This window comes from Phaethon aethereus (genome assembly GCF_964289735.1).
Source record: "Phaethon aethereus genome assembly, chromosome: 1".
Lineage (NCBI taxonomy): Eukaryota > Metazoa > Chordata > Aves > Phaethontiformes > Phaethontidae > Phaethon > Phaethon aethereus.
Window position 1 is genome coordinate 85,037,125 of NC_138575.1, and position 71,615 is coordinate 85,108,739.

Below are 71,615 nucleotides of genomic sequence, written 5' to 3' on the forward strand. Positions count from 1 at the left end.
AGATTCTGTCTTATTCTTCCAGAAGGGACTTCTCCAGACCTGTCCTGGCTTCAGGCTACTACTAAAAAGTCACCCCCCTTCTGGCAACTGGGTATGTCACCCCACAAGACTATTACATCTTCTCAGCTTCAGCTTACTCCTTTGGCTCTCTGAATCTCCCTTTCCTATCCTGCAACAAATATATTGGGGGTGGAGGGAATGGAGCTATGTCTGGGTCTGAGGGCCCTAGTTAGCACAGGCTGCTATAGCTCTGCATTCTCACTCCATGTGATGCTCAGCCCTTCCTCACTCTCATTTTGACAGGCACCGTCCCTGTCTCCGCCTTCCACCAGAGCCAGCTGGAAGCTGCCTTCCTGGCTGCAAAAAAGCCCCAGCCTAGTTCCACATACCTAGCCAGGGGCAACTGCCAGTTCCTCTTTCCAGCTGGATGTATGTTCCCAGCTGATTACCATCCTCCTTCCCATCTTTGATTGCTTACATTCCCTCTCTCCCACCCAAGAGCCATCATTTCCTGATGCCACTGTTTGTGGCACACAGGGACTTGCTGCCTACCTCAACTACAGACGGCACTGTAGTCGGCCAAGGCTTGCTCCTCTGCAAAAGGAAGAAGTCGATTACACATATGTGCATGCACACAGAGATGAGTGCACAATCTCTTTTCCCAGCCAGAGAACTTGGAACCCAGCTCCCAGTCCCAGAGTAGGAGGGAGTCTGCAACCCACCTGGCTGGTAGTAATCGTAGACTTTGATGCTGGCCGGTTTCAGGTTCTTCATCTGAATTACTTGTTCCAGTTCCAGAATGAAAGTCTGAGATTCATCGTTGAGCTTGTGGAGGTGGACAGAAATTAGCAAGGAAGGGTAGAAAGAGATTCTGGATTTTAGAAACTGAGCACGTGTGAGGAGTAGCAAATGCTAACCCAATGACAATGAAATTGGGCAAGCTTCCTCTGCCCGTAGTTCTGCCAGTGCTCTTTCCCCATGCCTAGCCCAGCCTTGGGCTTCTCACGCAGCTCCTTGTCCTCTGGCCTTTTGTTCTCACTGTGTCAAACCAAATGCTTTTGTTCCCACGTACCTTCTCCAGATAAATATAGACCACATCAGCTTTCACTTCTATTTTCTTAATGATGGTTCTGCGCTCCAGCTGGGATAGGAAACAATAACACAAGGAAATTTTTGAGCACTTTCCTTAGGGCTTCCTGACCTGAGGGACCCACTGTTGTATTAAAGGGATGGGGTGTGGAGCTGGACTCTGTGTGGAACTGTGTCTTTCTCACGCATAAGGGTTTTAGTGGTTATATCTTTGGTAGTCCCTCCTGGACATACCTTGTGAGCATCTTGGTGATGAATTATGCTGTTCAAGCTCAGCTAGAGGAATCTCCCAGTCTGGGGACAAAAGGCCATGTGGATAGTACATAGGACTGATGTGTTGGTTAGCAAACAGGTGCAGGCACCAGTAAAGATTCTCGTTATCTCACTGACTGATAGTCTGCTCTTAAAGACCTGCCTGGGGTCTGTGCAAATAATTAATCTTTCAGTTTTATGGCTTAATTGGAAGAAAAAAAATCTTTTTGGCTAGAACTAGAACCTCTCTAAGAAATCTTGTCTTAGAATTTCTGGCAAACAAATACTGGTGTTTAGCACACCCAGCAGCACATTTTGCTCCTGGCCCAAGGCAGAATAGTGTCAGCGGGAGAAGCTGAACCACCTCTGATCTCTGTAGCCAACCCCTGTGGGCCCAGTATAGAAATAAGAAGGTTTGGTTCAATTACAACAGCAAAGGGACCCTGCTAATTTAGTTGCCTCATGGCCTGAAATGAACAGTTCCCGACAGGAGCAAGCAGGTGGGACCCATTCACCACAGATGCTTTTTTTTAATTCCAAAGTCCTTACCAACATCCTCGATCCAGGAGCCAGGATGAATCCAGACAGCAGGGATACCTCCACGATCACCATGTTGGATGTGACTCTGCTCCCGATGTAGCTGAAGAAGAAGAAACAGAGGGCCTGACTCCGTGAGAATGGTGCCCTCCCAGCCCACCTTCGCTCCACCACCACAATGTGTGTGCAGGACCCTGAGCCAGGTAGCCCACCAGGACTGGGGACACAGCCGCAACTGCTCCCTCTCACAGGAGGCAGCCAGCACCTTCCTTCCCCACCCCTTCTACCTACCAAATTCACCCTCTGTCCTGTTCACCCCAAGTGCTGGGTCCCTCCATTGCAGTCCTGAGGCTTTCCTCAGGACAGAAGGTCTTGCTAGAGGATGAAACAGCAAGATTGCTTGGGGTCACCTGGCAAGGATGCGGATGGTGAGGCCACGCGCGTTGGCCTGGCTACAATTGGTCAGCTCTGTGTTGACACGCAGAGTGAAGGTTACAGCAGCCCGTGGGAGAGACTGGTGGTACCTCAGCACTGTCTGTGGGGTGAGAGCCAGGAGGGAAAAAGACAGGCCAGGCATGATCTCATGCAAGGAGAAGAGGCAGAGTCCTCCACATCTCCTCTCACGCTCGTCCCACCACCTCACCTGAGCAAAGATGCAGCTGCTTCCATGAACCTGCACTAGGAACTGCCCTGGGACCTCTGTCAGTGCTGCCTGCTGCACCAGCAGCCGCTTCTGACGGGTGACCTGGAAAGCCTTCCCAAAGCCCATCTGGGACTTCACCCTCACAAGCGCCTGGCCTGATGTGCTGAACGTCCTTGCTGCGTATTTTGCTAAGGCTTGCAGGGCAACAACTGTGTCCTAGAGAGGGAGAGACGGTCACCACTCTGAAAGCATCAGCTCTAGTGAAGCTGACTTGGAGCAGGAAGACCTCAAGAGGACTCACCCTGCCAACCTGGGTGCAAAAGTATATCAATCCACAGGGAGCTACTTGTTACCTGGGTGGAGGCAAAGCCCCCATAGGCATTCTGCTGCCGGGTCAGCCATGCCACAATACCAGCTGCAGTTGTCATGTCACCTGCATGCACCCGTGGCTTAGAGAGGTACGCCAGGAGCACGTAGGCCGTCAACTCTATGTCCACTGACTGAGTACCAGGCCAGAAGTCTGTGGAAGCCGGAGAGCTTGGCTTGGGGCTCCAGTGGATTTGTCCTCCTGCAAAAGAGAAAGGAGCATGCAGGCTCTCTGGAGAGGACATGATTGGGGGTTCACAGGAAGCAAAACCCAGAGTGCCTTCAGGGCTCCTTCAGCTCATTCCCTGTACTCAGGCCAGGATCGCTTTCTTCAGTTTATTCTCCAGGGCTTCATCTGATCTCAGCTCACAGATTCCTACTTCCTCCCTCAAGAGAATCTTGAAATCCTCCATGCTGAGGACACTCTTTCTGATAAGTTACCTTCACAACTTGTGAAATAATTTATTGTATTTTCAGTCACACAGTGCGGTTACTGCACATATACAAGGAATATGTACAAATACGTATGTCATTTTGAACCGCTGTAGCTGGGCATACATTTACTCCAGATCCCAGCAGGTGAACGAGAAGCATTACCCCAACCAGCAGCCAGCACCTGACTTGATGGCCTGTTCCTCCAGTTTGTACAGCAGCTCCTGGGTTGTCTCATAGTCCCCAGCCAAGGCAAAGGCATAGGCCAGCACGGCTTCTGTGTAGATGTTGGTGATGTTGTGAACCGCCTGCTGCAGGCAGCGGAAGGTAGTCTGCATCAGCTTGCCCTGTGTTAGGAGAAGAGACACATGACAAATTCTGACAGGGGCAAAGCAGGGGGCAGGGGAGCTCATTCCAGGGATCCAGACTATGTCTTCCTGATGTAGCTCCAAAGAAACACACTAAATTACACACTCTTTTGAGAAAACAGTGCGCTGGGAGCCATAGCCACCAAACACTATTGCACCATGCCAGCGTTACAGCACTGTCTCTTTTGAGGAATGACTTCACAGTTTGGCCAAATATTGGCTCCCTCATAGCAGCTCCCTACCTGTTCCTGGCCTAGAGAATGCCAGCTTTACAATCTGGCATATCCCCATCGCAGTGCCCAGGCATGGGAGCATACAGGAGAGCAGGAGGGAGCGGGAGCACGCTCACCTTCAGCGGCTGACCCAGCTCCAGCAGTGCTGCAGCGACGTACGCCCCCAGGGAGATTTCATCATCCACGCCACCCTGTGAAGGGAATGCACCTTTCACTCCCTAAGTGGTGCTTGGAGAGCGCGGGCAGTGACCCCCCAGAAGGAAAAGCATTCTTTATGCATTCCCCACCCCATACCCTGCTCTCTTTAAGGCTGGTTGCATGGGTTGCAGGAGTGACTTTCCAGGATCCTTTGGGATCCCACAATCTTTTGCTGTCATAAGACTTGTCCAGCTATTCTCCAGCTGTGCTGCCTGGCTTGGCCCTCATTTACCTTTAGGGAGGAGTGAAAGATACTCCCTTTGGTTGCAAAGCAGCCACTGGGGAGCTGATTTTGTTCTAGCCAGCGTAGGGCATCCTGGACATTCTTGTCATCTACATAGATGTATTTTCTGGCTTGGCCGAAACTCTTGGCTACAAAAGCTGTCAGCCTAGGAAGAGAATGAGTTGTGAGAGAAAGAGAAATACAAAAAAGGCAAAGAGAAAGTCAAAGGCCTCCTGGTGCTTGTCCCTGAAGTTAACATTGACATAGTGGGGTGCCAAAAATGAGTCATTTTCTTACAAGGAGTCAAGCTAAAAGTGGAAATGTTCCACAGGATCCAAGTGGCTCCTCTCCCTCAGCCTATGTCCACAAATGTACTACTCATGTACTACTGCTTTACCCAGTCACTTTGCAAATGAAAAACCTCTTACCCCTTCTACTTTTACCTGTTATACTTCATCTCCTCCAAATACCTAAGGACAATCTTGAATTCCCCATTTCCTTCCTCCCTTCCTTTCCTCATTTCTCCAAGCCCAGACACCACAGGGCCAAGCTGGGCCAATGCAGCTCTTTCAAACTCTCCCAAGCAACGTCCTGCCTGGGGAGATGATTTTTTATTGCTCTCCTCTGATCTACTTCCTGTCAGTGTGTACTTCTCTTGGCTGCCAGGACACCACCAGTAGTACCCAGTGTTCTCTGTGGGGCAGCAGCAGGGCCATAGAGACAAAAAAGGGACCTCCCACCCCCTGGGACCATATCTTTGTTGTTCCACTTTCCCATAAACTCTGCTGCCCTGCTTCACTGCTTTTTCAAGTGGCTCAACTCCCTCAATCTGTCTCCCTGCAGAGAGTCCTAAGGTCTCCATCCAAAAGAAGGAACACACACCCTATCAGTCAGTTTCTCAGGCACATTAGCTACTCTGGCCCAGACAGGACAAATCAGGAGCAAGGCATATTCCCATTGCTTACCAAGTGTTCCCTTCCCCATCCTGCTGCCCAAAGACACTGTAGGACCCATCTCCATGTCTATAAAGAAGTTGCATCTGGTACCCTGGAGAGATGGGAATAGTGATTAATACTGCACAGTAACACAGAGGGACCAACATTGACAGAGTGAGGGCCTGGGCAAGAGCTATTGGTAGGTTGGACTCAGGGGAAGGCAGAAGAGCAAGGTGGGTCTCTTGTACTTGCCATTGCGCAGGAATCCTGTTGCCCTCTCCTTGATCTCGGGGGTCAGCTGCCTTGTCTTCTCCAGGTACTGCAGCACATAGACAATGGGGGCAAACAGCACCATGTTCTGCTCTCCACAGCCATGGGGCATCTGCACCAGGCGGTCCAGGTTCTGCAGTGCCATCCCCATGAGGTCACCTGTGCAAAGGTGTAAGAAACAAAGCAAGTGTAAGTATGATTTGAGGTGCTTCTCAGCCAGGCAGTGGATAATAGTGCTTTATCTCAGCACAGGAGGAAAACATTGAGAGAGGAGGAAAGAGGGGTAAACAAGTGCAGGATGGAGAGCGATGACTGTTTTGTCTCTTCCCAGTCTGGCACCATGATGCAGGGTGACCACACTATGGAGCCCCTGAGGAACTTTCCCTTATCAGCTTTTGAAGTCTGAAGGGGTCCAACCATAACAAGTACTATTTGTAAAAGGCTATGAGCAGAGCTGCAGTTGCTCAGTGTGTGTCATACAGACAGACAGAGAAATATAAAAGCATGTAGAGAAAGGTTGAGATGTTTCTGGTCTTTAGCCAGGCCTATTCTACCTGGCCATATGTCAAATATCAAAATGTCAGTAAGCCAGAAGGGGTGCTAGTCAGATGGTGTGAAGGTGTCCATATGTCCTTTAGCCAGCCAGAAAAGCCTTGTAATTGGTTTCCTCCTTTGGAGCTCTGCTGCATAATATCCATGGCTACTTATGCCAGGCCTGGCTTCATACCAGTTCTGGCATGGGGGCAAATGATCTCAGCGTAAAGTGTATTGAATGCTAGGTATGTCTGGTGCCAGCAGCCTCTCCAAAGTGTTCTTTTGCAACTTAGTAATGCTGAGAAAGATTTCTTATCTCCCGAAGTTTCTGCTGTAGCAGTGAAAATTTACAGGGAGACAAGATGGTTATGAGCTTTGCTGATTGTATCTACACAGAACTAGCCAAGGTCCCAAAGTCCCAGTAAAAATAATGACCTAGAGTCTCTGCTCCAGAGTCCTAGCTAGAAAAATAAGGATTATTCTCTGCAGATTACTTTTACCATGAAAGCCTAAGTGCTAATCCAAAAATCTGAAAGCCTGGTGTTGAAAAATCTTGCAGAGAATAGAAAGCATCCTCTCTTTTGAGCAGTTTCATGTCAAATGGATCTCCTGACACCATCACCAAATTAAGTATTGCTCATCTGTAACAGCAGTGAGCCCGCAATAGAAATCATTTACCTGAGATGGAAATGGAAGCCCTGGCAGATCCCTTTACTACATTGTCAGGGAGGCGAAGGGACACAGGTTCTTCAGCCATGTTTCCTGATAATAACAGGGTAAAGGTGTAGCATGAAAAATCAAACCAAATGCATCTAACCAGAGAGACAAGACTGGCACAGATAAATGGGACACTGCCTACATCCCGCTCACACAAACTGCTCCTTGCAGTCTGTCCCAGTCATCACACCAAGCTCCATTGCCTGTAAACTTTTCACATTAGAAGTGACAGGAGAGCTGCTGGCCAGGCTGAGGGCTCATCAAGTTTCACAACTCAATTCACTATGCTTCACAAGCTTCACAAGAATCACTGTTGGTCATGACTCAGCAAGGGAACATCCTGGAGAGACTTGCAATGCTGCAGGAACAGGGTTGGGAGGGTTGTAGCAGCTCTCACTGGTGACTATCGAGCCCCAGGAATGCCCAGGGGCTGCAGTGTGGGAAAGAGACTACAGAGCAGGATTTTGTCACCTATACTCAGTGGCAAATTCAGTAGGACAGCACACGTGGAAGTAATATTTCTTGTTCTTTCCTGTCTAATAGGAAATGAAATTTCCTATGTGAAAAATAATTTGAAAACATTCTTTCATCAGACTTCCCACAGTTTAGTCCTACTCTCAGGTCTACTCATTTCAGGCTGCAGGACCCATTCAGGCTGTCCACATACCTCCTCTTGGGCACAAAAGGGAGCTGTAAGACTTCTCCACTAACACACCTTCTGGCTGCCAGGGCAGGAACGTGAACATGGGACAGGAGAAACAGGATTACACACAAAATTCCCAAACAGCAGCAAAATTTCAGAGCAAGTTCAGGTTTGAATGCAGTCGCTAATCCCCAGGTTGTCAGCGACTCCATCCTCCTCACCTTTGGCAGGTCTGCACTAAAGCTGCTTGCTTCACTGCTCAAGAAAGCACGAGCAAGCCTGAGGGACGGGGCTCTCTGGTCAGTGAGCATATACAAAAGCTCATGTACAATGGATGATTGAGCAGGGAAAAAGGCACAGGGAGAAACACAGACATGGTGAATGAATGCAGCTCAAGAAAGAGTACCGCAAGAAGGGAATAGGCATGGCTAGGTCCAGGGGAGAAAAAAGCAAACTGAGCCACAGCCTTGGTATGCTAAAGCTGTCCAAAAAATAAGGAGAGAAAACCATTTAGCTCAGCTCAGCCTCCCTTCCCCCATGGGCAGGGATACTCAGAGAGAGAAGCGAGCCTGCTCTCATACTGACCCGGACCAGCAAGTGTTTGACCAGCTTGTGCCTCCACCTCATGGTAGCTGGCAAGGGCTTCCTGCCCCCACACCGTGGCGTGGTGTCCAGTACCTCTGTCCTCACTGTGATATTCAGAGTCCCTAGCAAATAAATTGAACAGAGCCTGTTTCTTATACCTGTGGCCAAATGGAGTCAACTTGCTTTAAATTATAGTGGTCTGAGATGCTTCAGGAGGCTTCATAGCCTCAGCAGTTTGGCTGGTAAAGGTGAGCCAGCCAGTACTGATGGCTTGTTCAGACACCCTAAGCATGAGGGAACTAAGTAATGCCTCACCAGCAGTGACTTCATTGCCCTACCTATGATTGTAACAACAGAAGGTCCAGCAGCCCCTTGGACCCCAGTGTCCCCTTCCCATTGCATATGAAGCTCTGCACTAGCAATGCAAGGTTCCCCCACCCACATCCATCCAGCCTCTTCCTCCCCAGATGCTGCCACAACCCTCACTTCAAGAGTTCACCATCCCACCCATTCAGCTCCTGCCCTCTCTGATGAGCCTGTCTAAGAAGAGAGAAAGAAAGACATGATGGATTGCATGCTTGAACCACCAAGAACAAACTTCCGGATCCAGAGGCAAGGCTCTGCCAGCTTCTCTGGACCTCCCACTCCCTCTCACTTCAGTTTTAGGGTTCCCCATCACTGCTCCCATTTTTGCTGCCATACCCAGCTGGACTGCTGTCACATTCCATGTGAAGGTCTTGGTCTCCTCTGCACACAGACACTCCTTGTCCTTGCAGGTCCGGCATGGCTCTACCTGGAAGTCTGAGGATTTAGCCAGGGCCACATGGATCTGAGGGAATGACAGATGCAGGTGAGTGATTGGGCAACTCAGGAGAGATGGCTTGGCACAACGCACTCTAAAACTGGAGGGCATGGTAGGTCTGTCCCACAGAGTGTTAACCTGTGGCACAGGTACACACCTGTATGCACTGCTGCAGGTAGTTGAAGACAGTAGCTTTCAACATGAAAGTCTCTCCTCGGATGACAGAATATGGCAGTGTTACATCCACAAAGAAGGGCTGGACTGTTCTGAGGCTTGTGGTTGAAGCAAGGCCAAATCCCCTCCCAGCCAAGCAGAACATCTTGACTTTCCACTGTGCAGCAGCAGCAGGTGCCGCGACAGGGATACTCCTGCTGCCGTTGGAGCTGAGAGAAAGCGAGCACTTGCATGAAGAAATTCATCCCACTCTGCTGCTGCAGAGGGAGGGCTCACAGCCCTGGATGAAGGAGGCTATGCAGGTCCTCATGCTCTTATCAGCCTCTACTATATTACCAATGACTTCTGCTCCAGCAAGGCATCTCTCAGCAATTTGTTCCCTAAAGCTATAAACTCTGCTTAAATGACATCAGTAATGGCTTTATATCCTTCTCCTGAGCAAGACATTGCCCAAGCATTCCAGCTCTACACTCAGTCAAACAGCATGATGTCAGTCAACAGCATGATGTTCTGGAAAGCAGCAGCACCATATCCTCCTGAGTACTGATCCATCAGTCTTAATCTAAGCACTGTGGCAACAAGGGCTGCAAATTTAGCTGGTGCACCCACCAAACTGAGAAGTTAGTAGAGTGTGCCGCAATGTGTGAAGAGACAATAGTTGGTGGTTTGTTCTTAAGTGTATTGCTCTTCTCTAAACCTGTGTAGACTTCAGTTCTGCACCTCAAAGTCTACTAATCCTTCAGTTTGATGCACTACAAATGCAGGGGAGAGCCACAAAATTCACATGCAGACCTCTCTTTACACCTATAGCTGGACTTTTGCATAAATGCAAGTCAGCCAAGACTCAATAACAAAGGGGTAATCCTTCTGTCTATTTGTAAAGTCTGGCATCACCTACCCGACAGAGAACAGATTCCAGATCCAAGTTTCTGGGAAGTAGTGGTGAAGTCTTCCATGGGTTGTAAATTGGGGTTGTTCCTTAGTGATTCTTTGGTCTTCTGTGGAAGACGCCCCTAAAAGAAAGAATAAGGAGTCCCACCAGAGTGGGAGAGGTGAATCCTGCCAATGATAGACAGCCTAGCACTGAGGCAAGAGGCAAAGCAAACAGTAAGAGAGACTTGGGAAGTCTGGTAGAGGAAAACACAAGGGATTGGGATGATTTGGTAGGAGAGGGAAAATAGGAAGGGAAAAGAGACTAGTAACATGAGAACCAGCTTGCAATGAGGTGGTTGCAAGTTTTCCAAGACTTGGCTAGTCAAAGCCAGTTGCTGACCTGACTCAGAGTTGGTGCTAAAGAGACTAGGGACCTTCAGAGAGACATTTCAATCAACATTTCTGTAATTCAGTGAATAACAATACTGTTTGCTTGTCTGCAGAAAAGTCACAGCCTTCTGCAACCAATGGTTTATATATCAGCAGGCATGTGAGCCAGCTTAGTATGATTGTCTAGTGCAAACTGAGACATAGAGGAAGGAAGTGACTGTCCCTGCAGCTGCAGGTGGGGACAGAAGCCAGGTCTCAGCACAGCCTGTGGGGTAGTCCCTGGTAAACAAATCCTCATGTATGCTTGGGCTTGTCTGTGCCAGGAAAGGGTATGCCATCCTTTAATGTCAGGAAACGTCCGGGCAGTGACATTCTTCAGAGCCCTTTTTATATGGACTGAGTCATTCCTGCTGAGGCTGGTGGACTGGACAGCTAGGCTGTGGCAGCAGCACCCATTACTCCTCAAAGAGCCAATATCTGCCACCAGCAAACCCCAGAGATCAGAGGGCTCTTCCACCTGGGTGACCTCATGTCCCAGGTAGGCTGAAAGTGCAGCTCACCCGTGGTCAGCTTCCTATCTGCCCGATGAAAGCACTGAGGCGGCCTCTTGATCACAAGGTTTGAGAAGATTTTCAGCCCCATATTCTGTTAAGAAAAGAAGGAGGGCAAGGGAGGCAGAAAAGTGTCTGTGAGTGGGGAAGAGCAGCCGCTGCTCTTCAAAATGACTCTGAAAACCATCAGGGCCAGGACAGTCCAGTGCCTGGGGGGCCTGGAGGAGAACTGGCACAAGCAGACACATGCTGAGGGAGGCATGGCACAGCCTCCCTGATCCCTTCCTTCTCAGGAGGTCACTAAACCACCACCCCTCTTCTGGGGGACACTGGGAAGTCTTGCTCCTCTCAACACATTTCCAGTGGCAAGGGCACAGAGAAGAGGTGTTACTGTCCTGTCCCATCCCCTCATGCACGCTGGATGACATCTGCCCTCTGAAGTCACACAGAGGTGTGATGGGGAGCACACCCCTCATTCAACCCCCGGGGCTGTGACATGGGCCTGTCCACAAACACAAGAGATGTCCCTATGCTGCGAAAGAGCCTCCTATCATGTGTCTCTATTGCTAAATAAAAGAGGACAAGATCTGATCCCCAGGTCCAAGGCCAAATGTCACTGCCTGTCTTGTGTCCATGCTGCTTAAAGATAGTCCTTTCCAGAGGAGATCTGCCTTAAACACACCAAGAGATCTGCCTGGGAACAGCCCAAAACAGTGCCAGAGAGCAGGCTAACAACTAAGCCATGCCTACGACCTGTGGTCTAATGCTTGGGATCAATCCCTGTCTTTCTTTTCTCTAATACTGTAGACAAACAGCACACAGCCCAGGACCTCATTCCCAAGCCCAAAAAGCTGGGTTTTGCTGGTCCAGGATCTCATCATCTTGCTTTCTGCATCTGTGGAGGGGGATACAGGTGTTCATACTCATAATAGGAATGTGCATCTCTTGAGGCAGCACACTAGGTCAGGACAGACAGCAGGGGCTGTCTGGAGAAGGCAAGGCCTTCTCAGACTGCTTGGAGAGGAAGAGATCTCATGCTCATAATTTCAACAACTCTGGGAGAAGTCACAAGGTGATTACCCGGAAGAGGTTAAAGATGTCAGGCTGAAAGGAATGCTGTGGCTTCCCTCGTAGCAGAGATGACATGGAGTGGGGCTGAACACAGTGATCGGAATGCTCTTCTACTTGGGCGGGATATCCATGTCGGTAGGCAGCAGGGAACAAACCATAGACCTAGGGAAACCCACAGGCAGAGAAGAATCGGGCAAGGAGCAGATAACTCCAGACGCTTTGCTCCACCCTCCCCTAGCATACATATCTGTTCCTGTCCACCTCCCTAGGCAGACCCCACTTTCTCCTCCACACGAAGACCTCCTCATCCATTAGCCTCCAGCTCCCCTTGCCACAGCTCCTGCTTGCCTCCCCCAGCTCCCCCAGCCTCCCCCACCACTCCTATTTTTTTTGCCTGGTTGCACAGACACTCACCATTTGGCTTGTTAGCTCACTCTCTGGTCTCATGAAGAACATGTTTTCATCCACTGCCTGTACTGCACACAGGGAGCCAGGGGCTGCCTGCAGTAGGAGCTGCACCGTTGACCCTGAGTGGGCTTCTTTAGCTGGGAATCTTACCTTGACCTTGAGCAACACACCAGGAAAGGAAATAAGAAAAAGAGAGAAAGAGAGGTGAGGAGGCTGATAGACAGGCGGCACAGAAAGAAAGAGGGAGACCAGCTGGAGTCTTCCCTGCTCAACCACTGCTATGAACAGAAATCACTACTGAAATTTTCCTGGTCCCTGGGCACTGTGCTGCAGACATTCCCTTCCTCTCTTCTCCCCAGTTCTCTCTTTGAAGGATCTGAGGGTCTCCTTTCCCTCAGGCCTGCTGACTCCTGCTAGTCAGCTTTCACTCAGCCACAGGAGTGAGTCTCACCTGGTTTTCAAAGCACAAGGCAACATCAAAACGGATGCTGTCAGCTGTTACCCCTCCATTGGGGAAGATGGCATACACCACTAAGGAAGGTGATGGGGTGAGGTCAGCAGTGAAGGTCAAAGGGATGGAGAAGGAACCCTTCAACACTGAGGAAGGAAAAGCAAAGTGTTTTCATCACAGCCCTACTGAGATTTCCTTCTACCCTCCTCCTATTTTCTGCTTTATGATCCCACAATGTCAAACCAATTCCTGCTGCTGCTTTGTCTGCCCTCTCCCTCCATTCTCTGACCCCATGTGCTCCATCTTCCCACAGGTCCTCCAAGTCTCTCTTCCCATCATTGTTTCCCTCGTTCTGTCTTTTCGGCCTCTTCCAGCTGACACAATTGCTCCTCAGCCTCCCTCTATCCTGTTTGCTGACTACCCAGGACCTATAGATCCAGGGAATTTGGGAGGAACTCTGGCAACTCTCACCATGTGACCTAGAAACCCACCAGATGCAACTGTTTCCCGTTGTTTGGCTGCCACAGACTTACTGTTCAGCTTCCCGACCTGGACACTCCTCTGGCCCCTGACAACAATTCCAGCCTTCCCAGTGACCTGCGGGAGGAGGGACATGGGATGAACAGACTGCTCTTTGCCACCAGAGCACAGTCACTCACCCATGTGCACCATGCTCTCTCCTAAGCAACCTCAGAAATAACTGTGGGTCCAACCCAATCCCACACCTTCGGTCCAGCAGTTTTGCATACGTCACAGTGTGGGAAGAGAAGCTTTAACATGCGAGATTCTGGTCTGGTCTGTCCAGTTAGGACAATGGATAGGTAGTGGGTTCACTGGAGATAAGTGAGAGACAGCTAAGGTATTTCCCCTCTAGTAGGCAGGTCTCCAGACTGGACCAAAAGCTACTTCCACTGAGCCGCTGTTTGATAACCAGAGTGAAAAAGTGATCCCTCATCCAGTTTTAAAGGCAGAAGAGTTTGACAACAGACTCTGCACAAGACACTTCTCACTGCAGCCTTAGCAGAGGCTAAGGCAAAGGTAGAAGTCTCCTCCCATGCAGGGAGATGACTGGGGCTCTGATACCAGGGTCACACTGTGGCCAGGCTGAGCTCTACTGGGTATAGTGTTCACCCAGTTCTCCAAGAACAAGTTTTTCCTGTCAATCCTCCAGGGATGATCTAAAATTACACCCTCAACATTTCACTGGGGTCTGGTCCCATCAGTGCAGCCTTTGGTCCCAGGTTCTCTACCACCCTTACTCACATAATATGCAAAACCTATACGGCTGGTGTCTTCTCCCAGGTCATCCCGACTGAGCGTGAAGGTCACCTGGACATTCTGCTTCAGCCCACAAGGCAGTGTTTCTGTGAGTGGGTGTATGTCCAGGAAGCTCTTGGTTGTGACATGGAAGGGCTGCAGGTGATGATAAGCATTTGTATAACTGAATTCAGTTTTTCGAGGCGTTTGCATGAGATCCTCCAGTGTGAACCTTCCCTGAAAGTGGACCAGAGACACACAGAAATCAAGTTTTATGCTTCAGTGCTTTGTTAGGATGTCATCAGCTTAGTTTGGGAAAGGCTGTTGCTTGGTGCCTTCCTCATGGCTCTGCACAGGCAGAGCTGTGTGGGGAGCCCAGGTCTGAGCTGGCAGGGGGGCTGCAGGGCAGGAGTGGGAAGCACTGGCAGATCTCAAGGATTCTCACTTTCCTATATGCAAAGGTGGGATTTACCTCCAAAGAGACTGATGAGCTGTTCCAGGCAGTTGTGTCCAGGTTGAACGATGCTATTCCACTGCCATCTGTGATGTATGTCTTGATAAACCGACGCCTCATGAACTTTATTACAAGGTAAACTTTTCTGTTTTTCATACCATTTCCATAGTGATCCTGCAGCTTAATCTGGTGACAAAAGGATGAGCCAGAAAAGCCAAAGTCAGGTATTTCTTCCAGTGTCATACCCAAAACCTTCCTCTCTCTGGCAAACATAGAGCCTCCTGTGTAGGTGGCCTTAACGTCAGTATGGCCCCAAGAAGACAGGAGACCTATAAAACTCCCTCATCTCTAAAGCTACGCTAAGAATGATTAAAACCTGTCGCTTCCAAAAGGTGTGTGTGGCCAGAGCAGGAGGAGCTCATGTCCTAGCCAACAGCTGAGACATCCTTGGTTCCCAGCGTCCCTGCTGAGATATCAGCTCAGCAGAAGCTGGAAGTATAAACACATCAGGGAATCTGAAATGCAGAAGCTGGAACCTCACTGTCAAGTAATGTGACACGCTGCAAGGTAAAGTACTCTGAAGAACAGTAAATGATCTGGGTCAGCAAAATTTTCTAGACACTAAATTCTTTGGCAAACGATGGGGAGGAAATAGGCAAAAGAAAAAATCACCTTCCCCCTGTAGGGTACTCCAGGGATGTAATATTCATTTGGTGTCTCAAACACTGCCCTTGCAGCTGTCCTGAAGATGAGGATTTGGCTGGAGGTGTTGATCTGCACCCCTGTTGGAACACAGAGGAAGCAGGATCAGTATCAGAGGTGACTACCCAGTTTAATCTCACTTTGTTATTCCCAGCCCCTTTCAGTGGAGTGTCTCAAACTTCCTTCCTGACACCAGCACCCTCCAAGGTCTGGAGGCTGTTCCTGTGGTACTTCCTTCCTTAGTTAAGATGCGTCCAAGCCCCACTGTGGCCTCACGGACCATGCTCCCAGTCACACCTCATCCGCCTGCTGCTGGCAGACCAGCTCTCTGTGGGCACAGTGAGTTCCTTGGGCAGGACCTCTCTCTGTGTCCTGTGATGGTCCCAGCACCAGGTGGAGGAGAGGGGTAGGTGTGCCCACTCTGACCCTCACCCTCCCAGAATGGTCCCTCTCACCCTTTCACCTTCTCTGCTGAGCCCCTGGGTACCTGTGCCCAACTCCAGGAGAGAGGCTTCTGCATAGAGCTTGCTGTCTTCCTTGCTGGGAGCCAGGTTGAAGACCGACGTGCTTACAGAAGGGGTGAAGCACCCCTTGCTTGTGGTCTGCAATAGGAAGCAGTAGATGTTATTTGGGGCTGGGGAGGAGGGAAGAAGTCAGAAGTACAAGGTGTTAGTCATTCTGTCATAACTCTTGACTGTAACAAGTAATAATGCAGACTCAAAGGTAGATAGATATGGTTCACACTTAAAATTCCGTATTTTCCATTTTATATGCATGAATATGTGTAATTCATATTGTAGAAATACAAAACAAAACATGCATCACAGTTTTATCAAAGTCACAACATTTTGGCAGCTTTCCAGTTTTAGTAGAAAACTGAAGCTGTACTAACTGGATCACAGAGCAAATATATGAGTATTTTAGTAGATCTAGTTAGGAGAACTGCAGAATCAAATGAAAATTCAACTAATGAATCATTTCCAGAGCTGGAAGACTACAACTACTGTAACAAATCATATTGACAAATCATAAAGCATGGAAAGTTTTCAACCATGTATGTACAAGGTAAGAGCCCCAGCTATGAAGTACTTTGTTAGGAAGGGAAAGATGTAATGAGGAAAATATAAAAATATGCAATATATAAACATATAAAAAGAGAAAATATAGTAGCCACTGTATGATTTGGCTATGGAATGAACCACGTCTCCACCATATGTTAGTGTCCTTGTGCAGCTTCAGGATAGGTTCAGCTTCACGCGATAATTTTACACCTGAGAAAGCTCTGTTAATTGTTGTTTCTTACATTGCACCAATTTCTGGCAAGTTATGCTTCTTTCCAGAAAAGACCAGAACTCTAAATCTTTCTGTGAAAGTCCCCTTTTCTAGCCCATATCATTAATAAGCAAAGAACAACTTCTTGGGGTAAAGGCTTCTCAGTTGGTCTAGGCAACAATAATTGCATTAATTGAATAAAAACAACTACTTAGTAGTCTACATATACATTACAGAGGCTGGCAAATCTTCCCTACGTAGCAGTTCATTCTGCTCACTCAGCCCTTGACACTTAGTCCTGTGTGGTGCTCCTTCACTACTCATGTATCTTCCAGGATTTTACTCACCGGACCACTGTATTCCCTACATACGTCCTTGCTGGCATTTTGAAGACGTCTCCTCACCTTCTGGCACAAGGTCACCCGCATGGTCCCTTGCACCGCTTTCCCATAGCTGTACCTGCAGGGAGAGCACCAGAGGAGCTGCCGCGCAGCGGCACGGGGCGTTTTGGGGAGCACATTGCTCCATGCAGCTGGCCTTCCTGATGGGGGTCTTAACGCAGCGGGTAAGCAGGCAGGCGTAAGGGAAAATACAGCGTGTTGTGTACTTGGGCAGCGCAGTCGCAGAGTCCTGCGTACAGCAGAGGCAGAAACAAGGCACAGGCAGGAAAGGACCTGTGCTCTCCACAGCTCTCCCACTTCTGGGTGGTCGCTGTCCTGGAATTCCAGGCAGACACAGAGAGCTGACCTGAACTGATATGTCCACGCAGCACGGAGCAGCACCCGGTGGAGATACTAGCTCAGGTGTGAAAGCAGCAGAAACCTGTGTCCCTGGAGACAGCAACAGCAGGTGCATGGTATGGCAGTAATAGAGCTACAGAGTGACCTCAGACCTGCTTCATATGGACTTATCTCATGGTCTGGACTCTTGCTTCCGTCATCATACCCGCTCTGCTCTTTTTTGTAAGGTACAGCAGAAGTGTGCCCTTGTCAGTGCAGACATTTCCGCTGCCTGCCTTACTGCCTTTGACTCCTCTCTGGCTTTCCCTTTGGAGCAATGCTCCTGACTGTATCGGTAACAGGAAGACATCTATGACCCATCCTGGGGATGCAGAGGGCTGTACAGTTTTCTACTAGAGCTTCACATGATCTAATATTAATTGTCCCAATTAATGAGAAATTATGTCAGACCAGCAGCAAAGAAACACCAAAAGTCTACGGACAACACATCCCCAAATACAAATGAGCTCGCACCTTTTATCTGTCTACAAAGTGCTTTCCAGATCATTCTCCTTCCTCCTTTGTGGTTATACTGTCTGAGGTCTTCACACCTTCATCTGCTCAGTTTTTGATAATGACTACATAACTAGAGAAACCCACCTGCTGCTTCTAAGAAGGCAGTAAGTTCAGCAGCATGTAAGTGAGAAGGAACAGCATAACCTTCTAAAGAAACACCAGTTCCTGCTCCCTCAGCAGATCAGTCCCACAACAGATATCTGTTTTTCCTCACATAACATCTTTCAAGGCTGGACACACACAGCTTTCAGAGCAGGATATCACTTGCCTAGGACAACGCCTCTCTATAGCTGGATGGCCTCTCCCAAGTGTGGCTCATGTACCTCTTCCCTAAGGAAGAACCCATCAGTTTGACTCTTGCACTATTTGGAACCCTTCAAAAGGAACTACTGTGTTTGACTCTTCTTGAGTCACTTGCCACTTCTCCTTGATGTATTCAAGAGATAGGAGACATACAAAAGGAGAGACACAGTTTTGATGAGCTGTTTCCTTCCCTCTGAACATCCTCCTTACTTGCCACACACACGCAGTGGGAAAGTTTTATCTGAAGCATAAATCTGAGCTGGTCCCTCGAAGAAAACATCAAACTTCTGCAACACTGGAACAAAACCCACAGAGTTACTCCATCAAAGGGAACAGACTACCTAGAAATGCAATCACAAAAGGGAAGAGTGTGTTCATGTAAGGCATGAAGGAACATGTTCATGAGGTAAAAGCAAGGACTAAATAAAAACAGGGAAACCAAAGAAGGAATCCCCCTCTTTCCCTCAAGAAACAATCTTGCAGAGGTCTTTAGTGTATTCTCACTCTGTGCCAGCCTAGTTGGTAGCAGATATCTTCTCCAGGAATCTGCAGCACAATCTCCCTTCTGTTCATTTTTTTATATTGCCCACTCCAAGCTCTCAGACAGTAAAACTTAGTTTACAGTATTTGGCTATATATTGTTGTACAGACAGAAACAAGCAACTTTTTCCATTCTGTTCTTTGTTCTCCATACTCCATCTTACCACGTTCCTCCACCTTAAAAGTACTGGACACTTTTGGGTTCACCACACTGATGGTGTAAGTCCCCAGAGAGAGTTCAGCAGCTAACTGGAAAGAGAGATCTGCAATGCCCTGTTTTGGTCTCACATCCAGCCACTGGCCAATGCGGTTTTGGTTTGGGTCCTGCAGTCGGGGGGAAGAGAGAAGAGGCAGTTGTCAGCGACACCAGCTATTGTCTACCCAGAGGCCAGTGGATTCAAAGGCATTTCAGAGATTTCAGAGGTCTTCACAGGTTCCTGCTGCTTTTACCACAGATTTTGCTGAAGTGACCTGAGTGATGGAGCACCAACAGAGGTGAACCCAACCCACCCAGGGTTACTCTGCTCTGTACTGCCATTGAAAAAGAATGTATGAAATGTCCTGACATTTAGACTCCCCAGTTTTACGTAAAGATGAACTTTAAGAGTTAGCTAAAGTCTGACTGGCATTCCTGAATGTAGAAATGGATGGAAGTTGAAGCATTTGGACCGTCAATGCTTGTTAATAAGAAGCATGTGGACACAGTATGCGTGTGCATGTGTATACACAGACCCTAAGAAAAGTAACTTGGCTCAGTAAGACAGTGGCCTAGGTATTATCCACACTGAAATACCTTTCCTCATAACACCTAAGGATTCTGAAACACCCACCTGGACTTCCACCACGGAGTACTGCAAAGCAAACAGACAGCAATGTCAAAAACTGGCATGACATAGCAACCTGCATATAAACTTATCTTACCCACTTAGCCCCTGTGCTGTGACAACACTGCCAGTCCCAAACCTTACAATACAAGGAGGTTGATCCTACCAAAACCAGGAAAATGGCTTTGAAATAGTAAGGAAAATATGCAACATAAAAATCTGTGCTATTCTTTGGATTTGCTTTTTGATCCCTGAGTTTTTAAGATGCACTTTGGTAAATATTCTGCAACTGTGAAAGCTAGAATATACTATGAAAAAAAGCTGAAATGTACAGAGACTCACAAATACCATCATCCCATATCCACAAATTAAAAGGCATCAGTTTTGTAACATAAATCCCAAGAAATAGCAAAACTGCATCATCTATAGGAAGAATACACCTCACATTTTGCTGTAAAACCCCTGGCTGAGGAGGTAAGGCTTGGAGGTATGAATTACTGCTGACTGCAGCTGACAGTAACAGGAGGGACAAAAAAGGACATACTTCAGCCCTTCTAGGCCTATTAATTCTCTGTTCTTGTATCACCGCAGCTATCAGCCAGGAGGCAGTAGCAGTGAAGGACATGTGATTTGGGAGCATGAAGCATAAGGAGGCAGGAGCAGGGGCTTGGGAGAGTAATTGGTTTGTAAACAGAAGGCCACGTGTAATTCACATTATTCACATTATTCATAATTCTAAGCTTTCATGCAAGTTATCATAGGCATCTCTGTTTTCACTGAAACAAAAAAAATGTGCAGGTTAACTATTTTCATAACTTGAATCCAATGTGAATGCTAAAACAAAACATGCTGGCAAACAGCACCCATCTTATCGCCAACCAATCTAATTTACAAACTATATATTATAGCTTTAATGCTGCTCAAGCGTCATAATAGCTTTGGTTAAGCATGACCTCTTTTGAATTTTCATCACAGGATTATTAACAGTTATAATGCTAATTTACTTACACTCACACATAAACATCAAACTTTTATGGTCAAATATCTTCATGAACCAATTGTAGGCATAGAAGAAAATGTATTGTTTACTCTATTATCTAACTAATATAAAAGATATGACTTTTCTGTTGGGAGGAGAAAGGAGTGCGTGATCCTAGGCCTTCACCAATAGCCTGAAAAAGTAAATTAAGTCAGCAATAAAGAAGCTGGAAGGATCTCTCCCTTTATTTCAGTGTAGAGGGATTTGCTCCAATTCTCTGCTCACATGTGCCCTTCAGTATTTATCTGTCATGGCATGAATTCCTGTTGGCTCTTCTTAAATTTCTTGTGGACAGAGGAGCATGAAATAGCTAGAGCTGCTGGCTGCAGGTATAATTGCTTACTGTAGAAAGATGCTAGTCTTGCACTTTCCTGTCTAGCACAAATGATGCAAGCCTCTGGCAACTTCTCACTCCCTCGACATGGGTAGAATGAGCTGCTGCCAGCAGCAAGTCGGTATAACTTGGTTATACTGTTTTCTCTCTTTTCTTTTTTTATGATCACTTAATGCGTATCCTTTCTCATATCAATTACTTTTTTTTTTTAATTTTGCATATGTGTCACCGCTTGCTTCTGACCCTCCTGGCAGCCTCAGGTGTAACACATTCCACAAAGCGCTGAGCTTTCCAGAGCTGCAGGAGGGGAGCTTCAGGTCTGGCCGAGTCTGTACCCAACTTGTCTGGTAACTGTGCCCACAGCCAGCATCCCACTGATGTCCCCAGAAGCCCTGCCCGGGTTTTTTGGGTGAGGGGCAGGTGCACACAGTTCCCAGGCTGCCCTGTACTAACTCAGCTAGCAGGGAGCACTGGCACACTCCCCAAACACCACCAGCGGTGCCAACCCTCCCACGGGCCGGCAACCCTCCCGTGAGAGCGACGGCAGAGCCGTCGGCAAACACGCGCTGCTGGTCCCATCCAGTTCCATAGAGGGTTGGCGTTGGCTGCCCTGGGTGCTGCAGACGTGGGACTGTCTCAGCCTCCACGGCATGGGGCCGGCAGAGGAGGAAGAACAGACAGAGGGACCCCAGAGACTTCCTTGCCTCCACTGAGACGGGCTTTACCTTCCTGTTAACGGGAGCAAAATCTTCAGTCAACGTCACGATCCGGAATTTCACTGAGGGGAGAAAATGGAGAAGAGCACATTATAGAGATGGGGTACAGTCGGGAACGGACTTGCCCTGCACTTGCCTCACCCTGAAATCACAGCTCCCCACAGAACCCTACCAGCAGCCCCACACCTGCCCTGCAGCCCCCCTTACCCTTTGGTCAGCCGTGCTCACTGCCTCTTCCCCGCAAACGCATGGCAGCAGCACAGCAGCCAGCATCCCAATTTAGGGTCTCTCCCATAGGCTACACCTGGAGGTACTCTTAGGTTTCCTGATCTGCAGTGTGAGCAGACTAGCCCTACCTGGCCCTGACCAAGGAGACCACATTCAGGTCTGCTCCCTCTTCCGAGACAGCTCTGCTCCTAGAGCGTGTGAGATTGACCCTTCCAGTCCCCTCCCACCCCTACAACTTGGTACATGGATACATCACTCCAGAAGGCAGCAGATAGCTTCCCCCTCTGTCCCCAAGGCACAAAGCACTTGGCACCCCACTCACAGGAAATTGGGAACAAAGTCACAGAATCACAGAATCACAGAATCACAGAATCACTAGGTTGGAAAGGACCTTAAGATCATCAAGTCCAACCATTAAGTCCAGGCAGGTCAAGGCGGGGGAACTGTCGGGATGCTCCGCGCAGCGCTTACCTGTCTGTCCTGGGCTATAGACGGGCTTATCCATCTGGATGAATGTGCCTGTGCCAGCCCTGCGGATCAGGACTTGCTTCTCTTCATTTGCACTGAAGTAGTGGCCATTGGAGATGCGCAGGTGGACAGTGCCCACCTCCTGGCTGCCTGCAGGTTGGGGAACCTAGGACACAAAAGAGGAGCCACCAGGTTAGCAGGCAGTAGGAGACGACAAGATGGCATCAGAGCAGTGCTCTTCTCACTCCTGCTGCACTGTGAGGCCAGCCTCTTCTCCGTCTTACTCTGAAGGCCAGCAGAGGGTGTCCCTTCAAGTGGCTGAGGACTATCTATGGAAGCACAGGGGACAATGCCTTTGCACTTGGGACACATCTTGGACAAAAGGAAAAGAGAGCCCATTCTGGCACAGAAGCTGCGTCTGCCCCTTCACAAGGGACACTGTTAGAGCCTGCATGAAATGAGATGGAGAAGTCTTAACCCAAGGGAAGAAAAAGTCTATGTCAATGAGAAATCTGTTTCCTAGAGTGTGCAGGTCATGGAGGCTGAAATCCACTCTTATTCATCAGTTCAAACCAAGAAAATAAGGTTCATGAGTTTGGCAGATCAGAAGGACTTGTGCTGAGCTTGTGTGCACACCCTCCCATGCCTTTCCTAGCCCTCCATCACATTTTCCAGCCCTTAAAGAGAAGCTTGGAGGGAAGCAGACATGATGGGAGGCTCTCTGAGATGAAAGGTCTGGCTCTTCCTGCATCACGATTCACAAATGACACCCTGTGACAGTGCTTCCTTCTCAGAGGAGCAATGAGCTGCACAGCTGCCATTGGGGTGCTTCTAAGCACCTCCATACTCCTCAACCCTTTGGTTCCTGGCCAGGCAGCCTTCCCTCAGTGTGCCACCAGGGTGGACTGTGAGATACCCAGCAGGAACAGTATCATGCAGACGGACGAAGGGAGGGAGGGAGCAAAGACACCAAGCTCCCACTAAGCATTCTCCCTGACTTTGCATTCACTCCTTTCCATGCCCTCTTTCCTCCTGTCATCCTCATTCTCTATTTCTCTGATGAGGGGAATCATGAGCCAAAAGACCATGCTGGGAGCTGCCAGCTAGAGGTCCTGCCAAGAATGATCCTGACCTGAAATCTGGAGCACTCAAAGATCCAGTTGTTCCGGACGACCTTGCGGTAGAGACTGAGGTTGCCAGATGGATGCACAAGAGTTAAGGCTACACGAATAGGCTTCTCCACCCCACGGAGGTCCAAGCACACCCTCTGGGAAGAGGGGTAGGACAGTGCAGCTGGAATGATGATCAGGTACCTCCTGCAGTGGGGAAACAAGACATTACATCCTGAGAGTAGTCTCACCCAATCTTGGCACTAGTACTCCAATGGTCTGAGGAAGTAGGAGGGTTTACCACCCCTCTGGGGGCAGAAAGTGCTGGTCTGCTGGAGTGAGAGGGACCGATTAACAATGAGAGTTTGAACCTCTCACAGGGGTGATGGAAAGTATATAGTTAATGTCAGATAAATGCAAAAGAAATGTTTTCAGGTGACCTCAGGTCACACTGGTGTGTACATGGTCTTGGAGGACGCTACCGTGGCGTGGAGAAACATATACAGTAGACACCATTTCTGCTTCTGCAAAGGAAACTGTTATTAGGTGTTCCTAAAGAAAATGCAACAGTCCAGCCCCTCAACAGAAAAGGATTCGCCCTTCTTGCTTTGGGATGGCTCCTCAACTACCTTGGCAGCAGACTGGTTCCTGCTTAATAATCCCCAGCCCTGCAGCCCTTTTCATTTGCCCTTCACTTTATCCTACACCTTTCCCTTCAGCCTGCCTCAGACTGCAGTCCCTCTTCTTTGTTCCCACCACCAGTCCTCACCCAGTTCTTGTACTGCAGCAATATCCATGAGAGAGGTTCCCACCTTCAGGAGGATTCTATGTTCTTACAAGGCTTGTGGCATGCTGCATACCACCCCATGTCTATCCTTCCAGCAGACGACCCGCACGGTCCCATGCTGTCTCCCTGCTATCCTGGCCCCTCCCTCAGCATCACAACTATCAGTCACCAGATTTTTAAATGGCACTTACGGTTGTGCCACTATCCCCAGGATGCAGAGCAGGCAGCTCAGGAGGAAAGGAGTCCACATTTTCATGGGAGACACCCAGAGGTGGACTCCTCTGGAGGGCCGGTCAGGAGAGAAGATAGGGTGCAGCTTCTCTCCTTTCAAGGTCTCAAGGCCACCTGCTGATGTTGCCGTTTCTCCCAGAAAGCAGACAAGAAGCCCCAAAGTTTCCTTCCTTCTGCCTCATTCCTGTGTTTATAGTGCTGCAGGCACAGGGTTGTGCCATTCAGGATGTTCCCCAGCCAATCCAAGTCTTTTTGGACTCCAGCCTCTCTGCTCTCCTACTTCCCTGTGGATGAACCAGCATCATTTAGACAAATTTGCTTTTCATTTTGCTAAGCAACAACCCGTTTCCTGTTCACTGCGCTGGCCCTGCTCCCTGTGCCAGTTGCAGCCCCAGTCCCATTGTTTTGTGTCCAGCCGGATTGTCCCACGACCCCTTGGCATGTGACTCACCTGGAGCTCACGGTGAGCTCTTGTGGTCATACTGTCCCCAGGCTTTCTGAGTCTGTAGCTCCCAAGGCAGGTCTCGGTCTTGAACTGGAGACCAGGCTTTGCACAAAATAAGTATATATACATAATGCTCAGCTCCTTTGCAGAGTGCTGCCTTACCCAGCACAGAGCGTGACAGAGCTGGAGTCCTCACCTTATCTCTGCCCTACAGGTATTTCAGTTTAAAGAGGAAATCTAACAGCTGCAGTTTGCTCCAGCTATATCACACAGTGCTCTGTGGTCCAGTTCAGGGACAACATACACATGCACTCGCTGGTGGAAATGAGGGATGAACATCGGTCAGGCACGTCAAAAACTGCATGGCTTGAGTCCTGGTAGGTTTTCTCTAGCTACCAAGAGGCTGTGGCTCTAGCCCTAGGTGATGGGAGCACACACTATCTAGTCTGGGAGCTTCTTTCCACATGCTAGTTTTATACCTGTTAGCCTACTGCTTATACTGAACTTTTCCCTGAGTATCTTACATAAATGAAAAGAAAAAATGGTTCTTGAAACCACTTATTCTTAAAACAAGAAAGTTTTTCTGTTTTACTGTAATGGCCATTTCATATCAAGATGCACCACTAATTTTTTCTCCAGTACCAAACTAAGTTCTTAAATATGTAGGGCCTAGTAATATTTTCCTTTTCTTCATGAAAGACATGCATAACAAGGAAATTAGGGTTTGGGGCATTTTTTACACACACAGAGTGGACAGATACAAATCCTCTCTCTCCTTTTCCTCCCTCAGCCCTGGGCTTTGTTCAGCTCAGACCTGCTGGTGCCAACAGCTGAGAATAAGGTGTAAGTGCACCTGGATAAACAAGTGAACAGGAACCGGAGCAAGAACGTGAATCACTCTCTGGTACTAGGCTGCCCTTCGTTTCTTTCCATGGGTCTCAAAAAGTACAGGCAGTGCCTGCTGAACAATCCCAGCTGACATTTGTTTGTTCATGGTAGAGCCACAGCGGTTCAAGGGGACAGCCAGATCATAAGAGCACAGGGGCTCACAAAGGCAGAGGTATTGAGCGTTCTGGCTCCTACCGACTCCAGCAGCTGTTTTGTGAGAGTGGACACATAAACACCTCTGAAGTTCTGAACCTAGCACTGATTGGAAACCTACATCCAGAGCAATCAACCCAATCCAACCCCCCGTCAATGAAGCAGAATGAAATAAATGTTGAAGCAGCAAAGACAAAGTCACAGGTTTGGTGTGCATGATTCATCTGACTCAGCCCCATCTCCATCTCCCATTACCGGAATGGTGACCAGCTGCTGGTGGCCAGGAGGCACTCGGGAAGCAAACACTTAGCAGGGCTCTGCACCCTCTGCAACTTGTGGCAGGGCACACAGTGCCTGGCTGCTGTCTTGTGCCGAGATCCTTCCCCAGCCCACAGACCCATTGATCATTTGGCAAGAGGCACACAAGGAGTTGAGGCTGGATTTGTGTCCCTGGAGGCAGGCAGTCCTTGGTGCTCAAGCAGTGGAGCCGATCACAAGCCTGACAGAAGCACATGCACCACTGAGACTCCAGGCTGAAGCACTGCAACCCCTCAATTTTGTGAAGCATAAACAAATGAGTGTGATGTTTGACACCTCCTGCTCTAAGCAGGGAGGGAGAAGTTTAGGCCACAGAGAAATCAATGTGTTTTGTACAAAAGTGTTTTTTTCCACCTTTAAATTCCCTGGAAGACAGCCACCTCCCTCCAAATGGCCTCTAGTAGCCAGATACCGGAGGTACTACGGTTTAAGTCCAGGAAAGAACATTTTGAAGGACCCAGAGAGATGATAAGAAAGTGGGCATAGAAATTGCAAAATTGAGTCAAAAATGTCATGACATGCAATTTTTACACGGAGTATGTGTACACATACGCATGGGAGGGGAGGTTTATGTATGAACTCCTCCGGCAATAATGGGTTCATGCATGAGCTACCCCTCCTGGGGTTAGTAAGGAGTAGGTAGAATACAGGTGTGTGTATGACCACTACAGCAGTTGCTTTCCCAATAAACCTCTATTCCAGGGACTTTTATCAGACCTGTTGCCTGTGCTTGGCTAAGCACTGCAAAACAAATGGTGAGAACAGGGTGGCATTGGCAGTGATAAGCGGGGTCCTCCCCTCTCTACAAGAGCCCAAGCTCTAGCCAATGGCGCTCTCTAAGTATCAATACCAGCTGCAAGCCAGGCTAGCTCCAGTTCTGCTTTTTCATATCAGCAAGGACAGACATTGCCAGAAGCAAAGGCAAGAGGGAGAGGAGACATTTGCAAAGAAAGATGCAGTACCTGCAATGTTGTTTTTTTAAAGTTTCAGATAAAGTAGTATTCTGGCAAAAAAACTGTTCTGCAGAGTTGGGCCCTGTGTTGCTCATGGACTGCTGAGGAAGTTGAATAAAGGGAAAGAAAAAGCACCTGTTTAAACAAAGGTGCAGAAGGAGGGAGAAAGTGACACCTGGAATGAAGCCAACCTCAGCGCAGCCGCTTCTGGCACTGCACAGGGCAGTGGTAACGCCCAACTGCTGTGCTGAATTTATGCATTCACTCTGGTCCTCTTAACCCGCACATGAAGCATGGAGCAGGCTTTCACCAGCCTGCCTTGCTGGCAGATCTCCCCGGTGCGTTATGGAGCATGTTCACTCTTAACCAAAAGAACTTGCAGTGCTTGTGTCTTTGCCTCACAGAGGGGACTTGCTGAGACTTCAGGGTTACTCTGGAACTTCAAAGTTGAAATTTAAAGACACTTTCCAAATCCCTCCCTTTAAAACACCACAAATCCCAAACTAGCTGTAGGGTCTGGTCTGGAGAACTCTCAGGCCTGTAGCCACATCCAGACCCTCAAGCCCACCTCCTCTCCCAGACCTTCCACTCCTAAGCCTGACTTTGTGCTTAGCCATCACACTCACAGCCAGCTCTGGGTGGAGACCTACCTGTCTGTACAGGGACATAGCAATGTATGTTCTTGAAGATCCCAGATCACGAGCTGGACTTCCTTCAAATCATGAGGTTTGATTTTAAAAAGCAGTGATAGATGTTGAATTTCCACATACCCTTCACTTGTTGAATTGTCTTTGCATCTTCTTGTCATGTGACAAAGATCCTGTTCACTCTCCAGCAGCTCACTGGCGGGGAACGTTCAACCCTGAGGCACCATCCCTGCCTGACAACTCATGCTTGAATCGTCATGTGCAAGATCCAGCTCATAGGAGGTGCAGAAACTAAAATTACTACCCTCCCTCTTTCTACGCTAGGAGGACAGAAGCTAATCGGTGAGATACACAGCAGGATAGCTTTACTTTACATCCCTGTAAACTGCAGAATCAGCCAAGGCCTTTTTCTCAGGTACACCTGTGTGCAGTAGGTGATGCTCAGTGGGATCAGGCTCCATGCAGTCCTCACCTCACACTGATGGCTGCACGATGCTGCTGGAGTGGAAGCCAGTGCTGGAAGAAATGAATGTCAGGTGCATGGTTCAGCTACACTCTCTCTATGAGAGTTTGCTTCTGCACTTTCCTCCAAGGTAATCCTCTGTCATGGAGTCCAAACACACACCACAGTACCCAGATTTGTGTCTTATATTTTATTTTCATTCTTTTACAAGCAAGAAAATCCCTGGATTAAAACAATCAGAATTAATCAGACACCCCAAAGAATTCACCAGGAGATGGCTGTCAGGATGAGCAGGATGGCTTGGGTTGGGTTTAGTCCTGAAATCCAACTTGAGATCTGCCTCAGCACCAATCTCCCAAGCCCAGAGATATGACTTTCCAGGTGGTACATGCCCCATCACACCAGAAGCAATAATGCAGCAGCCTTTTTGACCTAAGGCATCTCGCACCAGTGGAATCCCTGTGGGCTTAAACAGCGGACAGTAAGGGAGCAGACCAAGCCCTTGGAGAAAACAGAGCAGGAAGAGGGAGTAACCCAGAGAGAAAATAACATGACCCAAATTAACAACTCTGGGATGCTAACAGCTAGGGAGCCCAGGTTCTCACTAAGGACTCTAAAGGAAAGTGTTTCTCTGGTTTGATCTAGTGCCCTTGTTTTATTTCAGCCCCTCCCCAGGAACAGGTGGGTCTCTCCATACCCAAACAGGGTAAGTTGAAATTAGTACTGTGAATTCTGCTTGGAAGTTCTTCTAGAACAGTGCAAACCATCTATGAGCACTGTCCCTCAGCTGGCAGGCAGACCCATGCACTATACCAGCCCAGATACCCCTGCAGAGAGTCCCAGAAAATGTACACAACTAGTCCTTCACAGCATGGACACGTTAATCACTTCATGTCTTGCCTACAGGGCAATCCAGCAAAGACTACATTACAAAGTCTAGTAAACAGAAGGAAGAGACTAAAGTCCCTGGAGGCCTAGGGAATTTGAGATGTAGTCCTAAATGAAGGGAACATGCTGTATCAGAGATACACAGGGCTCCTCTGGGACAAGAGAGAGGTGGTTGGGTTGCAGAAGAAAGATCACAAAGTTGTTAGGTCTGTACAGGGGCTGAGGAAGGGACTCACACCTACCTCAGATGCAAAAGATATTATAATCAGCCAGGGCCTGCTCCTCTGCAACAGGACAGGAGAGACCTAAGTTATCCTTGCACAGAGCTAACCGCAAACACCCAGACAGACCTTGCACCTCATGGTTCCACACTCACCTGGATGGTAGTAGTCATAGACCCTGACATGGCCTGGCTTCAGGTTGGTCACCCCAACCTCCCGTTCCAGATGCAGGACATATGTCTCAGACTTATGGCTCAGCTGGGGATGAAGAGCAAATGACAGTTCACTTACAAGCTGTTCTTTTTATTCCTCACCTGAATTTGATCCTACTGACAGGCAATAACAACTCTGTTGGGTCAGAGGCAGGACTTCAAGATGAATCTTGAATATCCTGCTCTGCTAGCTCAGTCCTGGATTCCCCACGCAACTCTGCCACTGTCCTCCACTCCTGCAGCTTCTCTAGTAGAACACACACATACCTTGTCCAAGTAGATAGCAACACCTCCTTGTGTTTTCTCAGTTCTTCTCACAGGGTGCCAATGCTGCAGCTAGGACAGAAGAGCACAGGAAGCAATTTAATTGGGCCTTTTAAAAAACAAGTGTGAGACATGCCAACAAGGTTTATCTAAGCTTGAGTGAACAGATTCTTATTCACTCACTTCCAAACTTATTTTGAGCTCTTAGCCCTTCAGGCTGATCTCCCTGTAGGACCACTCAGCTCCTGCAAAACTCAAGGACAGGAACCTAGGCTACTTAGCTGTAAAGTTGCTGAGTGAATTGGGCCAGAAGGACCATCATTCTCAAGGCACAAAGAGCGAGATGACAGTATGTGTTCACGTTTGTTGTGTGGCAGAGATGAAAGGATGGTGAGATTGCTTGGCAACACCTTCCTATGCAACCTTTCCCTCTCCTCGGGTATGGATAGTCCCACTGACACCACATCACCACCCTGATTCCAGGCTTCTTACAGACATCCCAGATCCTGGAGCCAAGACAAATCCAGACAGTAGGGACACTTCCACGATCACCATGTTGGAAGTGGATCTCTTCCCAGTGTACCTGGGGGAGAAAATAAAAAAGAGAGTCTCTCCCAGCTTCCCCTTCCCTCCACCACCATACCCTGTGTGCAAGACCCTGAGCCAGGCAACTTAGCCAGGACCGGGGCCAAGGCAGTCACTGCTCCCTCTCACAGGGGTAAGATGATGGCTGCACTGCTCTAAGCACCCCCAATCTGAGATGACTACTTGCACTCCTCTCCCTAGCAAGAACCAAATCCTTCAGAAACATTTCCCCTTCCCCAGAGTCACTTGTATTTTTCCTTCTCCATCTGCCATCTGGGCATTCTGCTGAAACTGCCTGGTGTCTCCGTTGCAGCCAAGAAGCACCCCTTAGCTCTCCAGCCATGCCTGACATTCCTTCCCAAGTGGGGCTGTGTCTTTAGAGTCACCTGACATTGACATAGACAGTAACAGTGTGTGTGCCATCATCCGTGCAATTGACTGGCTCAGTTTTCACTTGCAAGGCAAAGGACGTGGAGACCTGTGGGGAGGGCGTATTGTACCTCAGCACCATCTGCAGGGAGAGACAAAAAGACAGAATAAGACATGGATAATTAGTTCAATATCATTTATCATACCTTTTGTTTCACTGACTAATTTTCAAAATATGGACCCCAGACAGTGACTGGATAAACCATACACAGTGACCACACTCATCCCACTACCCAAAATAAAGGTCACTCAGATTGTAAATTTTCCATGATCTTTCCAGCTGAGGGTCCTTCTCTTTACTCTTCCCCTTGAGACTGTGCAAGTCGGACACAGCAGTGGGACCACTATGCAAGGTTTCCATCCTCCGATACCCTGAGAGCCACAGAAGCATCACTGTCCTCACATTTGGACACATTATGTCTTGAATCTCCTATGGCACACAGGTTTATTGCATTGGCAACAGGCTGGGATTATTTCTTCGCATAGAGCTGCAACAGAGACTTTCAGTTTTGATAAGACGGTGAGCAAAGAGTTGTCACAGCAGTGTCTGTGGGAAGGGGGCAACCTACCCGGGTAAAGACACAACAGCTGCCATGGGCCTGCACTGAGAACTTTCCTGGGACTTCTGTCAGTGCCACCTCCTGCACCAACAGTCGGTTCTGGTAGGAGACTTGGAACTTCCTCCCAAAGCCTTTCTGGGATCTCACTCTCACTTCTGCCACCCCTTTCGTGCTGTACGTCAGTGCTGCATACTTAGCCAAGGCCTGCAAAGCGACTACTGTGTCCTGAAAAGGAAGAAACAATTACATTTTCATGTTTGCTCTGCAGCTCTGAGACCCAAAGACACTTGAACTCACTGTCCTAAGGACCTCTCCTCAAAGGCTCCACGCTGTTACTTTCACACTTGCATGTACTGTGCAGAGGTTCTTTCTCAAGTAACATCCCCTTCCCCAGCCACGAGTTACCTGTGTTGAGGCAAACCCTCCATAGGCATTCTGCTGCCTGGTGAGCCAGGCCACGATGCGAGAGGCTGTGGTGAGATCAGATCCTGTGCCATTTGGCTTGGAGAGCAGGGCCAGGAGGACGTAGGCTGTCAACTCCACATCCACAGACAGTGGCTGTGACCAAGCGCTGGTGCTGGGTCTGGGCTTAGATGGGGTCTGACTCCAGTGGATTTGCCCACCTGGGAAAGGAAGGGAGTAGATAACATTGAGGGATGTCAGGAAAGAAATCCTGAGGCCTAAAAGTCACAGTGGCTTGTGTCTGCAAAGACCATTGAGTAAATACCTCATGGCTGGGTCATCACGTCACTGAGTGAAGTGCGATCCCATGTATTTTGCAATACCCAACCCTCCATATTACGCATTTAAAGATCCATTTACTAAGGTGATATGCAAAAACTAATATGCAAACACATATTTGCATACTCATTACATGCCAGACGTCCAACTTCTCCCTTGCCCTGTTCATCAGGTCTGCTAACTACCTGATACTAGCTAGCTACCCACTAGCCAGTTCTGGGGGTCTGGGACTAACAAGAAATGGCGCAGTTTGCCAGCTTGCTTCCCTCTCTGGTGCTTTGCAGTTCTGCCTAAGGAAGCCCACTTCTCTCAGAGCCCAACCTTTACTTCAGGTACCAGAAGAGGGTGAGAGGCTTAAAGGAAATCAGCACTCACACCCCAGTATTGCCAGTACATACCTTGAGTTCACAGACTGGCTGTCTAAAAACTCTCTTTGGTGAAGGACAGGAATTAAGACCTAAAGAGAGGACCATAGTCCTTCCAGGTTGCATGTAACCAAGGGCTCAGAAAGGTCGCTCCTCCCTTCTCTGATGTTCACATGGAACTGAGGTTCCCATACCTGCTCTGATTGCCTTTCGATCAAGTATATCAAGTAGCTCTTGTGTGCGTTGAGAGTCCTTAGCCAGGGCGAAGGTGTAGGCCAGCAGGGCTTGGGTGTAAGTGCTGGCAGCTTTGGGAAGGGAAGGAACAATGCAGCCCAGAGCCTTGCGCACCACTGTACTCTACAGAGAAGAGTTGCATGGATGTTGGTCACACACAAACACACGTGAGGCAGGCAAACACTGAGGTACAGAAGCAGAAGGATGCATTAGCACATGTCAGCACAGAAGGCAGCCCATATGTTCATTAAGGTGTCTCTGTGCTCTTTCTCAAGAGAGCCTGCAATCTCCAATTTGGATCAGTGCAGCACCAGTAAGCAGTGTCTCCAGCCCTTGGTGCAAGGTGCTTGATAGACCTGCCCAAGCAAGTCACTTTCAGCAGTGCTCTCTCAGTGAAATGAATGCCTTTACTGCTGGAATAACACCACAACGTCATACTTTGCAAGTCCAAACACAAAAAGAGCAACAACACACAATTGCAAATGCTTACATCCAGCCTGCTGACCAAGATTACTCTGTTCAATTCACCTCTATAGTGCCTTACAAGGTCAATGGGATTTCCAGTTTCCCCTGGAACATCAGTACTGTTGTTGGCAGGAGACAGCAAACCCACTAGTCTCAGCAGCATTGTATTCCAGCATTCAGTTATGCTATTCCAAACATGAGCTAAAGGCTCACAGTGGTTGTCTGTCCCATATGTGTGCATTTATAGCACTTCATAGTTTCCCCTCTTGCAGTTAGGTACAGTAAGGATTGCACAAGGGCTACATTTAAGATTTATTCTGACATGCAACATGCTCCTCACCTCTTTCCCATCTAGGAAAGAGAAAAGGTAACGTCTGTGTCATCTTGTGCTCTCTAGATGGTGGAGTAGTATTGCTGGATGCGGCTACCAATTCTCAGAAATGCTCACAGTATCTGCTCATGGAGTACCGAAAGTTCACAGGATCCAGCTGACGCTTTTTGGTTGTTCTTTCTTGTTAAAGCCCAGCAGAAGCAGTAAGCTAAGCTCCCACCATTTCAAAAGTCCTACTTCTCTATTTGCCTTTAAATATAATAACTGCAAGCAGCACAGTAACCTTTGTATTCTGTAACTGAATAGACCTAAGTAGGAATTATACCACATTCATGAATTTGTTCAAAGGCTCCTTTATGATTACTTTTCCATCTTCAATCTTTCACTTTCCCAGACAGTTAAAATGGAGTTAACAGCACTAGTGTCTGTACAACTACCAAACTTGAGTGAAGAGTGAAAACACTTGATGTACCACCTGTGAAGTGCTGACTGTTATCATCTTAATACCTTGAAGAGTCTGATGTATTATAACCCACCTGGTTCTGGTGTCTTCTGGTGAAACTAACACAAAAACCGAGTGCCACTCTACTGGCAGTTTTTTCACACTTACTGTGCTATCCTGGTGTTGACAATAGCAGTCCTAACTGCATGCTGTACAGAAGCATTTAGCTTCCCTGGGAGCAGTCATGTGCCAGCTAAGAAATTGCTCCTCTACAACATGCCATTTGTTTCTGCAGTCAACACAAACAATCTGTTCGGTTCCAAGAAATCCATTTCCAAAAGAGTGGGGGTAGAGGGCTGTTTGTCTCTGCCTAGATTTTTTTGCCATACAAACCATGCTTTAACATCAGTTTATTCAGGACAGTGTAAAATATCTCCAACATTTTCCCTGCATTTTAACCCCTAATGACTTTCATGAGCCTTTTAGATATGCTTGTAAGGGAAAGTAGGATCTGTTCTGAACATCTTGAGTGCATTAGCCCTTGCAGGGCATTCTCAAACTCTTTCTCAGGATTTTGACCTCCAGTGATTGTGTATTCTTTGTAATATCATTTATAACCCAACCCACTCAAGGATACTCTTCTAAGTGCTATGACAAGCTTTGTGTTCCCCACTTCATCTGCCCACAGACCTATGCAGCAAATTCCTTCACTGGGTCTAGGATAACTACTGTGAGACTTGTGGTTTTACCTATTTGTTGTTACTTATGAGTGTATTTCAATGTCATGACCATTTTATATAAAAACAATTTGTGTTCAATTGAATAATTGTCTGGTTACTTTCACATCAACAAATCATCTGATGCAACGAAGCATTCCTCGCTCCATGGACAATTCTTTCTGAGCTAACAATACTGTTGCCTGGAGCAGTAATACTACATCTATTATTATATTATATAGATAACTATATATATAATATAAATTATATTGTTATTTACAGCTAACAATACATCTTCTCTGGAGCATGAGGAATTTTATGAGGTCTCCTACCTTGTGGTAGCCTAGATTTTCCCACCACTGTCAGAGCACTGAGTCACCCTCTGTGGATTCATTCAGGACAGAGTGGCTTCCACTAGCTCATCATGCAAATTGCTTTGAGGTCCTGTTTGTCTCCCTTTCAGGATTTTACTCATGAATTTGGAGCACAGTCTGGTCTCTTCTCAGTAACTCTTTGTTTTTCTTCCCAAATGACAAAACTGGTTCTTAAGACCTACAACAACTGTTTGTTAATCTTCTACCAGGATGAAGGTCCTTTTCCTTTTGTTTCATTGTGCTGCAGAGCACTGTATGTGTCAAATATTCATCATCCAGTTTCATGAAAAGCCTCCTCCACAAAAGTCAGCCAAAACTCAGACAGTTCATAGAATTACCAAATGACAGAATAATTCAGATTGGGAGGGACCTCAGAAGGTCTCTAATCCAACTTCCTGTTCAAAGCAGGGTTAGCTATGAAATCAGACCAGGTGGCTCAGGGTTTTATCCGGTCAGATCTTGAAAACACAGAATGATGGAGACAACTAAACCTCTCTAGGCAACCTGTTCCAACACTTAATTGTCCTAACGGTGAAAAAAAGTGACCTGAAGGACATCTATTACCAGAAAGAAGGTTAATTTCCATCTGTCTCACTTTTTTCCCTAAGCACATTGTTTTCAGTTGCAATGAAATGCTCTTTCACTTACTTTTCTTATTTCCAGAGAATTTTGCTTCCCAAAGTCTATAGCAATAGCATTTCTCCATCGAGTTGACTATATTTTTTTTAACTGCCAGTACCGCAGAATAATTAGTTACGATATTTAGCATTTGTAAGAATTCTCTCTTGTTATTACTTAGGTGTGCAATCCCATCTGCCCTACTTTGCAACATGTATCTCCCTACAGCACTCTTTTCCCAGACTTACACTTTCTGGGAAGCTAAAACACATTAAAAATGTCATTATGGCTATTTACTTGACTGCGGGAGCAGCTACACCAACATCTCCCCCCTAACAACTCACCACTAGCTCTCAGCTGCATGTAGTACGAAGGCTAGCAAGGGGCTGGGAGGATGGCAGGGCCATGGAGCAGGAATGAGCAGCCAAAGCCTAGTATCTAGCCATGTCATAGTATCTAGCCATGAACTCCAGTGGCTCTCTGTAGTCTAACCTCACCTTCTCCCCTGCCAGCAATGTCCTCTTCAAGGGATAGTTGAGGCTTTTTCCTGAGAAGTGATAAGTTCTTCCTCACCTATCCTATTAATTTGTCCACAGGCCTCTCCAAGACACTCTGTTGTCTGCATCAGTGACACTACTAAGCTCTTCAAGATTCAGATCTTAAGGCAAGAGCATGGCAAAGAATCCAAATATTTACCTCTGGTGTCTCTTCTGCCTCTAAGTATGCAGCAGTGATGTAGGCAGCCAAGGGGACCTCCCCATCCACACCTCCCTATAAAAAGCATAAACACCCAAAAAGCTGGGAAAGTTAATACACAAAGACCTGAAGCTCTTCAGTAAAGGTCCCACCTATCCCTGGTTTGCTCCCACACAAGAAAGCAGAACAACACAGGAAAGTGACCTAAAACGATTACCAGTAGACTTGGCAAGAAACTGCTTTGACTTGTCCTCCAAGGTGCTCTGTCTCCTACCTTCATGGCCGCGTGGAAAAGTTGGCCCACATTTCTGAAGCAACCATTGGGAAGCTGGTGGAACTCCAGCCAGGTGAGAGCAGCTTGGATGGTCCTGTTGTCCAGGAAAATGTATGGCTTGGCTTGGACGAAGCATTTAACCACAAATGCAGTCAGCCTGGTTGGGGAGAGAAAAGAAAAAAGGCATGAGCGAGGGAAGAGACAAGCAGAAAGAGATGGAGTGAATGAAAGAGAGGGAAGAATGAGTGAAAAGAAAGAATCTAAGCAGAAGCTGAGGAAAAAGAAAAAAAGTGGGAGTTTGAAACTGGTGAGTCTCTCCTCACCTATTGTTCTGCTATTCCTTATTTGCTGGTCCAAGGACAGTTCATTCCAAGGACAGCTGCATAACCCTGAGGTGCCCTACCCTGCAAAGGATCTGGAACACTTTGGGTCCAAGAGAACAGAAAAGATTCAATGTTGTAAGCATTAAGCTGCCCACCTCCAGGCTGTCAGACAGCAGATAGACAGCAGGGAGAGAAACCAGGGCTTACCAAGTATTACCGTACTCATCCTTGGCACCAAATTCACTGTAGGAACCATCAGGGTGTTGATACTGCAGCTGTATCTGGTACCCTAGGGAGTAGGATAGGGCATTAGCACTCAGAGTGGTATTTGCAATGAAATCACTGGGCAGGGAATGGGGTGGTGTTAACATTATAAGTGGAGGAGTGCTCTGGGGGGAAGGGGAGTGGGCAACCATTGGTAGGTTGGACACAGGGGAAGGCAGAAGAGCAAGGTGGGTCTCTTGTACTTGCCATTGCGCAGGAATCCTGTTGCCCTCTCCTTGATCTCAGGGGTCAGCTGCCTTGTCTTCTCCAGGTACTGCAGCACATAGACAATGGGGGCAAACAGCACCATGTTCTGCTCCCCACAGCCATGGGGCATCTGCACCAGGCGGTCCAAGTTCTGCAGTGCTGTCCCCATGAGGTCACCTGGAACAGAGCATAGGCACCCTTACCAACTCACCTCTTCCTACCTGTGACCCGTTCCCAGCAGTGATCCAGGCAAGATAGCCCCAGTACAGCAGTGTGGGGCACATCTGTCCAGCCAGCTTATCAGTTCCACTGTGCCCTCCATACAGGCTGTACACATCCCATCCTGGCAGGCGAAGCCCCTAAACAGAACATCCTCTCCCTTGCTGAGTGTTTTAGGTTATCTGGTTGTCTTCCCACACACATGGGAAGAACAGTGCAGTGGAGACTCAGAAACCTCAGAAAGGGTATGGCGGGGGTTGAGTTTGGGCTTTCCTAGGACTAAGCTCAGAGATACGGGATTTGGAAAGGTATTATCATAGCTGAATTCCTTACCGGTGACCGACATGGTGGCTCTGACTGAACCTTCAACCACATTTAGCGGCAACATCAGAGACACAAACTCCTGTGCTGGATTCCCTGACACCGGTGGGGTAAGGTATGTGGGGAGGACAAAAAGAAAGAAATTCTGATGAAAACAGCCTTCAAAACCCTCAGAAACTGTTCAAGACTGTTCTGTGCTAACATCCCATTTTCCTGCCACAGAAGTTACAGATCATCTCAAAAACCCTGTCCCATTCCACCCTCAACTCCCTCCATCCACCTCATCATGACTGTGCTATCCTAACAGCCTTCCTTCTACAGAGGTTGACAGGATCTTCTCCTGGAAACCTTCTGTGGTCAAAGCCACTAGCTTTTCACTACATAAGTTACTCCATCTTGTTTCAGATTTCAGTTGCAGGCATGTCTTCTCAATGTGCCTCATGCTCTCAAAATTTGCTAATGGCCCCATCAGACACCATAAAATTCAAGACAGGAGCAGCAATCCTAAGTCACGTCCTCCAGCCTCGCCATTTTCAGTAGGCTGGTTTTATCAGCACAGGTGAAAAAGGCCTCAAGCTGTCACATTAGTATCAGGGATGTTGATGCTAAAAGACTGGACCTCCCCACATCCTTACCCAGGGGAAGCTCTAGCTGGCACCACAATTAGAACATGCTTCTGTAGCTTGGTCATGTTAGCAGAGAAAATATTCAAAAAGTGGAAAGACGCAGGGGGTGGTTAGGCAGGAAGGGGCGTATGAGCAGGGTGAAAGAAGAAAACAATCTCTCTACCTTTTCTGGGACACAGGATGGAGCTGTGAGCCTTTTCTACCAACACTCCCTCTGGCTGTTCGAGCACATAAAAGTATCATTACAATGAGCACACAGGAGAGAAACAGGATTACAAGTGGATTAGAAATAGATAGGGACAAAATCCTGGTTCAGACTGGAGAGTCAGCTGGAGTAACACCATTGTCACACAAAAATGTAACTTACTGTAAATAATTTTCATCTCAGATAAGACAACAACATGCATTTTCAGATTCTCAATGTCTGGGAAACTGATGCTGTAAGATTCAGCAGAGAGCTCAGGAGTTAGAACATAAAAGAGTATACATATTTAAAGTTTTCCATGGTATGAAGTGAAGGATACTCCTCTACCTCCCATAGCTAGCCCTCACAGCTGGGCCCAGGTCAGGCCCCAAGATTCTAATTACACACCTTGAATAGCAAGGGGTAACTCCCAAAATTAACCTGCACAAAATCTGGGAATTACACAAAGCCCACTTTTAGGTCTCTGTAACAGAAAAGTTTGTCTGACCCGGACTAGAAGGAGTTTGGTGATCATATCTTTCTGTCCTTGGTTTGGGACAAATGGTATCTCTTTGCCACAGAGCTCTTCGGTGGCCACAGCCTCTGTGCTGAGCGTGATGTTCATGAGCCCTGAAAATAACACACATTTAGGGGCATAACACATCTTCTGAGGAAGCACTTCCCATTTATACAATAGAAGTCATCTGTTGACAAACAAAAAATTAGATCAGAGCCCTATATGATTCTGTACCTCCTAGCACAGACTTGCTAGTAGTCATGACCTTAGAATGAATGCAAACAACTACTCTCTGCTTAACAAGGCAAATAACTCCTCACTCCATGTCAGCTCTTACAAAACATCCCTACCTTGGTCCCACCCCTTCCCAATTCTATCATCCCACCTCCCTGTTCTCACCCAGTTGCTCAGCTGTTACATTCCACTGAAAGGTCTTAGCTTCACTGGCACATAAGCAGCTGCTGTAGACACAGCCTTTGCATGGCTTCAGCTGGAAGCGTGCGAACTTGTCCAGGGTCACTTGGATCTGAAGGGGCAGCAGGGATGGCAGGTGGTAACAAGATAAATATCACAGGCCATAGATTTCAGCCATCTTCTACCTACCCATACCCTACTTTTCTTGCAGGGCCTATCAGGGCTCACCTACCTTCATGCATCGCTGCAGGTAGTTGAAGACTGTGGCCTTCAAGATGAAGGTCTCACCCTGGATCACAGAAGATGGCAGTGTGAGCTCCACAAGAAAGGGCTTGAAAACAAGCAGACTGGAGGTTGGAGCTAGTCCAAAGCCATTATGGCCTATGCAGAACATCCCTGCTTTCCATTCTGTGATGGTGTTAGGCACAGTGACAGTGACGTTCTTGTTCCCACTGGGACTAAGGAGAAGTAGACAGCAACAGACACATTTAACTGAATCTTGCTGTATGCAGCACTATGTGACCTGGTCTGCACCATTCTCTCCAATGCACCCCATTCCCTAACCTCGGTCTAACCCCTAACCTCTGCTGAACTTGTAGCCCTTGTAGGGTTACAAGTGGGTCCTTGTAGAAGTAGGGACCCCTGCCTCAGATCTTTATATCAACAGAACATTTTTGACAATAGGTTACATGGCTGCAAAACGCCATCAAACACACTCAGTGCTTTTCTCAGACAGCACTTGCCCTTTGCACATCTAAAAATGCTTTACAGATGTCAGAAGTTTTATTCTTCTTGGCCTAGGGATGGAGAACCAGACACCAGAAGAGCAACAAGACTGGCTCAACATCAGTTGAACTTAGCAGAAGAGACAGATCCAGCCATTCACCTTCCCGTGAGACACTGACAGCTTGAAGTCCAACATGCAGACAGGACAAAGACTTGGCTGGTGCCCACATCACAACTTCTGAGAGCAGTAGACTGCTCTGTGGCTGCTACCACAGCAGACGTAAAAACAGCCCTAGCTAAAGCTAATGAAATTATTTGACTCCAATAACTGGAGATATTCACTTTTGCCAGGCACGTACAGGAAGGTAACACATACATTTGGTTGCTCAGATCAGGCTGGTGGTCAAATCACACAGGAAATATCTGCTGCTAGGGACTGAAGAGATGGGTGTAGCTGGAAGGACAGTGGAGGTGGGAGAGGGCAGATGTGTGGGCATCTGGCCTAAACAGACTCCAGACAACAAATTCTTAGTATCAGAGATGAAAAATCTCCAAAATCTCCCTCAGCAGACCCTATGTACTCATTGAGCCTTTCTCATAGGACACAGTTCCCCATCCTGTGAAGCACTTCTGTGGAGATCAGCTTCTCCTGCATCCCAGGACACATCCTGTGAGCACAGATTGGGAAATGCTGGCCTACAGGATTACCACAAGCAGAGTGCAGACAGTAAATCTAACTGTCTTGTTGCACCGCACCTGCTTTCCTATATTCCCATGCCAGCCCACCCATGGATGGACAATACTTCTGTATCACCATCTAGTACTGGAAAATGCATTCGATGCAGACATCAGCTCCAATGAGAAATGGCCTGACAGGTATGAGCCCCATGACACATGTCCTTAGATATTTTCCTCAGCAACTCATGATCTAAACCCAGTTGTATCTCCTGCCATTCCCAGTCACACTAAGCCACACAGAGGAGATACACACTGCTCAGTTTACTCACCCCACAGAATACAAATCCCATATCCAGGTTTTGGGGAAATGCTTGTGTAGTTTCTCTTCAGCTGAAGAAATAGGTAAAAACATAGTGGGCTGATAGGTAGATGTTGTCAGATGCTCTGCTGGAAATAACAAAGTCCCAGTTACCACAGAGTCCTCAGGCCCTGGTTTAGAGCAGAGGGGCTCCAGCCCAGCTCAGGCTGCAGGTCATCCAGTCAGCTCTTGGGAAGCATGGCACTGGAACAGAAGGTGCTATCCCAAATTTTAAAATCTCTTGCCTCATTTCAAACAACAGAGGTGCTGTGGGCCTTACTCGCATTTGTAGGCACCAAGGGAAGGGCAACCATTCCCTCACCTCAGAGATAAGGCTTGGGATCCAGACAGCTCACTAACATTTCAGAGCCAGAAGCCGTGAGCCCCAGGCAGCCTCACAATAGCACAACAGGTTTAGAGCCAGGGAACACTCTCGCTCCTCCATTTGCAATTACAGCAAGTACTGCCTCTTCACTCAAATCCAGGATTGTTTTCACCTGAAAGACTGAGCATCTCATGAAAGAAGAAACAGTTGGCAAATGCTTACTGTTATATGCTTTATGGGGCTGGGCAAACATCAACATGGGCCTGGAAGTAAACACTGTTCTTTCCTGCAGCATAGTTGACAATGGAGTGGTTGGACACACTCTGGGCTTCCTGATATTGGTGTTGGACATAATTTTCAACCCCATTTCCTGTAGGAAAAAAAAAGAACTGATGCAGCAGAAGCTTATCCTCTCCTCTCTGCTCTCTACCCTGTGCCTTCTTGTCCCCTCACAGTGGGGACTTGGCTGTCCTCTGGCTTGGCAAAGTGTTCTCTGGCTTCATTTTCAGAAGGAATTATTCAGATCTTCAGCAGTGGGCAAACAAGGTTTTCTGAGCTAAGTCATCTGGCCTGAGACAGCCAAACCTATTCTTTTTCAAACACATGGTCATTTAGATATTATGCCTTCTCAGCCTGCAGAGTGCAATTGCTCATGCTACGGAGATTAAACTATGTGAAATCCAATCAAAGTAATCAATCATCCTTGGCATCCTAAAGCACACAACCAAAGCACAGTAACCACATAACAGTTTCTTCTTGGTCAGCAATTTCAAGTCGCTTATTTGAATTACAAGTGAGTTACAAGGGCCTGAACTGGACCTGTTCCCTGTACTGTCTGTAATGGCATCCCTAGGACGTTGGTAAAGTCAGGGGGTCACACTTCCCTCAGTTCATGAATTATCCCAACCCACCAAATCAACGATTTTTACCCTGAATGCTGTAAACACATCAGGCTCATCAGAATTTGGGAACCCGCATGAATTATCATCTTCAGACACTTGGCGAGGATACCTGGACTTATAAACGGATGGGAACAGCCCATAGATCTGGGAAAACAAGAAAAGGCAAAAAACCATCAGCACAAATAAAACCTGGCATTCCCCTCCTGTCACACATCCAAGGCCTGTTTGGATTGCTCCTGGCTACCATGCATGAACACACGCCCGAGAGCCCAGGCTCACTGTCACTCTTCCCTAGCTCTCCTCTGACAGAGCCAGCACGACCCACTGAACTGAACGTGAGACAGAACAACAGAAGCTGATCTACCACCCGTGCACTGAGAGATGTTCAACCTCTTTCTTAACACCTGTCCCCTAACCCCCACCTGTGCCACACAGAGTACTGCTAGTCTCTCTGGGCAGTGCTTTGAGTTCCTTGGGAGATAAGCTCTGCACAGATGCAATGGCCTGTCTGCCTCCTTCCCTCCCTCTCTCCCTTTTCATGTCAGTACAAGGGAAGGGAAGAAGTCAGAGCAGGATCACTCACCAAGGAGCTGCTGAGCTCTTTTCCTGGCTTCAGAAAAAGGATGTTCTGATCCACAGCCCAGACAGCACATGTGGACCCAGGAGATGCCAGCAGGTGGAGACCAACCTCTGAATCAGGAAGGGTCTGGGGCGTTGAGAAGCCCAGCTCCACCTGGATGGGAAGAGACCTACATGAAGAGAGTTTCCACAGACTTGCCTTGGATGGAAACCCAAGGAATCTCCCAAGAACCCCTAGTGGGTATTTTAAAAAACATCACGTTAAGGTTTTAACAGGAAAGATGACAGAGGGGGAACCATCAGCGTACACAGCTAACAGTACTGGAGACATTCCTGTGTCTGAACACAGTGCTCTCTTCACCCCTCAAACCAGCCAGTCATGATCATAAACCTCACACAGCTGTCTTTCTGCTCCTTTTGGAGCCCCAGATCAAAAATAAGCCTAGTTATTATCTTCAGGCTCTTTGTGGGGTTGCTGACAGTTTCTTGAAGCACTTCCTGTTCTTGCTTGAATCTGGCTGTCCATGGCAGATAAAAAGCTGTGGAGCAGGGGTAATGCCAGTCCTCAGAAGTTCATCTTTGGAGTGCCAAGAAAGCAGATTCCCATGGATGTCACAGTGACCACAAGAACTCAGTCCTTTTGGGATGGCCAGTAAAATCCACTTCTTCCATCGGCTGCTTTCAGCTGTCTTCCCAACACCACATACTAACACGTCGAAGTGTCTGCTGCAACAGCAGCACAGCCTTGAGCTCTCCTGGGAACCATACTAATAACCTGTTCTGGGCTGTGATCCTACTGGGTTGCAGTTGCTATACAAGCCTATGGAGATAGACACAGCAGCCCTCTGCCTTTCCCAAACATTGCAGCAGCCCCCACGATGCTCAGCACATACTTGCTCCATACCTCATATACTGCAGTTCATGTGACAGCATCCTACACAGTATCAGCCACACACAGCTACACATATTACATATTCCTCAGTCTCTTCTTTCATGAGGCATACACTCTCACACATTTAGTCATGGCCTCAGAGACAAACCCCACCTTATTTCTGAAACACATGGAGACACTGAAGATGGCAGAATCAGCGATGATTTTTCCATTAGGGAAGATAACATAAACAACAAGTCTTGGAGCTGGGGCATAAATCGAACTGAAGGTAAGAGGGATGGAGAAGAAGCCTTTCAGCACTAGATGGAGGAGAGAGGGGAGAAAGCAGATTTTGTAACGGAAATGGACTCAGCTTTTGCCATTCTGCATGTGCCTGTTTAATTCCTTTCCTCAAGTCTTTCAGAACCAAGGAGATTTCTGGAGACCACTGAAACAGTCAGCACATCTCTGGATCTGGTATTCAAGACCAGCAAAAGACTCTTCCTGGTTCTGCTCATTGCCTCAGGGAGATGAAACAGCTTGCTGGAGTTCAAGCTTAACTCCACAAAGAGTGAGAGTCAGATATCTTTCAAAGACTCCCATCACCAAACATCTCCCATCCCATCACCAACAAAGAAGCGACCTTTGTCCTCAAGAACCTTATATTCTAGGTTTAAAAAAAAAAGAGGTGGAGAAGTAGACAACGGTGAGTCAACACCCATCAAAATTGTAAGCTGTGGCATCCTAACTACTCAAAGATTATTTGTAGACACAATTGCAAATTAAAGTAGGAGAGTTTTGATAGAGGGTAAGGATATAGTTTCATGCTGCTTGCAGAAGCAGCAAAAGGATACATTTTTGAAAATTAACAAAACAGAGGATGAGCCTATGGGCTTGGAAATGCTAAGTATTGTTCTCTCGGTACCAAGCAGGAGGGTAAAGGAAATATGAAAACTGGAAAGGCATGCTGCTGTGATGCAACAGAAAAATGGTGAGCCAGCTACAAATTGCAAAGAAGCTTATGCCACATATCCAAATAAGATGGGACGCTACAGAGCCCTGAGTGCTTGCTAGACATGAAACAGGGGAGTACACTTACTTTTTGGCAGCCCAACCCAAACAGTCTTCTGACCTGCATGGACTATCCCTCTTTTCCCTGTGACCTAGGGAAGAATACAGAAAGGGAAGGGAATGCCAGTCACATAGTCTTTGAGATCACTACGCAGATCAAAGTAACCCTGAAATTAGAGGTTAAATGGGGGCAGGAGGAGGGATATGAGCTTTACTCGCTCTCAAGTAGCGGAGAGAGCTCAGGGGATCAAGAGACTTGGGGGAGGACAGGTAAGGCCAACACCTGCCCTGTACCTGTGCAAAGCCAAAAGAAAGATGCTGCCTTTCTTGCTATTACTGCAGCCCCAGGATCAAAACCAGGATCCAGCCCCATGATGGCTGGATGAGCTACCCATCCTGGGCTAACCCAAATCTATCAAACATCAGGCTTGAATCTGTAGGAGATGCTAATCTTGGGCCTTGAGCCATCATGCACTAGCTCTTCCTCAGAAACTCACAAAGTAGGAGAAAATGACACGCTTGGGCCCATGTTCCAGGTCCTCCTGATAAATTCTGAAGTCCACCTGGATAGCCTGCTTTTTACCACAGGGCATCGTTTCCGGCACATGGACAATAGAGAGAAAACTCCTGCTGGTGCTGTAGAATGGACGTATGAAATAAGAGGCTCGCTGGTAACTCAAATCAACTGTCCCAGGCTCTTTATCCAAATCTTGATGCAGAACACTTGCCTGGCGAGACAAAAAAACGACCACCACAGTTGGTTTATCTAGTTAAGTAAGTCAAGTCACCTGCAAATGACCCTAGCTGTGGCTTGGTAAGAAGCTCAGATCAGGTCTGAGCAACACCATAGCACAGGTCTCTGTGTGGAGAGTTCATGAGGAAAGCAACTGGGATCCAGAGAATATGCTCTCAGAGGGAGGCAAGATGCAGAACATGCTGGGGTGTTTCAGGTTTTAATTACTGTCCTTCAAGAAGGAATGGAGGAGATGTCTGTGGGGCAGTAAATAGCTCCAAGGTACATGCATACACCTGCCAACAAGACAGACCCTTCCTTCCTCACTTACCTCCAGGGAGGCCAAGGTGTTGTTCCAAGCAGTTGTGTTCAGGCTAAATGAAGCTGTCCCAGAGTCACCAGTGACGTACTTTTGCTTAAATTGCTGCTCACCACAGCTTACTATGAGGAGGACTTTTTTGTGCTTCAGGGTCTTGCCTTGGTAGTCAATGACTTTAATCTGAGAACACCATGATGAGCAAGAGAAGTGCAAAAGAGTCTAATGAGCAGACAGAATCTCCTGCTTCCTCAAGTCAGGAGCAGCATTTCCAAAGACAGCAAGGTCACCCTTCCAGTCACTAACAATATTATCAACACTGCTACTAATCACCTCTTATTATCATTTGCACTACAGTGTTCATTCACTCCCATGCTCTCTACCCCTTCACTACAGAAGACCTCACGGCTGCCGAGATTCCAAATGTTTGGGTTTGCAGCCCACATATGGATCCCCATAGCTACTGCTACTCAAGGCTTATTTGGCAAAAGGCAGTCTTGGATGTTATTCCCACTTTTGACAATTCAAGAGTTTTCTCTCTGGGGGTCATTCCTGTCCTCCCAAGCTCCTGGCTGGAGGTGAGATTGGAAAAGACACTAGGTAACAGTTACTGTGAAGGCATTGCTCACGGTCGCCCCTCCAAAGGACTGTAAATGGGAATTACCTTTCCCCTGTACACCTCTCCAGCATGGTAGTAAGAATTCACATCATCAAACAAGGCCATCCCACCAATCTTGGAGATGAGTAATTTGTGGGAAGTGTTGACGTGTACCTCTGAATGGAAGCACCAAGACAGAAACATAAGGGAGGGAGCAAGGACACCAAGCACCCCTCAGCAATTTCCCTGCAGAATGATTCACTGTTTAGCTGCACACACATTTCATACCAGTATCTTCTAGCCCTTAGAGAGGTCCCTAAGCTACACAACCTGAGACCACAGGCATTCAGAATGAATGTGTCATGCCACCAGGAACTGGTGGCTCGCTCTCTATCTGTGAGATTAGATGGCAGGCCCCGACAGGCTCAGAAAGCTCAGAGCCTTTGTTAGCCTGAAAGTCTCTGGGGTTCTTGGTATGATTAGTTCACCTTCATATGCCTCTTCCCAGACACCAGAGACGTTTCCAGAGTTACCTGTGCCATCCTCCACCAGTAAGGCCTCTGCAACTATGGTGTCTTGATAGTACCGAAAGTCTCGACTGAAGGAGGACAGGCTCACATTTGTGAAGAAGCAACCTGTCTTGTCTGTCTGAAAGTACAAAGAGAAGAAACAAGGTCTTAGAAAGGCAGTTATGTTAGAATTCACCCAAATAGGGCAGAAACAGCAGCACAGAATCCCTGCTCTCAGGAGGCTTGTCTTTTGACATAGCAGTCACAGAATCACAGAATCATTAAAGCTGGAAAAGACCTTCAAGATCATCAAGTCCAACCACCAATCCAACACCACCATGCCCACAAAACCATATCCTGAAGTACCACATCTACATGTTTTTTGAATACTTCCAGTGATGGTGACTCCACCACCTCCCTGGGCAGCCCGTTCCAATGCTTGACCACTCTCTCCGTAAAGAAAGTTTTCCCGATATCTAGTCTAAACCTCCCCTGGCGCAACTTGAGGCCATTTCCTCTCGTCCTATCACTAGTTGCTTGGGAGAAGAGACCAACACCCACGTCGCCACAACCCCCTTTCAGGTAGTTGTAGAAAGCCGTAAGATCTCCCCTCAGCCTCCTCTTCTCCAGACTGAACAACCCCAGTTCCCTCAGCCGCTCCTCATAAGACCTGTGCTCCAAACCCCTCACCAGCTTTGTTGCCCTTCTCTGGACATGCTCGAGCACCTCAACGTCCTTCTTGTAGTGAAGGGCCCAAAACTGAACACAGGATTAGAGGTGCGGCCTCACCAGTGCCGAGTACAGGGGCACAATCACTTCCCTACTCCTGCTGGCCACACTATTTCTGATACAGGCCAGGATGCTGTTGGCCTTCTTGGCCACCTGGGCACACTGCCGGCTCATGTTCAGCCGGCTGTCAACCAGCACCCGCAGGTCCCTTTCCGCTGGGCAGCTCTCCAGCCACTCCTCCCCAAGCCTGTAGCGTTGCATGGGGTTGTTGTGACCCAAGTGCAGGACCCAGAACTTGGCCTTATTAAACCTCATACAGTTGACCTCAGCCCATCAATCCAGCCTGTCCAGATCCCTCTGTAGAGGCCTCCTACCCTCCAGCAGATCAACAGTCCCACCCAACTTGGTGTCATCTGCAGACTTACTGAGGGAGCACTCAATCCCCTCATCCAGATCATCGATAAAGATTGAACAAGACCGGCCCCAGAACCGAGCCCTGGGGAACACCGCTTGTGACCGGCCACCAGCCGTATTTAACGCCATTCACACAACTCTCTGGGCTCGGCCATCCAGCCAGTTCCTCACTCAGCGAAGAGTAAACCTGTCTAAGCCATGAGCCACTGGTCTCTCTAGGAGAAGACATCTGTGGGAGACACTGTCAAAGGCTTTCCTAAAAGTCCAGGTAGACAACATCCACAGATTTTTCTTCATCCACTAGTCCAGGGTATGGAGCAGGCACATGATGCACATCCAGTCATAGCCACCAGGCACAGTTACTAAGAGGCAGCACCAGTAGACCACTGATCAGGCAGCCAAAAACATGGGGTAACATCAGCTGTTGTTTCAGCTAAAGCCTCCAGCAGCCTTGCCTTACCCTGCACCTGAGCACAAATGTCTCTGAATATGGCTCAGCTCCTGCTAAGCATCTCACCTGGTCACTGAATTCCTGACAGAGATCAGGTTTCGAAGCTCTGGGCAGGAACGGGGCTATCTTCTGGCAAAGGCTCACATGAACCATCCCCTGGATACGCTTCCCGTAGGCGTATCTGTTTCAGGGAGCAGGGAAAGGAAGAGGCAGTCACACACAGTGAGAAAACACGGGGCTTGCTTCGCATTGCCCCAGAGACCACTTATGCACCGACATTCAGCGTTTAGCGCAAGAGTGGCAGCCACACCACAGGCCCAGTAGCCCTGACCTAGTAAGTCGGGTCAGGCTAGGGCACTGTAGTGAGGGGAGATCAAGGGCTCTGTGATATAATTCTGGGAAACCAGAGTGTTGTAGGTGCTGACTCAGCACAGAGCTCTGCACTTTACATCAGCATCACTTGCAATAACCCCAGGATATGCTGAAGGCATCTATCATCTTATGAGCAGATGCATGGGTGATTAAGAAAGCGCCTTTCATTAAGAAAGCACCTTTACATGAGGCTGTTAACCCTAGTGTTGTCCTTGGACTGTATCTGGGGCAATTCCTTTTTGCCTCTCTAGTTTTCTCTAAAGCATAACCATTCCCTTCATTTCCCATGAATTTATTCTGCAGGGAGATGAACAACAAACATCTGCCATGTTCTGTCCCACAAATGGCTGCTTGTCAAAGGGCAGGTTGTTTCCCCAGGTTTTGTGTGGAGACACTTGTGGTGTAGTTTTAGAAAAGGGGCATTACAATATCAGAAGGATAGTTATAGGAATTTTTAGTGTTGCATCAGGGTGCAAACAACTGCTGTGGAAGATTCTGGCCTCCTGTAACTGAAGGGTAGTAAATTTCCCCTGAGCTCCTCATGGTGACCTAGCCATCAGGCCATCCTTCCAAGCAGAATCCTCACCTGCCACATACCCGGAGTGGGAAGGTTTTATCTAGCACATAGATCTGGTTTGGCGCCTCAAAGATCACTTCAAATTTTGGCAGCACTGGAAGGATAAAACAAAGAACTGTAGGAAACACTGTTTTTCCTGGAAAAAGGAAAAAAGGAAAGGCCAGGGACAGCCTTTCCAGGGAATCAATATGGAGATAGACTATGGTGGAATGAGACAGGAAATGGAGAAGGAAGGTGGTGAAAAGGGGAAAGGGAAGATTTCCATTGTTTCTTTAACAAATTTGTATGTAGTCCCTGGTTGATTGCTCCTTCCCAAACTAAAACCCAAACATGTCCATGTCCCTGACAGCTATTTGCACTGAGAGAAGACTAGACTCCCAAAACAGTTAATTAGAAGATGAAAGAGAAGGGGGGTGGCACTGGACTTCATACTTTCTGGAAAAGCCCATCCTAAATGACCTTGTTTTGTCTGACAGAGATATCTGCAGGAATCAGCTGCATCAAAGTCTGGGACCATGAAGAATATTCCTTGACACACTGACCCAAGGTCCCAAAGTGGTCTCTCTTCTGAGCTTCAGCTCAGAATCTTTTCTATGGCAGATGCTATTACTTTTCCCATTTGCTCCCATTTGTTATTATGGAATAAACATCCAGCTCCTGGATCAAGAGTGCGAGGTCCTCTCTGCAGCTCAGACATATCTCCCACATGCTCATACCATACTCCTCAACGGTGAAGCTGCCATACGCTTTTGCATCGGTTACGTTGATGACATATGTCCCCAGCAAAGGCTCATCACTTAGCCGGAAAGACAGATCTGCAATGCCGTCTTGGGGGACCACATTCAGCCACTGCTCTATCCGGTTGTTCTTAGGGTCCTACATCCACAAGAGAGGAAGAAACAGTTGTTCCAGCATCTCACTGATCCACACCCCATAGAAATCAAGCTTCAGGATTTCCATACTGCAGACCATCAGGTTCTATAGCTAAGGAATGAGGTTTGGTATAGGCTAGTTACAAAATCTTGAAGACAATATATAATGCTCAGATTCTTCTCCCAGCATCTGAGTCTCCTTCCATGCTTCTCTGAATTCTGATTGCAAGGAAAGATCCTTTACAGTTCTAAGCTTTTTCATAAAGGTCTGAGTTGATCTGTCTATACTCTTGCAAGTCTAGAACAACTCAGATTTCTACTGAAGTAACTGGGAGCATAACCCCAAGTGCATAAAACAGAAGCTGTAGGGAGTATGTTAGTTTAAGAAACCTTGAAGTTCTAACATTCCACTCACAGGTCTGTAAAATCTATCAGGAACTGAATACAAATAGCCCAGTAAAATGGCTACCATCAACATTACTGTAACACTAGATTTCAGCATCACTCACCTGGAGAAACAGGGATATCTGGAGGGAGAAAAGGCAAAAAACATTAGAAGACAGAAACACATGTGAGCAACACACACAAGGTACATCACATGCAGAGCCTTCTCTGAAGGATTTGCAACTAGTGACTTGGAAATTCAGAGCACTGACAACAATATAAAATAAAACAAATATCACCAAAAACAAGAAATAGGTGGGTCCCTTACAATAAAGTCTGGAGAAAGGGAAAGGAAACACCAGTCTGGAGGTCACCCAGCACTTGCTAATGACTCTCTGGCAGAGTCCTCCATCAGGAAAACTCACTACCCAGACAGACCTAGCTCTGGCTCAGCTGCAGCCTTAATGGGGTTACAGAGGTACAGGACCACAGAGTTTGGAAGGAACCTCTGGAGGTCATCTAGACCAACGCCCTGCTGAAGCATGTCTTCTTAGAGCAGATTGCTCATAGCCTTCTCCAGATGAGTTTTGAACATCTCCAAGGATGAAAATGCCTTCTCTGGGCACCTGTTTCAATATCTGATCATCATCACAATGAAAAAGTTTTTCCTAATGTCTAATCAGGATTTCCTATGTTCCAACTTGTAAGACCCAGATTAAAAGCACCCCTCCCCACCACACATCCAGGCAAACCCAACTTGCAAAATATTCACTCCCCACATGACACCATCACATCAGGAATCAGTATGTCTCGTGCTTGCATGACCATTTTACCAAGACGAGCAAGCGACATGTACAACTCTGCCATCTTCCTGAGTTACCAGCTTTTACTTGAGTTACTATTCTTCTCTGGACACTCATCAGGCCTGACCGACAGACGAATGTGGAAAAGTTGAAACTTTGACAGATGAGCAGGGTAGAAAGGAAGTAGGCTCCATGCATGGAACAGGACAGCCTTTTCCATAGCTTCCCAGGGATGCCTACCGAATCATTGAGTGCAATGAAATCCTCATCCAGAGTCACAATGCGAAATTTCACTGAAGGCAAGAAAATCAGGGAATATATTTATCAGATCTCAATCCTTCCCTATAGACCCCTGCTCTACCTGTTTCCCCAGCTCCTGTCTCCATTCTATACACATTTGTGATAACATCTGACATGGACATTCCCACATGTAAAATACCATGGACAATGACCCACTGCCTCCTGCAACTTCACAGTCACCACAAGCTGGACATTATAGTCACTGAAAACATCACATTAGCAAGAGGCATCATCTCAAAGCCTTCTGCTAGGGCTGTCCATGAATTTCAGGCAATCACAGGCTTTCCATATGGTGTTACCAGCAGAGAGTCTAGGGCCCATGGTTGGTCCCCTTTCCATCTCTCACCTGTCTGCCCTGGTTCATAGATGAGCTTGTCTGTTTGGATGAAGGTGCCACTGCTGGCCTTGCGGATCAGGACCTTTTTCTTCTCCTCAATACTGACCCCTTCACCTGTGATGATCAGTTTGACAGTGGCAATCTCCTCTGTGCCATCAGCTGGAGGTGCAACCTATACAGACAGAGAGAGCATGCAGTCCCCAGGTAATCCTCTGGGGGCCCTGAGCAGGAATTTAGAGTAAAGTGGAAGAACTAACCAGTTCCCCTCCAATATCTGGATCCAGATCACATTCAGATCTCACTCAGCCCTACATGACAGCAGGAGGCCCTGCATGTCATGGAATCTGTCCTTTTTACCATTGGCTAAGGAATTTTGCTTCTGGTGACAGAGAGATGGTAGTACAGACTCCAAGGAGAAAGATTCAGCTGTAGCACAGCCTTAAATGCCAGGCCTCCAGAACTACCCAGCATGTACAAGAAAGCCAGATTAGAAAAGACAACCAGAAGGTCTTCCTGACTCCAGCAGCCTCAGCACAGAATATACTGTATAACAGAAGGGATACTGCTTAGGCATGTCTGCCTTATCCTAGACCTTTGTCAAATTCTCTCCAACAATTAATCAGTTCTAAGATAGTTCTAAGATGCTGTTTAAAAATTACAAGCACATCCATTTCCATCCAACTGCTCTTCAGTAGCTCCTAAGAGCTGAGTTGCTGCCCGACTTTGAGTCCCACAGAAACTGCAGTATGTCATGCAAACCACTGTTTCCCCACGCTTTAGCTGTGGAGCTGTGCAAGTCCTTCAGAGAAGAGCTAAAGCTGCTTCATCTGGTCTGGGATGGAAGAGAAGGAAAGAGGTGGGTTCTTCTTATAGATCCATAAATGTGGTAGATTTTAAGAAACGTAACTTCAATTTAAAAATTAGATTCAGAAGGGGAATTCAGTGCTGACCAACAGATACTGTGCTGGGCTACACATCCCTAGGCACCACCCACTCCCCTTCCTAGCAGGCTCACTCCAAGGCAAAGTAGACCCTGTCTACCTCATCCCTGTTTAGGGAGTAACAAAAGGGATTTACACTTCCTAAAGGGAAAACCAGTGATGGCATTTGCCTAGGGTGGCTCACCCAGAACTTAGTGCACATGAAAGTCTTCTCCTTCTGGATGGTTTCTTGCACTAAGACCTCACGTGCTGCAGAGCGCTCCAGGACCAGTTTCACTTGAAGCTTTGCTTCATAACAGGTGATATGGAGGCAAGCAACTTGGGTGGATGGGTAGCAGAGATCTGCAGGGATCACCACCAGGTAATGTCTAGGGCAGGTGAAAGAAGACATCAGAGGTGGCATCAGGTTGAGGACTCAGAGATGCAAAAGAGCTTCCCTGCAGTGGCCCACTACTGCAGAATTCCTCACCAATTTGCCATGGCTGTAGTCAATATTCAAAAGCAACAATAAACCCAGCAAAGTGATTGCTTCACTGATAACTTGAGAAATAGATTCTGCTTGATTAGCTTAAGTACAGCCCTATAATCTGTTTCAATACCCTTACTCCAGTCATCTTCTGAACTCCCCAAAACCATCCCTTGCAGTCTTCAGAAGTAGCTTCATAACCTTCCAGTCTAGACACCAGTGATTTGATCTGGTATGGCAAACGGAGATGCAAACGTCCCTGGGCCTAAGGTCTGACTTGGAAGCCCCACAAAAAGGTGGCTTGTGTTTTAACTCACAGGAGTCAATCTAATGTATGGTAGGCAAGGTAAATGCCCCAGCTACCCTTTGAGGTGATTGACAGAGCAGAAAGCAGAGGAGCTGACAGCATGGAATGTGGTCCATCTACCTAGACTGATGCCTTCATGAAAGAGACCAAATCAGTTCAGCATCACTCACAGTTGGTGAAAAGCAGCTGCAATGTGGAGAAGGCTCAGGAGGATGGCTATCCTCATCCTGGGGGCTCTTGCTGCCCAGTCTCCAATGGCCCTCTTCCTCTGAAATCACTGAGGCTGTTTTTACGGGGGTAATTTCTTACTAGCACAGCCTAAATGAAGAGGTGGGATGAGGGGGAGGAGCCAGCCTCTCCACACCTCTTCCTCTCTCCTGAGGTTATACACAGGCAGCAGTCGGGATGGGTGTACCGTGCCAAGTGCCCCTTAGCCAATAGCAGCCACTTTGGCTGCCAGCCACCAGTTCAGAACATCCCCTCCTGCAAGGCTGCCGTGGAGACATCTGAACAAATGGACTTTTCATGGGGGAAAAAAAAAAAAACCCAAACAACAGAGAAAACTTTGTTGATCAGTGACCCAGGCCAGGTCCTGATCACTTGTCACTTGCGTCCCTTTGTTTCAGCTGGAGATGGATAGCTGCTGTGCAGCCAGCATCAAGAGCTCACCCCATCACACAGCAGGCAGTGCTGTCATTCAGGACAGAGGCTCAGTAGCTCTGGATCAGATTATGGGGATGTAGATCTCCTTAGGCTGTCTGGCTTGAGAATGGGAGCAAATCCTTGCATTTGCATAAGGATGCTCTGTAGTAACACTATCATCAGCCAGCAACCACTAAGGAGCTAATGACTTTGCCTTTTCCTTCTCCGTATTCAGTGAGAGAAATGGAAATACATACTGGCCAACAGAAGTCTCCACCAACTCCCTGCAACACCAGTTAGCAATGGCTCCATCTGCAAGGAGGAACTCAGGAACTGGTTCCTCATTGTTCATGTCTGGGTCTGAAAGGTCTAGGGTACAGGGATACAGCCTTTTGGCTCTGTTTTTGAACCTAAGGGTCAGATTAAAACTCACGAATTAAATATGCGGGACATTTTCTACCACTGATGACAACCTATAGCGGAAGTGTAGACAATCATGCTGTTTAACCAGCCTGGCCTCCAGAAAAGCATGGTCAGCATGTCAACTGCCTGTCATGAGCAGTACATGGATTGCATTAGCTCACAAACTACACCTGAGACTTGTGTGAGACAGCATTAGTTAGCCCAAGCTGAAATGTAGCAGTGACCGTCCTAATAATAGACAGTTACAGTTCTGTGCCTGGAAATATTTCCCAGCACTCTTTAATAGCACTGATGCTATTAAATAGCTACTGATAAGCTTTACATATCTGGGTCCCAGCATGGTGTTACTCATGCAGGCAGTTGGGATCTCTCTATCTGGCAAAACCAGGTTCCAGGATGCCTAGAAATTTCCAACTGACTTGGGATCCCTGTTCCAGCTAGGGTTGGGAAGACTGATCTCCATTTTACCTCTATCACTGGGCCACTCTAGAACAACCATGCATCATGGGAGCTATACATTATGTACAGGAGCTGTTAGTGCTAGCATTGTCTTTGTCTTAAGTGAATATTTCACTGCTTAACTGATTGAGATAATGGGCCAAAGGCCAGATATCCCAACTGATTTCAGAAATCAGCTTTGAGTTGAGTTGACTCTAAATCAGTGCTGAGCTTCTAGGCAAGGAAGACTGGACACTTATTATTTTGACGGACACATTCTCTCCATTCTTGTCTCTCTGTGAAGGAAGGTCATGATACTGATAATGGCAGGCAAACTTATTAATCTTTTGCTAAAACCAGACATTTTCCTACAGAAAGTACCAGTCAGATCTGTCATAAATTAATAAACCATAGCCAGAAAGGTCCAGCTGCTGGCAGACTTCTGACAGGAGCTGCACCCACGGGGGCCAGCACTGGGGAGAGCTCTCTGACCCTGTCCCACCGTGCTCCTCCTACTGTGTTTGCTCAGGTGCGTTCTCTATTCCTTGCTTGACTTTGGTAAACCTGGCTCTTGGTCACAGGAACATACATCTGAAGGACCTGCAATTGAAGGCAGTCACTGACAGCTGCACAGGTGTCATAGACCCAAACAAAGTCTCTGAAATAGAGTGCAGCACGGATGTGCACAGTTTCTAGTTCCGCAGTTTCTTTCTTTAAATAGAGTCAGAGAAGGCCCTTGTGATAGAAGTGTAGAGCCAGGAGACCCATGGGGAGTAAGGGATCTATCCCTCCTGGAAACGCACTGTTCAGCTGGAGCAAAGGACATAGTACGTACTGACAATGCAAAACCAGATAGATAGGTGTTCTCCACTGATAACTTCAATCAAAAATGAAAAGGAAGAAGAGGAGACTTAGTAAAGGTCACACCTGTGATCATGGAAGATAACTTCCATGGTTCAGAATAAGGACTAGGAGCAATGGCACCTTGGAAATCACTCTAGTGTTTTAATATCTTTGCAGAAAACAAAAAGGCAATAGTATCAATGCTCTCTATGAGAAGAATTACTGGGGAAACACTGATTCCTGCAGACCACTTTGACCACTTTGACAGGAGACTGCAGAGAGGAGAAGTCATCGTTTTCTTTAAAAAATCACATCTGTTAGAGAGTCTGCAGTGTAGAATAATTCATCAAAGAAACTGAACCATTCTTCATTCTCTAGACACTCATCACCAGCTTCAAACAGGCCTAGGGCCTCCTCCATTGTTGCCCTCTTTCCTTTCCAACTACAAACTTCATGCTCCTAATTTCCAGCTTGCCCCTGACACACACATACACATACTCTATACCTACTGTGCAGATCTTCAAAGAAAATGGGATTTGATATTGTTGTGTTCCGATAGTAAAGTACACTTTTTGCATTAAGGACATTTCAGAGTCCATGCAAGGTTTGTACAAATCTGTGAGGCCATATTGTTTCTGCAACCTGACCAGCATACACAACATAATGGAATCCTTGAAAGAATCTCTCCATACTGCCAAGGTAGAGCACTGCACTCATTTTCTGCTGACTTGACAGCAGAATTTGTCCATTGCACCAAAGCCAAGCAAGGAATTGAGAACACACCTGGACAAACACAGCAGAAGGAGCAGGAACTAACTAGGTCAGAAAGTTTGAAGGCAACATAGTGTAAACTCTTGTATGCCTCTCTCAGTGCTTGGCTCCTACACCAAAATCATTCAAAGAACTGCAAATCTTCTGAAATGTTTGCCCAGAAATCTAGTGTTAAGACTTTAGATGGTAGGCTTTACATCTGTTCATTGGAATTGAGCTTTGGAGAATTATGCAACTATGCCCAAGGGAGTTTGGAAACATTCACAAGAAGGCTCTCAAACCATGGTTGAGCCATGGATCTCTCTCCAAAGTACAGGTGTGAACCTGCAGCTCTACATACCTTTCATGAAAGGGCACAAATGCCTAGCACATCTTACTTGTAGCTAACACTCCAAAAATCCACACGACCCACTGAAAAAGCGTATTATCTTCTGAAATTTCTTGGCCCAATACCAAAGCTCTGGTTCTTGCTTGTCTCTCCCACTCACCCCACTGAACTGAGAAAGTCTCATGGGTACTCCAGGCATAGTGACTTCTGAATCACAACATCCTGACTTGTAAATTCAAATCTAGCCATCAAGCAGATAAGCACTTATGGAAGTTGAAAACTGTTTACAAGTTGGTAAAACGGCTCAACCAAAACCACAAGAGTTAGAAACCACTAAAGGCTTCCAGATCTGAATGCTGTGCCTTTGGAATAATCTCTAGTGTTAACGAATCAAAATCCAAACCACAACCTAGTGGTAAAGTTTGGGGTCCTAGATAAAGCACATTCCACCACAATAATTGTGGTGAAGCTTCAACTACATGTAAAATATTTGTGGACCCATTTGTCAGGTGTTATGTGACATTCTTAATTTTGGCAAAGCCACTTACTTTCCCAATTAAGTGGCAACTTTGCACCCAAGGAGCTCCTTTTTGGTGGCAGAACCAAAAAAACCCTCATTTTGTATGGAAATATTCCTACTAAACTGACCTGAGACATTGCAGTAGCTTGGAATAGCTGATCTTTGTGGAATACCTTGAACACTGCCAGACATGGGCAAGAGGCTACACTCAAAGTCAGGATATTTCCTAAAAATCTTCTGACTGTGTCTTTTCCATTTAATGCAGGACTGAGCATACATCTGGAGATGAACCATGCAGCAAGTGGGCCACAATTACTGAATATAATTACTGAATATAACTCAGAAGTTTAAAATTAAAAGGCATGTGGAAGAAGCATCATTGTAAAACAGATATTCAGTGTTAGACACAATTCACAATGCTGCTCTATCTGTACCAGATATTTTGAAGACACACATACATATATGCCAGGTACACAGGTATGCCATCTTTCTGGAGGCTGCATGAAAAAAAGAACAGGGAAGATTTCTTCCTTTTGAGGTAAGGTATCAGAGATTATTATTATTATTATTCCTCTGGCAATTTCATCAGTGCCTTCTCTTGCTTCCCTCCCTCTCATCTGCTGTCTTCTTTGGGTAGCCTTCCTTTGCTGAGCTGTGAAGGATAGGACACAGTAAGCAGTTGGCCAGTTCACAGATGAGCAGAGCCATAGTCCCAAGGCACTTGGAGGGAAATGACCTGCCACACAGGTAGTTGCCTTCCTGGACACTGAGCACACACTCAGTCAGGGGGGACAGTCTCTATTTAACAAATATCTTTTCTGCCCTCTGAGCTTGTTCTTCTCCCACCCCACAGTTCTGCTGTTGTTGTATCTGCTCATTTTACTGCACACAGAGAAGGTGGAAATATTTGCTCCCTACGCAGACATCAGCTATTGCATCCAGCGCCCAGACCCAAGCAGTCTCCTTCAAACTCCGCACAGCTAGAAGGAAGATGTGATAGATATCAAGGGGCCTATCTGCTAAAAACCAGGAAGAGTTCAGGGACACTAAAGGTACTTAGTTAAAATTTCTGCCTCTGTACCCAGTCTGAGGACATGTTACACCTCACAGTGTTAAGCGCTGAGCTGAGTACTCATCTAGATGTTTAAATAGCTGTGGGGCACACTACAGCAATTAAGCATACTTGCATTCCACAGGAAGCAATGAGATGATTTACATCATAACATACATTGTTCTGGCTATACGTGCAGAAAGCTGGGCAACACCTGGATCTCATGCTGTTGTTCCACCAGCCAGGAATCCAGAGAGTAACACATCAGTACCGCAGCCAAGCAGGAGATCTCCTGGTTTTTGTGTTTGGAGGCACTCTGGCCAGCAGCTGCTCGGACCCTTTTGGTTCTAGACCGCTTTTCTTCTTCTAGAAAAGTCAGAAGAAGGAGGGAGAGGTGGGAGAGATAACAAAGTCCTAAAGAGTTCATCATCAGCCTTATGCTGAGCTTCCGCTTGCTGGGAAGCCATGGCTCACAGAGTTCCCATCCACAGCACTGGTGTGCCAGGGGAGATTTAGATTGGATATTGGGAAAAATTTCTTCACTGAAAGGATTGCCAAGCACTGGCTGCCAGGAAAGTGGCTGAGTCATCATCCCTGGAGGTATTTCAAAGACATGTAGATGTGGCGCTTAGGGACAAGATTTAGTGGTGGACTTGGCAGTGTCAGATTTATGGTTAGACTTGCTGATCTTAAGGGTCTTTTCCAACCTAAATGATTCTATAGGTCTTCCAACAGGTTCCTGAACTTGCTTCTGCAAATACAGTCGCTTCTCATACCCTGCTTGTCACATGGAACTGCAGGATTAGGGTTTTCAGAGAAACACCCATCAAGAGGTATCCCATGTCACTATTTATTATTCCCTCTTAGTACGTAAACATAAGCAGCAAACACAGCCCCTTGCCAAAATTTACACCTGCCGTGGAGAAAGACTAGTGAGCAAGGGCAGGCCTCCTGGTTGCACCTCTGTGGCCATGGGTAAGAGCTGCCCCACATTTGCACAGCAGCCATTGTCCTGCTACTTCCCAGCCATCTGCCTCACAGCCATTTGGATGATTGTGTCACCTATGAAGATGTACTGCCTGGTTCTCAAGAAGCATTTGGTCATGGAGGCTGTTAGCCTAGGAGAGAAAGCCTGAGACAGGAGAACAGGCTACCAACAGACTTGTCTCTCCATAAGTAGTGACAGAGAGTTTAGCAAGACTTGTCCTTTACTGTACTGAGGAGAGAAGGGCATTTGTTTACTAGAAGTGGCCTTTCACATGAGCCTCTCAAAATCCAGTGGAGGATCCATTGCTATGTTTGAACAGAAGCTCCTTCTGGTAGCCTGGATGGGAGAGAAGTAAGAGTGAATTTTTTTCCAGAAGCAACAACTACTTTCCCTCTGCCATAGTCATACTGTACTCCTGAAGAAGGAAACACTTGATAATGGAACAAGGTCACTCAGTATTAGGGGTAAAGAAATAGTGTAACAGATCTGATGAACCTGTCTGCAAGAATCCCACATCTTTAATCTTTAGCTGTCAGCTGTCCCGTCTTCTCCAGGTATTGCAGCACACAGATGATGGGGGCAAACAACATCCTGTTCTGCACCACAGATGCCAGTCATCTGTCTGGGATGCAGAACCAGGCAGTCCAGGTTTCCCAGTGATGTCACCTAGGCACCAAAGATAAAGGACAACAAGGCAGGGGTAAAGCTCAGGCAAATAGGGTTTGTTTCCATAATGTCACTACTTACTCCATATCTCTGCCTGCTTTCCACCACAAATCCTCTCAATATTTGTCCAACCACGTAAGTTACCCCCTTTACCACCTTCTGCAAGCCTCCACTTGGCTTCATCAATTTCTATGCATGTCATTCATCCCCTTCAGCATTTTCTCATACATGAAAAATACAGCTGAGTAACATCTCGGTATAGTGACTCAAAAGAAAGAGTTGGTGTAGGAGGATATTGTTGTTCAGGCCAGTCTTCATCAAATAATTTCTACTTGTTTGATTTCAAAACATGATTTTGGTCAAAAATGTCACTTTTTACTCAAAACAAAATGTACTGTCTCCATTTTGGGCACTTTCAAATGAACCAACACAGTTGAAAAGGAGGACAATGCTGGGTATCTCATAAAAACAACTGAAATAATAGACAGGTCACAGACTTCAACTGGTAGTTAACCTAATCCCGGAACACCACTAAACTGTTCATTTAACCCCGACTTGCAAGTTATTCCAGAGTGACCAAACCTACTTGTTCATAAAGTAAACAAAAATATTTTTTTTAATAATAAGCACATAAAACACAAACACAATACACACACATGTTCCCATTATGGAAAGACAATTCTTCCCCATGAACTAAGGGTTTTCCAGCACCTGCACATGCTCACTTTGGGCTCCCCAGGCCCAAAATTCTGTCATGACTGAGGCCTTCCCTGCCTTTTTGGCTCACACATACCTTTTGGGCAGAAGGGGAAAAGGTGAGGCTTCTCCGCCAATATCACTTACAGCTTGTGGAAAACACACAGGGAAACACATTAAGGGCCGTATAGCAACAAAAACTCAAAAACTGTTCACATCTGCAAGACTTTGGGACTTTTCTTGAGCAAAGACTTTATATCACAGATTAGGGGCCAGCATTCCTCCTCGACCCACTCTAGTGGAACCAGGGGAAGTCTTGCATTGGGAATGTCTTGGCACCTCCATGTTGTCATTCCCTGCTGGCAGAAAGTGAATTGTGTCTTTCTCTCATGCAGCCACACACTATGAATGGGCTCAGCCTGATTACAGAAATCCTCAGGAAAAAGAGGGATGAACTATGCAGATTTCAGAGGACTGGTGACTTCTGTGGGGGACAAGCCAGTAGTTGAATGCATGTGAGAATGCATGTGATCTTTGCATTTTCCTTGCATACACAGCTTGACATCATTACCCAATTATGTATTGGGTATGTATATATGGAGTTAAAGGTTTGCCACGTTCTGGAATAGTTGTTGAAATGGAGTGCCAAACCTCAGAATTCCCACCAGAGTAGAGAGATCAATCATTTATCCAGCATGGCAGAAACAAACTGGATAAGACAGACTTTTGACCTAGGTCAAAGAGCAAAGCAGATCCTGGATTAGTTTGAGCCATGGCCTGAAGAGCACAGCAACTGCCAGATGATTTTCTCTTATCTGTCTCCTCTGCTTTCTCACCCAGGTTGATGGCTGTAACATCTCAAAAAAAAAGTCTTGGTCTCCTCAGTCCATGGGCAGTCAGTGCAAGCTCATGCGTGACTCCAGCTGGTACTCCTTGGTCTTGGCCAGCATAAGCTGGATCTGTCCCAGATATATAAGAAGACAGAGTTAGCAGCTACTAACAAGTGGAGGCTTAACAGTGGACATCACTACAGGACAAGGGAGAAAGTGGGTGAGATTTTAATACACTATTTCTTTAATAGGAAATTTAGCAGATGCTGGAATAGCAGCGAGCTGTACATCCCATTCAGACCTGTTATGGATCTAAGTAGGGTCTTGATACATGGACAAGGAAGTAAAGCTCGTGCTGGCTGTTGTGGAATTTTATCCCAGACTGTGGAAAACAGGCAGGGCTGAAGTATCATTGGATATCTTTTTTTAACCCAGTTCCAAATTTACTGTGTGTCTGGGAAGTGATTTATAAAAAGAAAGAAGAGAACCTGAACCAAGTATGACAGACCTTACCCAAATACACTTTTCCAAACAGTTGAACATAGTAGCTTTCGGCACAAACGACTGTCCTCGAATCATGGAATATGGTAAGGGCAGACCCACAAAGCAAGGTTTGAAGGCCATCAGTCCTACTGTGAGAGAGATCCCAAAGCCATCACTGCCCAAGACACAAAACGTTGGCTTTCCATTCTGTTAAGGGTATTAGGAATGTTGACTTGAACTTGCATCTCTCCTGAGCCCCTGAAAAGAAACCAGACCCCAGGATAAAGGAAAGAGGATGCCCATTTAAATAAATAAATAAATCTCAGAGGATAAATACTAAGATTACCTGTAGCACTTTCATCTGTGCTTTTTCACGCTTTGCAATGCTGAAGAGAAGACAGACCAGCTACACCACCCTCTAAGAAACAGACATAGAAAGGGAAGGGACTTGCTCAGAGCTGCACAGTGACTCATAACCAGGGCTAAGGAGACAACCCCAGTGCTCAAGGCCAAGCAGATGTTTCCTCCAGAAATATTAATCTTTCACAGATGGGTATGCTGGGTCCAAAGAAGCAGCCCCCAAACCACACCCAACAATTTACTAAAATTTACTCTTCGCTGGGTAAAGAACTGGCTGGATGGCCAAGCCCAGAGAGTTGTGGTGAATGGCGTTAAATCCAGCTGGTGGCCGGTCACAAGTGGTGTTCCCCAGGGCTCGGTTCTGGGGCTGGTCTTGTTCAATATCTTTATCGATGATCTGGATGAGGGGATGGAATGCTCCCTCAGTAAGTCTGCAGATGACACCAAGTTGGGTGGGACTGTTGATCTGCTGGAGGGTAGGAGGGCTCTGCAGAGGGATCTGGACAGGCTAGATCAATGGGCAGAGGTCAACTGTATGAGGTTTAACAAGGCCAAGTGCCGGGTCCTACACTTGGGTCACAACAACCCCATGCAATGCTACAGGCTTGGGGAGGAGCGGCTGGAGAGCTGCCTGGTGGAAAAGGACCTGGGGGTACTGGTTGACAGCCGGCTGAATATGAGCCGGCAGTGTGCCCAGGTGGCCAAGAAGGCCAACAGCATCCTGGCTTGTATCAGAAATAGTGTGGCCAGCAAGAGTAGGGAAGTGATTGTGCCCCTGTACTTGGCACTGGTGAGGCCACACCTCAAATACTGTGTTCAGTTTTGGGCCCCTCGCTATAGGAAGGACGTTGAGGTGCTCGAGCGTGTCCAAAGAAGGGCAACAAAGCTGGTGAGGGGGCTGGAGCACAAGTCTTATGAGGAGCGGCTGAGGGAACTGGGGTTGTTCAGTCTGGAGAAGAGGAGGCTGAGGGGAGATCTTATTGCTCTCTACAACTACCTGAAAGGGGGTTGTGGCGACGTGAGTGTTGGTCTCTTCTCCCAAGTAACCAGCAATAGGACGAGAGGAAATGGCCTCAAGTTACACCAGGGGAGGTTTAGATTGCATATTAGGAAAAATTTCTTCACTGAGAGAGTGGTCAGGCATTGGAACAGGCTGCCCAGGGAGGTGGTGGAGTCACCATCTCTGGAAGTGTTCAAAAAACGTGTGGATGTGGCACTTCAGGACATGGTTTAGGGATCACGGTGGCGCTGGATTAATGGTTTGACTTGATGATCTTGAAGGTCCTTTCCAACCTTAGTGATTCTGTGATTCTGTGAATTTAAGCTAGGCTAAGCCAGTGGCGAACAGGTCTGAGATCCAGATCTCGAGGGGAAAACAGATGGGCGTGTGACTCACTTTATCTGTGGATTCTCTGGGGATAGGGAAAGCCACGGGTACTCCTGGAAATGAACACAAGGAATATTCAGAGATGGGATTCACAAAGGCAGCTTGACACTTAGAACAAATGCATGGAGTTGGAAAGAAGAGGGCATGCCAGACCAGCCCCTTTGTCAGAGGTAGACATTAGGAGGACTGCAGCTGTTAAGACAGTGGAAAGAGATTTTATAGGTAGGAAAAAACATTCCTTCTGAAGAAAATAAGGAGCTCCTTATGATTAAATATGTAGTGCACTGGCTTCTTTATCTTGCCATTTGGCAGAATTTTCAGTCCCATCTACTCTTTGCATTAGATTTAAAAACTAAAACAAATATATTAAAAAGGAATTGTATGTTTCCTTACAATCTCCTCTCAGAGGAGGGCCAAAAAAACGGTCTGAGGGCTGGAACAACTCTCCTATGAAGAAAGGCTGAGAGAGTTGGGGTTTTTCAGCCTGGAGAAGAGAAGGCTCCATGGAGACCTTAGTGTGGCCTTTCAAAGGGGCAGTGGTTTTAAACTAAAAGAGGGTAGATTTAGATTAGACATTAAAAAATTTTTTTTTTTATGATGAGGGTGCTGAGACACTGGAACAGGTTGCCCAAAGAAGTTGTGGATGCCCTGGAAAGTGTCCAAAGTCAAGTTGGATGGGGCTTTGAGGAACCTGATCTAGTAAAAGACATCCCTTCCCATGGCAGGGAGATTGGACTAGGTGATCTTTAAAGGTCCCTTCCAACCCAAATCATTCTGTGATTCTATGAAGAGCTTGTACGAACCTACCTTCGGAAGGTGAAAAAGTCAGCTGGTTGATTAAACCACAAGGAAAGAGATCTTCTGCATTCCAGGAGCAGAATGATCAGTGACAGGTATTGGACATGACCTTACCCCAGGTACAGAGCAGCCAATGTCCTCATTGACTTCACAGGGATAAACTCCATTTTGGGAAGAAAACATAGAATACACCTGCATGATCACATAAAAAGGCCTAGAAAACAGAACAAAACACACTGCAGACAAAACATGACAGATTGCTACCCAACCATCACCCCACAGATTTATCTCAACATTCTTAATCTTTTAAATACCAGCAACCCACCAGGCACTGCAACTCTCCAAAATACAGATGGGTCATCCTTTAATCAAGATCATCCATTTTTAAAAGGTAGAATTTTAGTGTCATTTAATCATGGTTCAGCAGACTTGTTGAAGGCTTCAAAATCTGTGGAAAGCTAGAGTGCTTGCATCTTTTCCCTGAAAATAATTTTTAAACTACTACATAAGAAAAGAGAGACCAGATTTCGTATCTCCCACTGGAGAGGAGTATGCTGTTTAAGCTCAGCAGTGATCTGTGTCGTACAGCAGCTACATGGCCACCCAGTCAGGAGATGGGTACCCACTAGTCAGAGAGCAAATTGTTCTCGAGCAGCCAGAACATGTGTTGCCTCTTGCCCTAGCCAGAAGTGCAGAAACACAGGAAAATGGGGTTATAAGGGTTAGGAAGCTGGGAATACATAAACAGGGAAGGTTACAAGGAAGGAGAAAGGTGCAGACAAATAGGATACAAATCCCTAAGAAGTCAAGTTTTCTTAAATTTTGCTGCTTATGTTAACAGCTTGGTTTAAAAATAAGCCTTTTTAAAAGTCAGTTAAAAGTCATGATAGACATATGCTGAGTTCTAAATATCCTTTTAGAATACAGCCAAGTAATTAAAGTAAAAAATTAATAAAGCCCTACGTGTTTCCTACAGTGTTTTAAAGGTAGACTACTGAGCAAGTATAAGTCACTAGTGAATGTCCAGAGAACAGTTTACAAAGGTGTTCAGCCAGTTTTTTTACAAGAGCAGTCTGTTCATGTCTCCACAGAATATTTCCTTTTTTTCTGTTTATTCACCTGGTTCCAAGTAATGACTAGCTTATTCAAACCGAAAGAGGCTTTGGGGACTGCAAAAGCATGGAAATTGCTTTTGCCTTCCACATCCGCAAATAGAAACTAGCTGTGAGGAGCTAAGCTCTATGATTTCTGAAACACTGAGGAACACAGTAACCAGAAGAAGGAAAAAGAAATCAATCCGTTAATTATTTTTTGAGAGATAAATCTTGCTTTGTTTAAATTGAATCCATGTAAATGTCAAATATCTTTATACAAGCTTACTTTCCATGAATCCAAAACATCTAAGGTAGCTTTATTTAATGACAAATTTTAAGTGCTGAGGGATTTATGCATTAATTGAATTTCAGCTTCCATGATGCTATACTGGAATGAATTGAGAAACAAAACCTGATCCTTATCTTGCTATATTCTCATCATGACAAACTGATGGAAGTGAAGACTCTAAAATATTAACCTGACGGGGCTGATTAAATATGCATAGCCATAGCACACATTTCTGGATAGCAATAATATGTTTAAAAGGCAATGTAGACAATATTTGCTTAGTGTATACTTGTTACCAGCCTAAAAGAAGACGAAATAGTTTAAATAAAGGCTTCTTATTTGTTCATTTAAATGTATTTAAGTAAATAATTTATAGCACTTCACTTGGCATCAGTTGATCTGAGAAACATTGCAGTTCTGACCCCAGCTCTTTTCCCAGCACAAGGACCTGCTGTCCATTCATCAGCTCAGCTCCTTCTACAGCTCAACACAAGTTTTCCTGTCTTCCTCCCTACCCTGCTGCCTCACTGCCTGTCGCAGCAAGCCACTCGGGCTGCTGTTGCAGGGCTCATCCTCTGGCCCCCGGAGAAGCTCTGGTCCACAGCACCAGGCACGGCACACAGCAGCTGGGAGCTGCCCTCAGTTGGAGGCTCACCATTGCCCCTGGCAGATCTTGTGAAACCCCAGCGTGACTTACAGCAGCAGGCTCCAACAGGGAGAAAGTGGCCTGGGAGCAAACAGGGACAAAAAAAGAAGGCATTGTAAAAAGAAACCAGCCAGAGGACACAGGTAGTGGCCTGGCTCTAGTCCTTCCACTGTTTCAGCAGAGTTGTCTGTGCAACGCAAGCCAGGTAATGTCTTTCTCATGCTTTCCTCCCCCTTCTGCACCTCTCTTACTCCCCCAGTCTGCTTCAGTGTAAGCCTCACCCCATTACTGAAGTGCATGGAAAACTTGAATTCTGCTGTCAGCAACAAGGCCTCCACCAGGGAACATGGTGTGAGCCACCAGTGAGGGGCTTGGAGCAGAGTGGGAGGAGAATGAGAGAGGGATGGAGAAAAAGACCTTCAGATCTAGGAAGAAAGAGGAGAAAGTGAGAGTTTAATCAACCAGATCTAACACCTTTCCCTCCTAGAGACAGAGTCCTTCCCCAGCCTACCAAGACATGCCTTCCTCAGTTAGGCCCTCTAATTTTGATGTGTCCCTGCATTCAGCAGGGCGCAAGCTCCTTTACTTCAGAAGCAACTTGCTGTACTTCAAACACCCTTCTTGAGGTCCATGAGTTTCTGACCCTGCACAACAAGCCTGTGATTCCTATAACCTGGAAAAGAAGCACAGCACATGTTCAGTTGAAAACTCCCCTCTCTGAAACATCTTCCCAATCCCTTCATACTCTAATAGTACCAGGAAAGATACAGTGAGATCAGACAGCAAGAAGTGAAGAAGCAGAGAAAAGCACCTGGGGATATTTAAAAAATAAGTTCAAAGGTCACAGCTAGTTCCTGTGCCTGGAGGAAAAGGAGAATCAACAGTGGGAAGCGGTGGAGGGATGCTGTGAAACAGGAGAATAGTTGACTATATCTAATGGTCATCTCCAGGGCTGTCTGGGCTAAGCATAGACCATGGGAACTGCAGCCAAGACCAGTTTTGCCATTACCCACAGGGTCTTGGCTTTAGCCACCGCTGCCTCACTCCAACACACACAAGTCCTCCACACGCTGTGACCACAGGGTGCTCATAAAGAAGAAGAGGGCCACAGGGTCAATATCATAATCCACCCAGACCTCCTGCTCCTGGGCACAGGCCAGCACCCAATACAGACCTCTTGGTGGTGCCGCAGGTGTAAACAGCTGCTCTGATAGGATGGACCAATTGTCCCCAACTCATACACAGGATCCCCATTTGCAAATTTCTCTTGAAATAAAGACAGACACACAGCAGCTCAAAGCTCCATGGTTTCAAACGCAATGTGCATGCCTTCAGCCCTTTGCTGAGCAGCACCAGCATGGCTCAGTACCTCTGATGCTGCAGTTGCCTTTCAGTTTAAGTGGCAGTCCTGTGCTGAAGTGTACATAGGTTAGTTACTCCCAAAAGACCCCAGAGCACTACAAGACTACAGTACAATACAGATCCCAGAGCAGTTAGACCACATTACTAAAGCATATAAAAATCTGACCTTGAGTGAGATTCATCTTGTCCACCTTTAAGCACATTCATCTGAGCTAATCCTCTAGGTTCCCTTTACAATTAGTGGGGAGACACACACAGAACAATTCTAGGGTGAGATGGCTCAAGTTTGAAGATAACCCTCCAGACCCAGTCAGACACACTTATCTTTCACCATTAACTCTACAAGGAACACAAAGTGACTAGCTCAGATAGAAGTGTATATATTATACACTTCTAAAATTAAACCTATTTTAGATTTATTTTAGATTTTATTTAGATCTTTCCCCCCTTAAGATCTAATATTAATTGTACATTACATGTTATAAAATAATATGTTATAGCATATAAAGCAACAGAAAAATATCTGCAGCACATGTTTTCATGCTGACACCGTCAGCTGCTTTGAACTCGGAAGAAATGGCTCCTGAGGAGATTAATGCCTAGATGTCCCTCATTTATTTACATTTTCTTTTCAATTTCTTCCACAGCTTGTAGTACAAGCCATTTTCAGAGGCAGCATACTACCACCGTTACACACCAGCAAGATCTGAAAAGTCCTACACTCTGCATTCAGATACATAAGTTGCTAGCACACCAATATGAAAATTCAACAGGCTGGGTTATGGGAAACATTAAAAAAAAATATATCAACAACTTCATGAGTACCCATTACTGGAAGTCTTCAAATAAGCCATTTCTTTCTAAACATTGGCAGACTGAGCAACAGACTCTGGATTTACCCATAGATATGGCTGGAATCCAAGAAGATTAGCTTGCCTTTTCAACTACACAGAGCCAATTCTTGTGTGATAAAACTTTAGCAGTCTGTGGATAAGATCTGCAGAAAAAAGCCTAAGATGACCACGCACAAGGCTGAACAAAGAAAATCTTAAGATGAGCCTGAGAGGAGACAACTACCCTCGGAGCCAAGCAATGTCTTTCCCGCCCACCTAGAAACTGGGACAAGGCTCCAAACAGGCAGAAAGCATCTCCAGTGAAATGAAGGAGACGTTTCAAGTCTAGTTCATTCTCTCATGTCCTTGTCCCTTCATATGACAAGAATTCTGGGTGACCCTCCAGTAGATTACTACTACACAATTAAAAAAAATCCTACTGTGCAGCAGACAGCTTGCCAGCCTGATAGGTCAGCCACTGCCCACTGCAGACACACAAAAAAGCTCTACTTCATCCTCTAGTTTGGAGTAAGAATAATGTAAAACATGGGCATCTCATAGTTACTCACCTTCAGCTCCACCAGTGAGTACTAAAAGAAAAAACAAAACAAACAGATTTTTCATTAGCTCCTTGAGACCATTTTTTGTAATACAGTAGAGGCATAAGGGCCGGTTGCTGTAGCAGTCAAGCCCTCATAGTGACGAGGATTCAGCTCACCACTCACAAATCTCAGGAAGATTAAAAACATCCAGTTAAGGACCACTTCCCCCAGATTTGCTGCCACTATTATTTACATTCTATCAGCCCACAGAAGATACCCGACATCCACATCTAGAAGGTCAGTTCAGACTGCTTGCTTTCATTTTGCTGGCAGGGACTCTGTGGATTTTTGTGCAGATCTCAAACTATTTTCTAGGGACTTACTTGATTTCCTGGAGTGGTTCTTTGGGTCAAAAGGAAGGAGCTGAGCTGGAGTGAAGCAGCATAAGGTCAGGGGCTGGCAGTCCTTCGAAGCCCTTTGAAGGAATGCTGGATTTGTAACTCCTAAAGAACAAAACACGCAAGGGCAAGATCAAAAGCAGAGGAGCTGCACTCCTATGTTAAGACCAATCTAAGTCTCCTGTTTATATTTCCTCATGCTATCCTCCCCACATTTTCTCCTCTACATTCCACACCTCGTCATTCAAAGAGACAAAAATGCTGCTCAGAGTGACAAATTGAGGCTGTACTGCAATGGAAGAAAGTAAATGAAACGCTTGTGCATATAACCTCTAGGCACAGTCAACCCACCCCATCCCTACCCAGCCTGTACTCCAAGACTGGAGGTGTCCTTTCAGGGCATTCCCGTAGACATCATGCTTTAGTTCTCAGAAGATCTGGGGCATAACAGGCCCTAAGGATATAGACTGAGAAGAAATACACAAAAATAATATGAGAACATGAGCCTGAGAGAAATGCTGAAGGAGGAAAGGAGGGGCATATAGTCCCCAAGACATGAATTTATTAACAATCTGAAAGAGATGAGAGACTGGATTTCTTTGCAGGAAGCAGCTGAACTATCCTTTACTTCACATTATCTTTCAAAGTATGGTAATAATTCAAAAAATAGTAACAGCTTGGTCTTACAAAATGCAAAAGACACATAGGGCCTTGCAAAAAGATGTTAATCAAATGCTTGTTTCAATAATTATATTTTTCCACCTTCATGGGAAGGAATGCGGGTACATCATTTTCCAATAATTAAAATTAAGCCATGCCTTCAGCGTAGTTGGAATGTTTGCTACCGGAGAAGCTATTCTGAATAGGCCAGGCATTACTGAAGGACCAGTCAGTGTAAAGAAAAACATACAAAAGAAACAAGACCCCCCACCCAGTGATATACCAAC

General features: G+C 46.8%; 2 protein-coding genes across 2 annotated transcripts; both read right to left on the reverse strand.

The window, feature by feature from the left end:
* Nucleotides 1-553: 553 nt before the first annotated feature.
* On the reverse strand, nt 554-24,323 carry LOC309416805 (alpha-2-macroglobulin-like protein 1; the record flags this gene model as incomplete). The annotated part of the gene is made up of 35 exons (XM_082014171.1): nt 554-594; nt 723-825; nt 1,073-1,141; nt 1,891-1,981; nt 2,289-2,413; nt 2,522-2,737; nt 2,875-3,089; nt 3,504-3,666; nt 4,037-4,111; nt 4,351-4,507; nt 5,307-5,388; nt 5,529-5,705; nt 6,759-6,842; nt 7,465-7,519; nt 8,026-8,147; nt 8,728-8,854; nt 8,985-9,210; nt 9,900-10,014; nt 10,825-10,909; nt 11,896-12,048; nt 12,301-12,450; nt 12,746-12,891; nt 13,279-13,342; nt 14,009-14,239; nt 14,475-14,642; nt 15,129-15,238; nt 15,646-15,760; nt 16,778-16,889; nt 18,239-18,323; nt 18,733-18,892; nt 19,399-19,419; nt 21,491-21,543; nt 22,181-22,343; nt 23,310-23,493; nt 24,265-24,323. The coding sequence occupies 35 exons, from the start codon at nt 24,321-24,323 to the stop codon at nt 554-556; spliced, it is 4,302 nt and encodes a 1,433-aa protein (XP_081870297.1).
* A 4,979-nt stretch (nt 24,324-29,302) lies between these two features.
* LOC309407211 (alpha-2-macroglobulin-like protein 1) lies at nt 29,303-54,506 on the reverse strand (the record flags this gene model as incomplete). Its single annotated transcript, XM_082002680.1, has 35 exons — nt 29,303-29,343; nt 29,436-29,538; nt 29,760-29,828; nt 30,249-30,339; nt 30,728-30,852; nt 31,340-31,555; nt 31,736-31,953; nt 32,631-32,793; nt 36,313-36,387; nt 36,587-36,743; nt 37,117-37,198; nt 37,381-37,557; nt 37,933-38,016; nt 38,710-38,764; nt 39,239-39,360; nt 39,647-39,773; nt 39,894-40,119; nt 41,395-41,512; nt 41,971-42,118; nt 42,678-42,794; nt 43,234-43,383; nt 44,275-44,420; nt 45,200-45,263; nt 45,669-45,899; nt 46,236-46,403; nt 46,885-46,994; nt 47,352-47,466; nt 48,988-49,102; nt 49,880-49,964; nt 50,587-50,746; nt 51,252-51,269; nt 52,170-52,222; nt 52,576-52,738; nt 53,692-53,875; nt 54,451-54,506. 35 exons carry the CDS (start codon nt 54,504-54,506, stop codon nt 29,303-29,305), a joined length of 4,332 nt encoding a protein of 1,443 aa, XP_081858806.1.
* Between the last annotated feature and the right edge of the window lie 17,109 nt (nt 54,507-71,615).